This window comes from Nycticebus coucang, chromosome 14, assembly GCF_027406575.1.
Source record: "Nycticebus coucang isolate mNycCou1 chromosome 14, mNycCou1.pri, whole genome shotgun sequence".
NCBI classification, from domain to species: Eukaryota; Metazoa; Chordata; class Mammalia; order Primates; family Lorisidae; genus Nycticebus; species Nycticebus coucang.
In genome coordinates, this window is record NC_069793.1 from 30,193,131 (window position 1) to 30,264,847 (window position 71,717).

Sequence of the window (71,717 nt, forward strand, 5' to 3'; positions counted from 1 at the left end):
TTATTTAAGGAAATGAAAGCATGGATAACCTTTTGTTCTTTTGATAGTTTAGAAATGTTCTAAAACTGAAGGTGAATTACTTTTAAAGTAAGGCGGGGGCAGGGGGTTGTTTTTGAAGAGTTTCTTAGTCCTAGGAATGACAGGAGGGATTCTGTTTGGCTGTGAAGAAATATGGCCAGATGGGACAGTAGTTAGTTAGGTGATGTAAAATATTTAGTTTTGGAAGTTTGAGAGGAAAGTCTTCCATAACTGGGCCAATGTAGTCAGAGAGAGCTGAAGAAATGTGTACCCAGAGACAGAGGAAAGGATTGAGTGATCTTCGGGGGTCCTTTCTAAATAAGGCTAAATTTCTTCTTCCTGAAGAACTCCTTTTAGTATTTATTGTACCATCATCTCTGCTATAGGCATACTCTGCATAACCTTCTGTCACCAGCCACCTTCATAATTTCTTTTTTTTTTTTTTTTTGAGACAGAGCCTCAAGCTGTCACCCTGGGTAGAGTGCTGTGGCATCACAGCTCACAACAATCTCCAACTCCTGGGCTCAGGTGATTCTCCTGCCTCCCCCTCCCAAGTAGCTGGGACCACAGGCGCCCACCACAACGCCCGGCTATTTTTTAGTTGCAGCCGTCATTGTTGTTTGGCGGGCACGGGCTGGATTCGAACCTGCCAGCTCAGGTGTATGTGGCTGGTGCCTTAGCCGCTTGAGCCACAGGCGCTGAGCCCACCTTCACAATTTCATTAACTAGTTCTCTTCGTGTTGCAACCAAGAAAACCACAAACCATCCGAAATAAGAACTTATTGGCTCCTGCAAATAAAAAGTCTAGTATGAGGCAGTGTTTCGGGTCCAGACCCAACCCTGATGTTGTCAGGGAGCCAGCAGCCCTTCTCTAGAATTTGGTGCGTTCTGTCTGCCTCAGCATGCTGATCTTCCCCTCAGGCTAACTGCTCTCCTGAAACAGGAAGACAGCTGCAGTAGTTCTAGGAGTTCACATCACACCACCTTCAGGAAAAGATTCCATGTCCCAACATTCCCAGCACGAAGTCCTGAGGTCACACAGATAGCCCTCACCAAGGACACGGATTGCTGTGATGTGTTCCACATCTGTAGTTAAAAGAAGAGTGCGATTCCTCAGAACTACGTGGATCCCCACGGGAGACTGAAAACTACAAGGGAGAGTGGAGAGAATGGGTGCCCAGGAGGAACAAGCAGAAATCCATCGTCTTATAAAATCCAGCTAACCAAGGGGAAAATCAAAATGAAAAAGTCAAAAATGAATAACTAATGGAAAAGAATTGCGGAAATCATTAACACACTCAAACTTAGATCTAAGACTAAATATCTTTGCAATTTTGGCCTTGATTTTGTCAAAAAGAATAAAATTGTTTAAACTTCAGCAATGTAAAAATGGAAACATATTAATGCAAATCCGTAAGTTGGGGAAGGGAAATGGAAGGAACAACTTAAGAGTTAATTTTATTAATATCTTCACAGCAAGTAGTCATTCCAGCCTGTCTAAAACAGAAACATGTATTTTCAAAAAGCATAATTACTCCATTGCTAATATTTTCATAAATGTAAAGGTTTTTAAAAGATGAATAGGCTTTATATTTAAAAAATTATTTGAATTCAGTGATTTTTACCATTTCTTTTTCTTCAAGTTGAATTCAAGTCAAATTGCATGATTTTTTTTTTTTCTTTTTCCAAATCTGTCAACCCAGTGCCTGGGGCCTACACCCCAACCACTGAGCTCTGGGCACCCAGCTGATTTTTACTTTTTAAATAGTATAATAGCTCACATTTTTATAAAATTATTTTTGTTTGTACACATATTTATTCTTTCTTTATTGAATAATAAATCATCAGGGTTCTGATGTAAAGTGTTAAAGTCTTGATTCACCCATATCCTCCACTCTCCCCTTCCCAGCCCTCAAACCATCTGTGTTTTTATTATCATAGAATCCTAGATGGCATCCTTTGTCTTTTTCTATATTCCTTGATTTCCTTTCAAATAATGATCAGATGTCAGTTTTTAAAAGTTATAATATTAAAAATGAAAATAATTCCTTTGCTTCAATGGAAACTAAATTCCACAATTTTGGGAAAGCCTTTCCCAGCTGTCAGGACCAGAGCTCACCTTTCCCTTCTCTGCCAGCTTGTCCCTTGCTCTGCATCACCCACTTGTCACACACGCACTCTGAGACCAGCACCATCTGTGAACGCGTAACGTATTCCTGCCGTAGGAGCTGTCTGGGAGTCCAACTGGTTGTTCCATCATTAGCATCGCTGGGACCAAACAGACTCAGAAAAAAAAGCCAAGAGTTTTGAATTTCAAATTACACTTGATGCCCCCGAGACTTGTTTATTTTTGTGTTTTTGGCAAAACTCTACTTCCTGTTTCTAAGAAAGTGGACTCAAAGAAAGAAGGGATTTTGTTTGGCTGTTCAAACCTCAAGTGGTGCTTCCTTTACAGCTTAGGAGAGAAGTGTCATTGCTTGGGAGCTGGATTCAAATCCTGATTCTGCCACCTGGGAAAGCTATATCATGATTCTGAACATCAGTATGTAATAATAGTACCAAACTCACAACCATGCAGGTAAAGTGCATATCTCATACAGAGTAAACACTAAATAAATATCAGCCATTATTGTGACCTGTCACTCATTGGCCCCAGGGAGCTGCCTTACCCAATTGAGGTGTAACTATTAGATCCAGAAAGGACAGCCTTCCCTGCAACTGGCTAAGCGTGTGCAGGGATCCAGACTCTGTGGCTTTCATCTCCATTCCCCTCCCTCCTCTACAATATCCACCTGAGAGGACTCCATGTTCTCCTGAGCTTCCCAAGCCATCCCCCAGGAGGACTAGGGCAGCCATTTCTAAATAGTTTCCTTAGATTATAAATATTTTAATGAATTCTGGAATAGATTCAAACTTATTTTCATAAATTCCTGGAACTTTCTATTTAGAACAACCTCAGAGATGAGCTAATCCAACCTGTCCATTTACAAGTTAAGAAACTAAGGCAAAAGAGTTTTAAAATTTTGCTACGGACCCATGGCTACTTACTGGCAGAGAAATGACTGGAACCCAGGTGTCCTGTTTCCCTGAAGTCCCCTGATATTGATCACACCACAATGTAATATGCTGGTTATTTGGCTGTTTCCCCCCATAAAGTATGAGCTCCAATTTAGAACCCCTGTTTGTTCATAAGGAAGCTGAAGCTTACAGAAGTTAAGTCACTTGCCCAAGGCCACCCAGATCATAAATGAAGGCGTAGGAATTAGAATTGGGGTTGTTTAGCCTGTTGGGCAGTACAAGAGATTTGAAGATGCTGCCTTCCTAAAGAACAAATGGGCAGCAATGGAGATAGAATGGTAGAGCAGAACTGCAAGTTCGGTGAACTCTCACTCTGACCCACTATGTGAACTTGGATCAGTCTCTTGAACTTGTCTTCAGTCTGTCTGTTGCAAAATGGCATCTTGATCACCACCAGTACGTAGTTGAAAGTTGCTGAATAAGTAAAGTCCTTTCTTCTTGCACCATGAAGCCTCATCCTTCACTTTCTTGTTTTCCCTCTCATAGGAAGTCTTGGTAGAGAGTCCAAAATGGGGCCAGAATCCTGTGTATCCTCATTCAGGTGAGACGTGTCCTCGGGTCAAACTTAAGAGATGACCTCTGTTTTCACAGCTTCAGCAGGGATCACCGACTCTATCTAGTGTGAATACACTGTTTGTTTTACTTCTTCTTCTTGTGTTTGCCATTGGAAAAGTCCATTAGTGCTGAATGACATGACTAAACAGTAAAGGAGAGAACAGTTGATGTGTTAGTAACTCTTAGGTAAATACCATTTGTTATTGTCACTGCTGAAGCTTTCAGAGAGGTGGCACCATTCCTGATCCTGGACTGTCTTCTCACTGGCTCTGTCTTTCAGCAACCTGGAAAGACAGGTTTGGAGAGGGAAGGAGCTGAAAGGGATTGGTGAGCGAGAGGAAGGAAGGGTATGAGAAAGGAACGGGGACTCTGAAAGAGACACAGAGAGCAAGAGAGAGAAGGGCGGGCAGGCACCTACATGTGCACGCACACATGCATAGCACACCTACACACGAGGGAGCACAGGAAAGAAGACAAAGAGCCAATGATTAATGGGATCCGAGGAACACTCTCCGTGTGCCTTCCTCAGAAGTGCTGGGACTTTGGCATCCATGATTTCTTAGCAGCTCTGACAGGGTCCTTCTGATTCCACATCTGCTCTCCCGCCAGCATCTAGGATGTGAACGTTTTCCTCCCTGACTTGGCTGTAACTGGGAGGGGAAATGATGCTGGCTGGATTTGAAGAATAAGCACAAGAAGATTACGTGACATTGCCATGGAGAGCAGGAGGAAGGAGGAGCTTCCCTGAAGCTGTCTCTGTGTTGGAGGAGAAGAATTCGGCACTTATGGGAGGTCCATGGCTTAGAAGGTTTTCAAATGAGAAGGCTGAAAAATTGTCTTCCCCTTCTAGCTAAGAGCCTGGGTGACCATGGGTCTGTGCATTAAGCTCTTGTGACAAGATTTTGTACCAAATGATGTCCCAGCTCTAAGCATCTCTGGTACTATGACTTTAAGGCAGAACAGACACCAGATCCTATCTAAATCTTAGAATCAAGCTAAGGGTGGTCAGGTATCATGCTAATGTAGGGTAAAATGATTTGAAGACACCGTGTTAACTAGTTATCACCACATTCCCATGCTAGACACTCTGAATACCTCTCCTGAGGTCCTCATGAATTCAAAAACAAACTCTTTTCTTTATTTAATGCTTAATTCTTTTCATAATGCTTTCAAAGAGCGACAACAGAGCATTGTGATTAAGAACGGCACTCTGGATTCAGCCAAGCAGAAGTTCAAATCTCAGCTCCGCCACATACTAGCAGAGTGAGCTCAGTTAAGATTCCTTGCCTGAGCCTCAGTTTCTTCGTCTGCAAAATAAAAATGACAGTAGACCCTGCCTTTGGAGATTAGAGTGAGGATTAACAAAAACAAAACCACAAAAAACCCAAAGTGCTAAGCACAAGATCTACATGTATAAACCTTCCATAAATTCTAGAATGATCAGGTGCTTGAATCTGTTTGCTTGATTCCCATAGCACCACTAGGAAGGAGGGATGTGTCTCCATGTGGCCACGTATAGAAACATACACTAAGGGGTGAAGTTAAGTGACATGTTCATGGTCCTCAACCAGTTAGAGCTGAGGTCAGGACCAGAAAGAAAACCGTCATTACCACTCTGAAGTCTCTTAAAGCTGAGATGTTTGAGAGCCTGAACTCTGAGGGAGGGAATGGGAAGAGAAAAGAGAAGACGGCCGGGGATTTGATCTTGGGTAACACATGCAGTGAGAGGGATGGGAGGAGTAAAGACTGAAGGATGAGTACTCAGGGAGGCAGAAGAGCAAGAACACAAGGGAAAAGATAAAAAAGCACACGGGGTAGAGGGGTCACCAGTGTCAAAAAGCCTGACTTCAAAAGAAAGGCCTAAAACGTTGAAACTAAGAAGGGCTTTCATTTGTTAACTCAACAAATATTAATGGAGCTGGGCTCATGTGTTAGCCTCATCCCAGCTCAGGGAACACTTGGTGACCATGGAAGGCCAGGCTCTTGCTCTCCTACAGCTTATATTCTAGCAGGGAGAATGAATGCTATACAATTAAACAAGTGAATTAAAAATATAGTTTCAGATCCCTTAAGTTCTGAGAAGATAAAATGTAGGTGGTATAATAGGAAGTGACCAAGGGTAGGTGGGCAGCTGAAATGAGTGTGATTAGGAAAGGTGACTTTTTGAAGTGAGACCCAAGTGACTTGGAAAGATCCAGCCGCATGAAGGTGAAAAGAAGACACGTTGTAGATTAGGTGGAGAGAACAGCTGCAGCAAATTCTCTGAGGCAGGAATGACCTTGACTATGACCTTCAAGAGGCCATTGTTTAGGGACCTGATAGGATCAGGGGCGAGATTAGGATGGAGGAGAATTAACTTACAAGGAAAGAGAGAACCTAAGGGTGGAAACCTTATGCAAGAAGTTGCTCTTGAAAAGAAGGAGGAAAATGGTATTACTGCTATTTTATAGCAGAAGTGGGCAGTAGCAGCTGTTCTTACTGGGGATCTTTCACGTCCCTTCCCCTTTTGATGCTCTCCTTTCAATGCCAATACTCTCAACCAGAAAGCCATATCCTTGGACCATTCACATTAATGACTGTATGGTATTTGTGGGGTTTAGAGATAAGAACAATCAGATCCTCCCACTCCAAGTCTCTACCGACAGCATCAAACTTGTTCGTACTTGTGGACACTGTCATCATTCCAGCAAACACAGAGATATTTGCTTTGGATCTATATTTTTTGCTATTGTTGTTCTCTACAATTCAGGGTCATCTTTGGCCTGTCAGGCTCCTTGGATCTTATTTCACTGTTGGTGAGTTTTTCTCACTATCCTCTCCACCCCTACCCCACCCTCCTAGACCAGATTTTAAAGCAGCGTTATGCAGTAGAATTTTCTCTGATGATGCGAATGTTCTATATCTGCACTGTCCAATAGAGTAACCATGAGCTATTCAGCACCTGAAAAATGGATAGTGTGATTAAGAAACTGAAATGTTAATTTATATTAATTGTAACTAATTTTAATTTAAATAGTCGCATGGCACTAATGCCTATAGTTTTGGATAGATAGTTCCAGTAAGTTAAAACTCAGAAGGGTTCATAGTTCCCAAAGAATCACTTTGCAACTCTTTTGTAATTACTGAAAAATGCATCAATGCAAATAAAAAATGCCTGGGTCAGTAAGTGAAGGAATTTCTTCTTAAAGAGAAAAGAAAAAGAAATATATTCAACTAAGTTTGATGGGCAGAAATATTATCATCACAGATATGATGGCCCATGAAAATACTGCCCAAACATAAAAATACTGCCTATTCTAAGTCTTAGAAGTCATCTCTAAATACTGTTATCTCTAAGAGTATTCTAAAAGGTGCTAGTCTCATGAGATCTTCTTTGATATAAAAAGTCCATTGCCAAGAAGGCTTGGGAAATTGGGAACACTTTCCCCCTACCTTGTGGATTCACGATGCAAATCCTCACATAGACTCTGAGAAGTCCTATAAAACATTGTTCAACTTAGTATAATATTTGTCCAGCATACTCAACCCTAGAAATGTGTGTGTTAACATTAGCATTTTGAAGAACTAGAGAAATATTGGGATTAAAACAAAAGGGACCTGGGTAAAGAATATCAGATCTATCACTTATTACTAGCTATATGACCTTGAGAAAGGCATTTAACCTTTTTAACCTTGATTTGCATCATACAAAAATTGGGTTTCATGTCTATATGTCACAGGCTTGCATGAAGATTAAGTATAATAATGTATCTGAAGAACATATCACAGTTTCTGGGACTAAATGAATCTTTCCCAAATAGCTGTTACTATTTTCATCATTCTTTATGAAATTATCTGACCGACAGGGACTTTCTGGGCCCAGGGAGAAATGTATTATGAAATAGCAGAGGCCCCTTACCACCTGGAGACATTTTGAAGTATTGTATTGAAAACCTGGATGTGAGAGTCATCTTCTCAACCTCTGTTTGCTCATCTGTACCTAGGAATGTGTCCCTAGACTTGAATGCCTTCCTACAATCTGTTCTCAACACCATATCCAGAAGACTCCTTTTAAACTAGAAGTGAGAGCATGTCACTCCTCTGTGGCTCCCAATATCATGCAAAGCAAAAACAAGGGCCTTCATAATGGTCTCTCTGCTAAGCCCAGCTTTGCTTGGCATCTTAAAGAATAAAACATAGATTTCCAGGCTGGTGTCTATCCACAGTTTTTATTAGTGTTTTCTGGGACCCATCAAACAAAACCCCCATATTTTGAAAAATATAATTCTTTCATAAAACAGAAATACTCAGTTGAATTTATGACAGCTTAAAGAGAAAGGTTTCTGATTTTTGTTTTTTAAAAAGTAGTGGTTGTAGAATTGTTTCCCACAAATTTTCAATCCAGAAGCCGGATGGGAAGAAAATCAGTAATTACACAGATAGCTACAGAAAGATGAATTCCAATTTAGTTCAACTTGTAAAGGTCTGTACATTTCAGAAGTTTATAAGACACAGTCTCAATACAATCGTTTTAAATGCTCTCTTATTCCAGAAATTGAATCCTGAGAAGCAGCACTGAGAATAACTTGGCTCTGATACTGTGATTGCTGTAAAGGTCTTTCATTCAAACCGTAGGTATCCACCCAGTAAGTCTCTATCAAGATCTAGTATCTCCTACATAATTAGGTAAGCTCCTTGGATAGGTGGCTCTATGCTGTGCACAGAGTAGGCACTCCACAAATGCTTCTTTTAACTATGGAATGATAATTGACTTCCCCCTTACGGTTTTACCTTTTTCTATGCTTTATACATTTGAAAAACAATGCACTTGCAAAACTAAAATCTAACATGTGTTACCCTATCAAAAGTTCCTGCAGTATTTTTCAAAAAGAAAAAAATAATAATAAAAACCAATCCCCAAATACTTAGAACTTAGAACTGCTTTACACTTAAATAGCAATTTACATCATATAAACACATTCATAATCTTCATGGGTTAAAACAGCTCAGAGGTTCATTACTGGCTTCTTGTACCAGATAAGTCTCACAGTCTGTTTTGGTTTTATTTCAGCACAGGTAGGAAAGCAAAACCAAGAGTCTCACAGTAAAATGCTCATAGTAGATACTATGTCCTTGAAGTTTGGGCCATTGTACGCTCCTTCCGATGAAGAAATGATCCGTGTCCCAGCTATAGGTGCAGCCTCCCAATCAGCAGGGTTTTCCAGAAGATATTCATTCATTCATTCAACACATATTTATTGTTCGCCCATCTCATGATAGGTAATGAAGATACAATAGTGACAGGGCTTACAGTCTAGCAAGGCTAGACTTTGAGGAATGACCAGTGTATTCAAAAGGAAACTCACAGCTTAGGTCTGCCCTACCCAGATGGCACATTAGGAAACTGTAGGCTATGTCTCTGGAAGCCAGGGGCCTTTACTCAAGTTTTATCAAGTCGACTATCTGTCTGGAAGTCCTAACAATATCTTCCCTGCCTCAGGTTCCCATGAAAACCTGCTAATGAGAGTGAGCCCGAGCGTTAAGCTCAAACCTCAGAGAGGTTCAGGGAGACCATGTTTAGTGACCATGTGCACATCCAGGACAAGCGAGCTTCCTAAGTGAAAAGCTGGGTGCCCTCAAAAGAAAGGAGGGAGGCTTATCTGTAGGACTTTGCTCTCCCTTTCAACACAGGTGGGAAGAACTCGGTTCACACCCAAAGTTGGCACAGCTCGATTACCTTGAGTTCTCCAAGTCACGAATAGCACATAGAAAATGCATCAAACTCAAGCCAAGACAATAGAGAGATATGCTGAGAACTTAATACTCCAGCCTTTTTAAATAGCCACCCGATGCCAAGAAACCGTCACTTTCAGCAAACAACACAATCCGCTAATTATCTGCAGAGCTGCTCTACTTGGGACTCCCAGATTCACTGACTTCTGAGCAAGGACTGCTCTTCACCAGAAAGGGTGCAGAAAGAGCCAAAGCCAAGCTAGGGGAATGTGAGAAGCGTACAGGTTTGAGAAAGGATGTGCTCAGAGAAGGATCCAGCCATCTTAGACGACGAACAGGAAACATCAGGCATGGAACAGCAGAGAGAACTGGCAGATGCCCCTGATGTCACACGATTCAGACACACCCAGACACACTGATACTCACATGTGACACCAATTCAAATATCTGGATGTTTAATTCATGACGTGTGCTGAACAGTCATATGCTGGAAGGCCCCATAGTTCTTCGGCCTTGCTTGGAAGGTAATGTGTGTCTTTGCTACAGAAACGTCTGAGTTGCATAGTCAGCCTCTTTGCTGTTCTTTGTTATTTTTATCAGTGCCCTCAGTGACTGTGACTTGACAATGCCAAGGAAAGCCTTTGTGGAGACAAGTAAGCCAAGGGGAAATAAAAATGGACCTGGTTGTACCTTCCCAAGGTCATTCATAGTGCTCCAAGGTCACTACCCAGAATGGATCTCAGTATAATCATCACATATTCTTAACTTCTTATTTCCAGCCTTCTACATACATTACAGATGCTTTGCAACCTTTAAATATGAGTTGCTCACCTCTGCTGGGTAGACAGTAGGGGAGGGTGCTCTATTAGCTCGTGAAGAGAACTCCCTCCTATTATTACATGTTTTTATCCACATATTGTTGTGTGAGAAACCGAGGCAGGTTGAGGGAGGAAGGAAGGACATGAGAAAGCCAAAAAGAAAAGCTGCAAAAGGGATCTATATGTCAAACCCGTCTTCAAAGTGTCTGCAGGCTCACGCTCCTCCCAGATTACAGGGCCCAGTGGGAAGTCTCCAGGTACCCCAGAACAATCCATTAATGGAAAAACCTTCCATTAGCGCCTTGGTGACAACAGTTCCTGAGTAGGGTTTGTGGTCTTTTTTTCTTTTCTCTTTCTTTGTTTTTTAACATTCCTCTGAATGCAAATCTAGGCAATAAACCATTCACTTGGGATGAGTTCACATGGGACAGGTAAAAGATGATTCAAAAGAGAAAACATTATAAGGGTCAACATCTGCAAAGGGTGTTTTTTTCCTGGATATCTCTCTCTCTGTCTCTGTCTCTCTCTTTGTCTCCTCTCTCTCTCTCTCTCACTCACACACACATTCCTATTTCAGCATTTCCCTGTGCGATATAATTTTAACTCTGCCTGTAATTCCAGAGAAAATGTCTTCTATTATATTAATAATTCTTGCCACTTTATTATGTTTTATTGATCTGACTTTGGCTCTCATCTGGGGTTTTCAAAAGAGGTTCCTCCACAGATTTCAACCCACTGTCCCTGACTCTTCAAAAAATAAGAATAGGTTGCCTTTGACATCTTGCTTTTGCTTGTTTGCTAAAAAGACCTTATGTTTCTTTTGTTGTTGTTCTGAGAATAAAGCATCATCTTCCTCTTGAATGGTTAACTTGATTGTTCTCCATAAAGGGCAATTTTCCCCCCCAGGGGACACTTGGTGATGTCTGGGGACATTTTTGGTTGCCACAGCTGGGGAGTGCTTCTGGTATCTCGCGGGTAGAGGATACTGCTAAACATCTCACCATACACAAGATGCCCCTCACCACAAAGAAGGATCCTGCCAAAAATGTCACCTGTGCTGACTGAGAAACCCTGGACTGTAGAGATACAAGAGCAAATAATCATCAGTCGTGTTCATACCACCACCTCCTTTTCCCCACTTATTTATAAGCAGTTGGAATAAAAATGATCAAGCCTGGGCCCTCCCTCAGATAACTACAAGTGAGCAGACATGGCAACTGAAGTTTTTCCACCAACCATCCGCTGCAGAGGGAGGAGACAATTATCCCTGAATGAGTGTGAAGGCCCCCCCACAATTCATTCTTCTTGTTGATTTACACGTTCCGATTATGCAGTGATTACAGCCCACCCTGGATTTTGAAATTCCCCATCCTCTGTTCACTGGATCCTAAAGGTCAGGTTAAAATTCCCAACCTCCTTCCAGTTTATTCCATCAATCTCAAATCCTGGAGTTCAACCTGGCAACTGTGTCCACCTCTCTTAACAAGGCCGTGTGGAGGCTTCTGTGAGGAGGACACGTCACCTATTTCCTAAATCATTTTGCATACAAAAACCTTTAATGCCCTCTGCTTTTTTTTTTTTCTTTTTCCTTTTCTCTTAGCAAGAAGTACAAGACTCCAAACCCTGTTAATCTTGCAGTGGAAAAGAACTTCACAATAGAGGAGAAAACAAATCACAACCACATACAGTGTCGTAATTCACAGAAAACTGTGTACGTTTGTTCCCCATACAGAACATACTTCAAAGTAACAAAATAATTTTTTAGCAACTGTAGTGTTCTTCTTCCCATTAGAAGTAGTTTCTCTTTCCCCCTCATGGTACAAAATATCAGAGAAAAGTAGTCTTCGAAATATTTACGTCCAGGAGTTCTCTGTTATTTGGTGTGGGTTTGGTTTGTGTTCAAAGGCTTGGCAGCTTCAGTTTTCATTTTCCCTCCATCCTCGAGCGTTCTTCCCAAATTTATATACCAGTCTTCGTCCATCCACACGTTCCAGAATTTCTCTTTTGTAGTAATATCTGTAACATAAGGACACTGCATAAGGTGGCCAGTCAGACCAAGACTTTGGGGTAAATAGCTGGTCTTGCGGACTTAGCATTTTCAAAGATGGGAAACTCCTCACCTCATTGCTCGGCTGAGTTTTTCATAGGTCATGCTGCTGTTGTTTTTCTTCTTTCCCCATAACTGAGCCACAGCCTCTGATTTCAAGAATCTGAAGATACCCTCAGATCGGTCTTCCCACTTTATTAACCCCGGGTTCTTGTCTGGATTCAAGAGGATGTCTCGGATGAATTCCCATAGGTGAGTTCCTCTCGGATCTGACAAACAGCAGAAAAGGGGGCTTAGTAAGGGCCCAAGTCACAGCAAAGAAAGGGCAGTGGGAACGTTGAGCTGCTTCATCTTCCTTCAAGCAGGAGCTGCTCAACTCAAGGGAAGACAGATCTCAGGATCACCAAACTTTGGACAGATAAAAGGCATTTGAGAATGAACTAATACCAGTTTTGAATTGTACATCTCGGGAAACAGGTGCAGAGATTTTAAGTGACTTGACCAGCATCGTACTGCTAATTAGAGGCAAAACCAAAACTAAGGAATACATCTTAGATTTTCTAAGCCAGGTGGAATTTATTCTAATTTCTATTCACAAATTGCTTGGAATTCATTTCAACTTGTTACTTTTCCCGGAGAACAAGTTTCAGTGACTCTTTTCTAGTACCTGAACTAAGTAAACTGCCTCAACCCAGCAAGTGTGTTTCAGCCAAATGCAAATTAATAAGGCTCTAGAATATTAACTATAAGAACATATGGGGCTTATGAAGGGGGTGGTCACACAGGGATTGGGGAGCTCTATTTGAAAGTGAAGTATAATGAGATGAGCACCCAAATTCAGTTTTACTCCCACTGGATTTCTGTTGTTTCCTGCCTTACCCCCAGCATTCAAGGGGTGGCATTGATTCCATTTTGTGGGCAGAACTGGAATAGCAGGTGGTGAAGACATTCCACGTCCCTAACATTTCTAGATGGCACCATCTTGACTTCTTCCTATGCTCTTCCCCAGTTCCATGTCTCTGATATTTTGTGTATATTCATGAGAGTTTATTACTGGGGGATCCAACTCCCAAAGAGCAGTGTTGAATCTTATAGAATCGTGAGACTCAACAGCCATTCCTTGGAACAATAACACCACAAAGGTAGATAGAATGACAGATGTCAGCTGTTTCTTCCTGCTTCACTCAGCTTCCTACTTCCTACTTCCCACCCCCACCCCCCACCCCTGGGATAGAGAGAAATTGCTAACTCCATGCCTGCAAGGAAGTTTTTATTCACTGGGTGTCTCCGTTCTAGAATAAATTTGACAGAATGAGGAGGGAATTCCAAGTGAGGCTGGCTGTGCCTTCAGAAATAGCTGCAGAGGGCAGCTGGCGAGGGACAGCCCTGTTTTCTCACTCTACCCAGTCCAAGGTGTAGAAATGCAGGCAGCAGGCAGAGACAAGATTTGCCTAAAATCCAGTGGCCTCCAGTTATGCCCAATAGAACCAAGAGGGCCCAGAGCCAACTTACTGTGCTTTTTGATGTGGCACTTTGCAGGGTGGTCTTGCTCCTTTTTCATATCGGGCGACTCTGCTAAGGAGAAAAATGAGACCCATTTATAATTTACCGATTTCCCACTTGCTTTCATACATCCACTCATTTAACCAATATGAGCACCTACTGTATGCCTGGCACTGTTTGAGTATGTGGTAGTGAACGAAGCAAAACAGAGCAGATAAATGTCATGGTGGACAGAGTATGGAGGTGGGAATAATTCACAATTTAATACAAGGTAGTCACAGAAGATCTCTGATAAAGCAGCCTGAAAGATGTGAGGGAGACAGCCTTGCAGACAGCTTGTGTAACAGCCTTCTATGCATGGGGATAGTCAATGCAACGTCCCTGAGTTTGATATGTGTGTTTGATATCTGTGTGATTATGAGCAAGAAGGGCTGAGGTTCTGATCATTTATCCCTTGGGGACTTTTTAAGGACTTCACTCCAAGAGAGTTGGGAAAAAGAGATGGGAAGCCATTAAAAACCTTATATCATTGGAAGGGTTTCTTTTGTTTTCTTTCATAATATAAAAATGCAAACATTTATAACAAAGAAAGGTAGCTTTTAAGCCAGAGGACTTCCCTTTTTGGCATGCAAAATTATATTTTGATCAGCCTGACAAAGGGACCATTGAGTGGTCTGAGCTCAGCACAGAAGGCCACAGTTATATGGACTATGGAAACACAGATTAGTTTAACAAATGACTCATTATGGTAACCCTTGCAACTATCACCAAAGAGGAGATGACGGAGGCAAATCTGTAAAATACAAATTCCTCTTTAAAAGAAAACTAAATGACTTAGTAGTGTGTGTGTACGTCTCAGAGGGCATTTTGGGTGTTGGGAGCACCAAGGCAGATCTTATCCACAAAATCCTACAACTAAATCCAATCAATTTTAATACAAAGTAGTCCCTAAACCCAGGCCAGTCCTTTTAAGAAAGTAAAACAGGTCTCTTGGCGTGCATTCCTCAGGGCTCTTAACCCAGGGTTCACTGACCCATGTGTGGCCTTCAAGGTTATTCTGAAGTGACTGACACTGTACGCAGAGGAAGAAAGTCCACAGTATTCCTCTGATTGTTACCAGTGATCTATTATCCAAAAGGTTTATGAACCACTGGCCTTCATCTTCTAATTAAACTGGTTAAGAGGAATAGCTACTCTACTGAGTGCTTACTATGGAGGATTTGGGAGACAGAAAGGTCAAAAGGCTTGTCTACAGTCACACACACACACACAGAGCCTGAAATCAGAGCTAGGATATGAACACAGTCTAAAGCAACAAGCTTTACCTATAACCACAATCACGTTTCCAAAGATAGTGGTCTGCACGCAGCCTCCATTGGCACATAACAGATTTCACTCAAATCTGTCCTGCCAAGAGTCAGGTTCACTTCTACTGTATACTGCTTTTGTTAGGGGGAAAAAAAATAATAATCATATCCCGATGATTCTGTGTTTCCCACTGGGCATGCACCCATTCACTTATCTGATCATCCAGTTAGCCAGGACTCAATGCTCCCAGCAATTTCTCCAAAACCCAAGACAGGTTGGAAGCCTGGGGTTTAACAGGATCTTAGTAGAAGAGAAACCTCATTCTGGTGAAGAATTTCACTCTTGGCACTGTCACCAGGAGGGCCTGCACCTGACTTGGGTTTCCCTGAAATCAGGAAGGACACATACACAGAAAGAGCCAGAAGACTTCACTCTCCCTCCCTAGAGGTGGCAGGGCCAGGTTGCAACATCCCATCAGGATGTGACAATATTGCGACAGCTCTGGCACCCACCCAGGTTTCCAAGTGATACATCACTCTGACAGGGCCACGTTGTTCTACAGACAAAGAGTGGCATTTACCCAGCAGGCCACAAGCAAAGCTCACTTTCAAATGGCATTCAAGAGGGGACGCAGAGCCATTATTTCAGAGCCAAGGCTAAGTTCAGAAAAACCCAAGTGTCTCTTGGTATACTGTCCTGGATCATTATTTGTGGGTCCCACAGCAATCTAGAATTAATTTCTTTGGAGTTTAGACACCTTTGCAAATAAGATGAAAACCTTGGACTCCCCCCTTGGAAAAAATGCACATATATGCACGCTCATGAAATTTTTTCAACAATTTCAGGAGTCTGTAGCCCACTTGGGATTCCATAGAGTCTATGTTAAAATCCCCCAGACTAGATAAACCATGAGGAAATTTTTCTCTTGGAAATGTCAGCCATTTACCAAGCTAGACCTCCATCCAGCTTAGGAAAGATTTTTTTTTTTAAAGTTCCCAAATAAATATCTTTCCATCATTATATGTAAAAATCAGCAGCCAAAGCCAAAAGAAAAGTCTAATTTCTTCTGGCCCCCTCTGCCTGTTGCAGTGTGCATGAGGCAAGCTGTGGAATGGCTGACCTGCCTTAGTGCTAAAATCTTTTGATCTATAGCCTCACTTTAATAGATGGCCTTCCCTTCCCTTCCTCCCCCAGCCCCAGAATAAAAGTTAGGACCTTTGAAGTTAGCCATGTGGTTAAGTGATTCATTCTTAGAAAATAATGGCTTGCTCTGGGGAAGCTGTCCGGCTGGGCTTTCTCTTGCTCCACTCCCAGGCACTCCAGGCCAAGGCCTGTCCGGTCCAGACAAGAGGCAGCAACAAGCCACAAGTTTATGATGCAAGTGCAAGAGCATGATTTCAGCTAAGCTGCTTCGCAAGAAGCAAAGATTTGAATCATTTGCATATGATTCAGCCGTGAGCCATTTCTTTACGGGATATCCAAATTTCAGTGTTCTAATAGACCGTGCCACCCTAGCTTTAGGCTCAACAAGTCAGTGGATAAACACATCAAGCCCAAGCTGGCACATCAGGCCGGAGGACTGTCAAGCAAAACAGGACACTGGCAGTGGCCATTTTATGAAATGGGCAGATGGCAGAGAAACCCCAACAAATCCTGCTTCCCCACCTGCCTTTATCACAGAGGGCATCAGTTTACGCTGAGCCTCGCCTTAGCCCGGCTTGTCACTTGTATTAAAATAGAAAGATATTTCACTGCCCTCAATTTTATGGGAGCTTGAAATATAAAGACTCAGGCAAACGCCAGGGGTATTTGGGGGAGGTGAGTGGGTCCAATCCCATCTGGTAGGGACTATAAACGATTCTGAAAGGAACTAACCCATTCAAGTTTGTAATGAACTACACTACTGGAGGGTTATTACTCCCAAAGAACTCACCACCCCTTAATGCTGAATTGATTCTGTTAGATAATAATTCTGACAGAGAGCCTGGGCTGTTTATCTCATTTGCCAGTCCAGGTTTCAGTCACAAGACAGGAACGAGCAGCTGGAGGGAATAGGATCCAGGAGGCTAAAAGAGAGCAGATTCCTGAGCCCATCTTAGGAAGGACTGTGCAGAAACACAACAGGTGGTCTCAGGGGAGAGTAAGTTCCCTGCTACTGCAAATGTGAACGTAGAAATGAGCCCCTAAAAGTCTCTATTGATTCTGAAATTCTAGAAGGTGTAAGATACAGAAAAGAAAAGGATGCCTAGCTGTCGGGGAAGTAGAGTAGTGATGATGACTTTTAGATTTCCCAGGTGCCTAGAAGACCTCACGACCCCTGAGGCTCAGGAAGTGGCTGGTGCAGCTTTATTCTTAACTGGAGTCTCTTGCCATAAGTCCAAGACCCAACCAAAAGAACACAGGAGGCGACACCTTTAAGAAGTCTGAGATGACATTTGAGGGAGACTCAGGTGGTTTCCTCAGCCCTGAAACCCTAGGTCTTTACTAGGCGACATCAGTAGCCATGGAAATCTCACCCTGATCAGTTCAGTTCCCCCCAGAGTGGCAAATACACTGCAGAGCTTTTCCAGTGTTTGGTCTATTTCCTAATTTCAACAAATACTTCGAGTGACACATATGCTAAGAGCTATTGCAAGATTTGGGAGCCGAGAGCTGAGTTGGCCTCCGTTCTTAACCTCAATTCCAGAAGCATTTACACTGGCTCCCAGCCATCTTATTCAAGGGGCTTGACCCAAACACAACCTCAAACCCAATGTTTTCATTATCTCAGTTCTCAAAAATACACACTCAACCAAAGCCAAAAAAAAAAAAAAGTTGGACTCTTTCTTTCAAAAAGATTGGATTAAATGTCCGAGTTCTGAAGTTGCCCCCAAATTCAATTCCTCTCTAGGCTCCATTGCACAGACCCTGAAGAGAGAGATCCTGAAGTTTGCACCTGAGTCAAGACAAAACACAAAACCATCTCTTCAACTACAGAAATTTCCTCACTGTACCTATCTGGGAGGGGAGTGGTAATCTAGAAGCTGCCTCCCAGGTTCCCAACACAGCAACCCTCTCACTCAGGGTAACCTTGATTAACAGTCACAGAGGGCCCCCAGCTGCCTCCAGTCCTAACCAGATGAAACTGATGTTAATGTAATTCATAAAGTACAGATACTCTGACTGATTAGAGAGCACTGATGAGGCATGTCAGTTAGACCTAAAACCTGACAAAACAGTGTGATTTCAAGGCTTCCAGAAAGTTTCAAAGACTGCCCCCTCCAACCCAGAAACCATCACCACAGGTTCACAGACCCTCTGGATTTCTCCGTTAGACAATCTTCTCTAAAGCCAAATGTAGTTTGTTGAATATGGCCTTCTCCCTCATAAGCATACCAAAGTAGGAATAATTTTATTAGATACATCCCAAAGCAAGTTTGTGTCAAAAGCAAGGACAGCCTAAACAACTTTGGTTGAGTGACTGTTTTCACGAGAGACAAACCCTTTGGCCAGAGAAATCCTTACTGGTCATCTTTGATGTATAAATATTGGCTCAAAAGCAGACTCCATTATGGTAACACTACCCTGTTCTCAGCCTTTAAATGAGAAAGACTCCAGCAAAGCATAAGCGTTAGACATTAGTAAAGCTCATCAGTTCTCTGGAAGCACCTGTATTAGGCACACCCAGCCTCAGATGTCAGGACAACTTACCCACAGAAAGGTGACTGGTGGTTGTCATGGAGATCTGGGCCCTGCAGAAAGTTTTGCTGTCCAACAAATCTGCAACAATGGAAAGATAAAGGGTATTTAGAGCCCCTTCCCTTACATTATAACACTGGGGCTGTTGGATAACAGAATAAGAATGTAAAAGGGCCGTAAGAGGTGGGGAGTTAGTTACCTACTGTGCTACCATAGTTGGTGTCATATAAATAGTTCTCATCTTTCCAGGTGTTCATGATGGAAGGGTCTACAAAAAATAAAAAATGGTTACTGGTCAGCAGTTATTTTCTCCAGACGGAAGAGTCCGCCATGTCAAACTCACTGCTCATCAAAGAAGTGTGGGGGATGAGAAGTGGTCCCCAGAGAGAAGGGGTATGATTCTGCCTTAGCCGCATTGCTTCATAATGTTTTTCTAAATCTTTGAAAATGTTTTAATTATTTGTTAACTAAAACATAACCAACATACTGCACAAATGGTGGTCATTTTATATATTTGGTTTAGTTAAAAAGTAAATGTGCAAACACAGACAAATTTTGAAATACACAATCAGACTTCATAATAATATTACCCCATTTTTCTTCCAGTGTCCTGGTGTAAGTGGACTTTGTCATGGTCCAATCTATATGTTCCACATCTGCTGTATTTTTAGGGAAGCAAGAGAAATTGCCACAGTGGGATCCACCAATGCTTTGTTTTTGGGAAATTTTCCCAGTCTTGCTTGGATTTGTTTTACATTCTACTACATGCTCACCAGAATATGTTTACCCTGGAGTGGGAGAGGGGAAACCTTATAAGGGATAAGTTTATTGAAATTCATAACAAATAATAAATCCACATCTTTTCCTATTAATATCTTCCTGAGAGAATTAAAGATGTTTCTCTCAGAAAAGATCTAGTCGCCTTATCACAGTTTCTTTCTTGCTGAAATCCAGAGTCTCCCCTTCAAGTTGGGGGGCAGCTCTCTTCCTCCTGGGTTTTTCCAATTTGCTTAAGGGGTGGCATAAACTTCTCAAAATAAAACCAAGGAGAAAGGGAGAAAAGCACAACCGAATCAAACGAACAATGTTGCCTCGTGGTGGAAAGAGCTCAGTCTGAATGCTGGGTAAGCATATCTCACTTCCACTGACTCTTCAGATTTCAGATTCAAAGGAAATTCCCCTCCACCTCCCCAAATGAAGCTCACCTCCTACACAACCCCCAGATCTGGGCTGGCCTCCAACAAAAACATTTTTTTTTTCTCAGCTAGCCAAGAGCTCCACTAAGATGTCTCACCTTGTCCCCACCAGAAACTTCCTGCTTTCTCCTTGCCACAGACCTAGGCTACCCTCAGTTCCCCTCCTGCCCAGATTATGAATTTCAGGGCCGGGTGGTAAGCCACTGGCCGAGTTTCATTTTGTTTTTATAGCATAAATGGTATAAAGCCTGACTCACTGGCTAAGTCCTCCTGTTTACGACATAGGGATTTAGCTGGTATTTTAACTAATAGCTACGTGTTTGGACACCCCAAGCCCAATCTCTTGGAGTTACACCCTCGCTCCTTGTTGGGTCACCTTGTACACCTGTTGTTGTCTCTGAAAACAAACTCAACCAAAGAGGTTTGGGGGTGTTGGCCCCTCTAGAGCCTCTTCTCTCCTCCTCCCAGGGTGGACCTTCTTCTCCACCCTTCAGCTCAACTTTTCTGAACTGGCAACACAAGAATGTCTGGATGGTCAAGGAGGAATTATCAAGTTGTTTGGGACCTCTCCAATGTCACCCTCACTCCTCCGGTGGGGCTATCTCTCAGGTCAAGCAAGGGAGGAGAGCCATCCTCTTGGCCAAGTCCTGGATCTGTCTCTGGGGCAAGGGCAGGCCTGTAAAGCACAGAGCATCCGGGTGGCCCATCCCCTGGTCTCTGAAGAGAAGGGCAGGGCTAGGACAGCCTAATTAACATCTTTAGCAGCTATTGCTTTTTTCTTTAATAATGGTGGACCAGCCCCCCTATAAAAGAGTAAATAACTGCATGGGCCAGTCTTGGCCCCCACGTGACTCACAAATCACCCCCAGGTCAAGCTCTGTCCTTGGTGACTGGCACACATCCTCAGGGAGGCCTGCGGCACACAGTCTGCCTAGTGTGGACATAGGGAGTGACCCAAGAACAGAGGCTGCTACATGGTTTTATGACAGTCTGTGGACTTTGGGGGACAATTTTCAGGAGAGAGATTTGGCACAGAGGAGGGGGAACAAAGATGAACGTAGATACGACGGGAATGTAGACTCTGTCCAGAGCCCAGGATAGTATCTTTATACAAAAACATAGTCAAGGAAGGGGTTGGGTTCCGCAGCTGCCTTTGGACATCTCTACAGAAGCCCCTAAAACTGCATTAACTACAGTACCAAGTCAGCACTCTCCTCCCACCGGTGAAACACACTCCCATCAAGAGAGGGGGGAAGAGGGCGGCGCCTGTGGCTCAGTGAGCAGGGCGCCGGCCCCATATACCGAGGGTGGCGGGTTCAAACCCAGCCCCGGCCAAACTGCAACCAAAAAATAGCCGGGCGTTGTGGCGGGCGCCTGTAGTCCCAGCTACTCGGGAGGCTGAGGCAGGAGAATCGCCTAAGCCCAGGAGTTGGAGGTTGCTGTGAGCTGTGTGAGGCCACGGCACTCTACCGAGGGCCATAAAGTGAGACCCTGTCTCTACAAAAAAAAAAAAAAAAGAGAGGGGGGAAGAACAGACATTGAATCTTCCTCTTCTTTTGCATTTCCAAACTTGGCCAAGTCCAGCCTCCTGACTCTTTGTGGTAAGGAGTCCCACCTTAGGTCCCACACTTTCCTATCAACTGGTCTGGAGTCTCAATGATGCCCTGGCAGTGGCAGAAAGAAGAAAAGTATGGGCACAAGGGAGGCTCGCCATCAGTCTAAAACTCAGGAACAGTTGGCAGGCACTGATCCCAAGGGCAAGACATGTGGCTCATGGTAGGTGGCCCATTGGAGACAGCCAGGGAAGAGGCCTCCTTGGGCTTCCTGACAAAACCTGCTCCCACGTTCTCTCTCACCCTCTCTCCCAATTGTTCTCCCCAGTGCTGGGCTAGCCAAGTTGGCTCCCTTCGTGCACTACTGCTCACCGGTTTGTTCGGTCTTGACAATGACATTGTGTGTGGACTGGAACAGGTCACTGCTGCACTGGCCTGTGAAGGACAGAGTGTGAAGGTCAGAGAGGGCCCTGATGGAGCCAGAACTTGCTTCTTCAGTAAGGACAGAGCTTGCTTCCCTGAAGAATTTCTGCCCACTGCCCACCTATGTTCACTCATGGGAGGGGGCTCCCTCTCAGCTTCTACAAACTCAAGCCTGCAGTCCCTGGCCCCAGATAATCAGCAGTCGAGGGCACCAACTTCAGTGCAATTATTTGGCATTGTCTAGGAAGGCATCCAGTATGGTGCAAACACAACTTCAGAAGTCAGAACTTTTAGAAGGCCAGCTTTTCAACTCCTAGCTGTGAAGCACTTCACCTTTCTGGACCTCAGTTTTCTCATCTGTAAATTTCGGGATTAAACTAGATGTAGTCACTAGACTATGGTGCTTCCCCCTACTGAGATATGATCTGAAACGAAAATGAAAATATAGGGAAAACCATTTTAACTAGCTCATTTTTTTCTTTTCGCTTAAATTTTATCAAATCCCTCTTGATCAGATCTGATCTATGCGATACGTCTGGCTAAAATGTGGTGATTCTTTCCTTATGTATGCCTTCGCACACATATGAGCAGTGCAGACCACATACTCTTGTGTTTGCTTTTTGACTCCTCTTGAATTGTATCCCCTACAAAGTACATGCTGTCTGGGAAGTATCCAGCCATTGTTAATACTATTTTTCAGTGTGTGGCTGGATACTTTCCAGACAGCCCTCATATATACATACAAATGAATGTTTTTCCTGCCCAGGCAGATAATGAGTATCTTCAGGAACATAGATCATGCCTCTAACCTCTCTGACTTTTGATCTTTCCATCTGTAAAATGGGTACAATATTTACCATAAGGGCATTAAGTGAATCAATTTGCTTCCAGTGCCTAGTATAAGTAAATACACAATAAGTATAAGTGATAAAATGTCTACAGAAGGGCAAACAACTAACCACAGGTGAGAAACCTGGCTGGCCATGAGGCCCTCAGAGGCAACAGCAGCACAGGGTGAGATCAAACGAGTCAGTCATGGAAGGTCCAAAGATGGACAGTCAAAGACGGCCACAGCACCTGCCAGGCCTCCCACTTCAGGCTTCCATCAGGGCAAAGCTTTAAAGGAGTGGATTTAATTGGAGGTAGGGAGGTGAATGTTTTTAATTCTTCAAGTGTAAGTGTGCTCTTTCTGAAGAATCCTGGGAGTTATTTATAGAGCCTTGTTTGGTTCGGTTCTAGTAAAAGAAAAATGAGCCACCACTGCTCTGGGGTGGGTGGGAAGAGGGAGTGCCAGAGAGCTGATGAGGTCATCCCAGTGGCTGCTGCAGCCACCGGCTCTACAGCCCCAGTCAGGATCTTCTTCAGGGTTGATGGAAACTGCCAGAATCCGACTCTGGTTCACAGGCCTGGAGATTGTGCTTCCCAAACCCCAGTTAACTGCCCAAAGACAGGCTCTATTTACTCTTTCCAATGAGGACGGGACAGCTCACCATTTTGGGGGGCACCATATTGTCACTTTCCAAAATGCCCACAGTTCTCAGAGACATAAATTTTTTATAGCCACAGTCAGGGGAACCTTACACCAGTGTCAAAGATATTCTGTAGGCTGTCTGCCCTACAGGGTCTTCCAAGTCAGTATGGAATGTGTGCGTGTGTGAATAACCCATCACCCACGGGCAGCATCTGGAATGGTGGTCTTTTGGAAGGCTGGGGAGAGACTTCTGGGGAGTTAGGGAAGCAGCAATTCCAGAAATCATTGCAGAAACTTCCCACAGCACACATGTCCAAACCATTTGTTCTCTTTTTTTGAGTCTGCTGTAATATTATGAGCCTTCTCCGCTCCCAAAACACAGAAATAAACCCAATTTCATTTATCTTCTCACCACTCTTGGGCCCGCATTTAAGAACCTAGGTCTACCAGGGTTTCCTTTCTTTTTTTCTTTTAAGTAGCCATGATGATCTTTAATAAGCAAGTGACTGAGAATTAAACTACTGAACCCTTGTCTGCAAAGGAAGGAAGACAGAAGATTTTCTAAGATTAGGTAAATATTCTGTGAATACCCAGCCAGTTCTTGTCTTCTTGAAGATTAATATCGCCATAAAGAGAGAATTAAATTACATCAGCATTTATAAGGGATTAGACACACCTTGTATGCTAGACTTCCATCCTGTCCTCTCATCTCCCTTGTACTTCCCTGTCTTGGGACATGGTAATTTAGAGGGGAGACCCCCCACACACCCTTTTGTCATCCCTGCCAAGGAATCCTGCCGGTTGCAGAGTCCCGGCTCCTCCTGCTGGCTTCCAGCAGGAGGAGAGAGAGATAGTCACCGTTCCACTTGAGATGCTGCAAGTTACTGTAGAGGAGCTGGCCTGCCGTGCCCGCAGCCCGGGTGAACTCCTGCAGACTCATGCTACACAGGTGCTCGCCGTTGATGTCGAACTCCTGGAAGGGGATGCAGCTGGCGTCCAGCTGGTTGGTGTCCAGGAGGTGCTGGAGCCACTCCCACACCTGGTACTTGGTCCAGTACTGAGGGTGGATTTCATGCCACTGGCCTCCAAAAAACCCACTGGAAACTGCAAAACAGGAGGTGGTCCCATGAGTGACCCCTGATTGTTCCTGGGTATTGTATCAGACATGGGGGCACACTGCAGGCTGCAGGGTGTTCTCGTGGACAAAGTGTAGGCATCCATGTGGGGGCTGGAGTGGAAATGTGGTTCTTTCCCCAACCGTGGCAGAAGGACCAATAATTTAGCCTGTGTGCATCTTCAGGCCCTTCATAGGCACGAGATTTCCTCCCAGGCATTGGAAGGGGACAAGAGCTCTGAAGTGCTCGGAGCTCATTCCCTACCTCCCCCGAGAGGTACCATGGAAACGAAAGCATTGCCATAATTGTAGCAACTAACTTGTGGTGCCCCCCCAAAATGCAGGGCTTCCCTCTCTTCCTCTTCTCTCTCTCTGCCACCACCCCCCATTTTATCTCTTACAAGCACACATACACACCCAAATTCAGACCGTTTTCACCCAAAATTAAGGCCTGAAATTAAGATTCCTTTCTTTATGATGCCCTTGCTCCTCCCCAAAGGGGTCCAGATTATTCATCTAACAGACATTCCCCTGCCCCGGCCTGGTTATTTAGCTACTACAATGTCACCTCCCCACTCGGTGACCTTCAGTAGCTCCCTATTTTCCACTGAAATTAGGCATAAAACTTCCAAGCCGGGGATAGAGGCTCTTCACTATTCTTCAAGTGACCCATGACTTTTGTCTTTTTTTCTAGGCTGTCCTTTCAGCTCGGCTCATATTCTGCCCCTCACTCTTCCTGAATTCCAGCCTCTCTCTCCAACTCTGATGACCCTGTAAAGCCGTCACTCATTCCCCCAACTGACTGTGGGGCTCCCTGTCCCCTGTATCTCTGGGAGACATTCCTGGAGATGTTCTGCTTCTGTTTACAGGTCTCTCAGCCCCGCCTTACTCTCCTTTGTAAATTGTATGCTCAAAGTCCCTGGCTCTGTCTCACCCATTGTTGTATCCCCTATAAAAACCCCCTCAGAGATCTCACCACTTTGTAATGCGATTTGTAGCTGCTGAAGAAGAAATAACATAGGAATCTGGAGGAGATGTATGGTGGGGAAGTAATGTTCATTCAAGTCAATAAATATCAGCGAGACCATTATGTGCTACCCCTCTGTGTAAGTGACTAGGACTCTCTTAAAAGAACATTCTGTAGTCCTGGGGGGATAGAGAGGAATGAATGTGACAGGGCTCATAGATCTTACAGTTCCCTTGAAAACAGAGGTCAAGTGTAGGGGCTTTCTTCCAGGAAAGGTGGAGACGAGGGGCAGATGCTGCTGCCTCCCAGCAAGCTGGAGCGGGGAAATCCTACTGCGTGTGACACACAGGTGTTCCCACACACTCCGGGAAGGGCCAGGAGAGGAAAAGGTAGTGTAAGGAAACTATTCCTAACTTTTTCTTCAAGGTCATACTAGATCAGTACTTCTCAAACTTTAATGTGATAGTGAACCACCAGGGACGACTGTTCAAGTGCAGATTCTGACTCAGGAGGTTCGTGGAGAGGCCTGAGTTTCTCCATTCCTAGCAGGCATCTGCACACCGCTGCCGCTGATCTGTTGAGTGACAAGGCATTATAGGGCCCAGAAAGCTTTGATTCCGGCAAATGTGGGGGCCTGGCCTTCAACACCCTGGAGGAGAGGCTGGAAGGGCAATGTTTCCAGCTCAGTCCCACTGTTTCTCACCTGTTTAGAATATAGCCACTGCCTCCAGACCTCAGAAGTGCTAAGACCAAGAAGTCAAGTTCATTTGGGGCAGAAAGGTGATCACCATTGGTTATACCTGCCAATGAGGTAGGAGGGTAAGGTTCACCCCCACCCATGAGGTGTACCTCACTCCCCATACCTCATGAGCAAACAAAAGCAGCCCTCAACCCTCACTTGGGCCCTAAAGAGGAATCCTTGGGGTTGGGTGGGGGGGGAAGGATTGGAAAAAATCTAGTCCAAAAGCTGAATTATATAGAAACACAAATACACAAACACACAGAGCTTGGACCAGATGCTGCCATTTCTCCCAAGTCTTTGGTGTCTCACTAATACAGCTGTTTAGGATGGAACATATTTTTGTGGTCCCCCCAAATGTTGGATCTCTTGTCTTGTCTTTTCCCAAGACAATTGCGTTGCCGTGACAGTACAGCTCTGAGTTTGGTTACAAGTGGCAACAACTTTCAATAACTCAACAATAGGTCTCAAATAATCTCTTCTGCAAACTTAATATGATGTGTGACAGTTCCTGATATTACATCCTGTTCACACTTGGGAGAATTTGAGACTTTTGCCTAAAGTTGATCGAGGAGACTCTTAGCAAGCAGAAAACCCACCAGCTTCCTCAAGTCTTAGGGGAAACACTGAAAATCCTGAGTTCACATTTTCTGTCATTTAACCGACTCCTTTTCTCCTTCAATCTTGTTCAACAGCTGGGCCTTCTTCGGGGCCTCTGGAACTTAGTGAATAAAAGCAGCACCTAAATTCTACTCCCTGCTAGGCACATTCTCCCAGGTTTTTCTGAAACAAACAGGAGGAATGCTGCCTTCATCAAGGGTCCAGGGGCCCGGGGATGCCTCAGACTTCTTCCTCTGTTTGGAATCCTCCTTCTGAGTCCCTATAGGGGGTCTGAGGCACACAGCAGGAAAGGCAACTGCCCCAAAATGGGAGCATTGTGGGGGGACAAGAGATGGAATAAGGGAAGGTCACCTGTCCCACTTCCAAACACGTTTGACTGGGATTCCAAAATAAAAGAGGTGGAACTGTGCGTGGATCAGTGCTTCCTGGAGAGTATAATCCTCCCGTGACCCTCCCACTGCTGCTTCTCAGACTCTGATCACCATCAGGCATTTCCACGTTGCAAGGCAAGCAAGAGCAGCAGCGTCTCTGGCAGGAAGACTGGCAGGAAGCGTGGAGTGGGATAAGGCCCAGAGCTCCTGAAACCCACCCGCTGCCTTTGGATGCATGGCGGTCTACCTGCACTGGACGTCTTCACAAGGGGGTGTGAGGCCCCTGATTCACCAGCAACTTAATTCAGTTCAGCTTTAAAGTAAGTCATAGGCTTGATCACCAGACCCTGCATAAGCCCAGCTGTCAGATCCCTCCTCTTCTAATACCCTGTTTCCCCGAAAATAAGACATCCTCTGAAAATAAGACCTACTTACAGGAAAGATAAGACGTCCCCTGAATATAAGACCTAGTGCATCTTTGGGAGCACACCTTAAAATAAGAAACAGGGTAGCAAGTGGGAGATTAAAGCCCTACAGGAAAACACCTCTTCTCTCAACAAATATCTTCTCCCTTGCAAAGGGAGGCCACTGGAAGATGACATAGAAAAGTTAGGACTCTATATCCACCTCCTCCCTAACCTCCATGCACACACACAGTCCTCTCTCTCCTATCCCAGAAAAACATTGTTGAAAGCTTCAACAAAGGCTGGTTGTGGTGAATGCCTATAATCCTAGCATTCTGGGAGGCCAAGGCAGGAGGCTCCTCTACTCAAAATAGAAAAATTAGCTGGGCACTTGTGCCTGTAGTCCCAGCAGCTAGGGACATTAAGGCAGGAGGATTGCTTGAACCCAGGAGTTTGAGGTTGCTGTGAGCTAGGCTGAGGCCATGGCACCCTTCCTAGAGCAATGGAGTGAGACTGTGTCAAAAACAAAAAGCTTTAACAGGCAACCTTCCTTATGGGCCTCTCTACTACCCCTCTCCCCCAACCAACACACCACCAGGCTTCAACCTGGAACTTTGAATTTGGGGAGGAGATGATAAAATATTTCAAATGGATTTTTGTCTGGAGCCCTGGGGACCGTAGGGAACTCCAGCATTAAGAGTTTTCTCCATTCCCCTGGTCCCAGGTCATCTGCTGAATCAAACCTGTATTTTTCAAATGTTCAGTCAGGAGAGAAATTAAAGCAAAGAAAGAGTCCCCCACAGCAGGGCAGTGACGCCCACACGCACTTGGCTCCTTACCATTGCACGTGGAGTAGCCGTCGGTCCAGGTTGGCTGCTGGTGAAGGAGGTTGTTGCTGGGGTTGATATTCATTACACCACTTCCTTCCAGAATCATGATCTGTAAGGGAATCATGCAGCCCATTTAGTCAGTGCCTCTTGGACAGACACCATTAGAGAGTGCAGATTACAGAGTTAGATTTAAGAAGAAAAAAAAATTAAAAGAATGTGTCCTTCTACTCATTGCCTGCCATCCATTGCCACAGCCTTTTCAGTAAAAGCAAAACTCAACAGCAATTAAAAATTTCCAGGTCCAATTTTCATTTGTATGAGGCAAGTTTTTACAGCCACCCATTCATAAATGAATAATCTCTGATCAGGAATGAAGCAGGAAGAAAATGCAATACCTGCTCCCAGGGCAAGTCTGGACAGCATCCAAGTTGCTTTTTTTTTTTTTACAAAAGTGAAAATGCCAAAGAGATTTTGTTTAGAGTGCAATTTCAATCAATGAAACTCTGAGCTGGTAGTGGCACAGACCCAGCCCCTGCACACAACTCTGATTGAAATCGCACCTGGGCACCCAGTAACAAGTTCCTTCAGTTTGGGTATCTGCCCTAGGATGGGCTGATCATCAGAGCACCTCCATCCTATTTCAGTAGAGCTCCCCAAGTATTTAGCTTAGTGATAACATCAGGAATCAATTGGTTTCTTTGACAGACACTGCCCCTTTCTGAAGTGTAATGAAATTTTTCCACTCTGACTAGCTATGACTAGGTTTTCTTCTATTAGTGACCTGGAGAATTCAAAGACTTGGAAGCTGACCTGAAAGTGGCTTCCTCAGAGGACAGGATCATTTTCTTAAGAGTCCAAGGGAATAGCTTTCTCCCCTGAGCCTATTTGGATTTTTTTTACAACAATGTAAACATTTTACCTTTAGAAATATTCCTTTCAATAGTTCAGCCTTTGTCACGTCCCTGCCCCCAAGCTGGGCACCCTCCACATTTCTGACCAGAACCCTAGCGGTGTGTTCAATCATTCAAAGGAAGAACAGTCTGTTTCTAGAAGGCTATTGGGCAGTGCCCAGAGGCTGTAAAAGTAACTTGCTCTTTATAAAATGCTGGGGTGGGGAAAGGAATTTAGCTTGATAAGAGAAAGTCATGGAAAATTTTCTGCCTGTTGTGTGGAAATCGTGCATTCTCAAGTGTCACCAACGTCCCCAGGTTTGAAATTGGCCACCCAGAGTAGTTCAAGGCCTTGACACTCCTTCCTCAAATTTAGCTGCCACTCTTCCGGGTCTGTGCACAGCCTGAGGAGGGGACACGGGGGTCTGAGAAAGGAATAAAAATGTATTCATATATTTATTTATTCAACAAATATTTATCAGCCCAATAATGGGGCTGGGTGCTATTCTAGGTCCCTGGACAGAGTCATGATTAAGGGTTGAAGTAAGCCAGATAAAAACATATGCGACAATTGCCATCATCACCATCGCTGTTGCTTTGTAAATAACTAGATCTGAATCTAGCTTAAGCAGAAGGTGGAGAGGGAAGGACAGGGTAGGAATGATGGCTGTTCTAATAATGAAGGGATCATGGCGGGGAAGATAGCAAAGTTGGACTCATATCCAGAGGAGCTCTGAAGCCAGAAGAGCTGGGGTCATTTCCATACTCTCCCACTTACTAACTCAGACAAGTTACATAACCTCTCTGAACCCCAATTTCCTGATATGTAAAATGCAGCTAAACACACACAGCCCGTACATTGGTTGGTGATCAAATGAGTTTCTCTACCTAGAACACCAGGCATGGGTTAGGCACAGCTGCGTGTCAGCTGTTAATGACAAGGAAACTCACTGCCTCCCGTGATCGGGTTCAGGGCCCCAGTCTCCCCATTCAAAAATTTAAAGTAGATGATTATGCCAATTCCTAAGTTCCTTTCCAGAAACTTCTTTGATTCTCACCCTGAGAGAAGGAAAACCAACTTGAGTCAAACCTTTTCTTTCTTTTTCACTGTAACTGGGCATTTTCCTATCCAGCTTTGTAGAGCAATTGCCCTAAAGCTAAGAAATCAGACTGGGGACTTCAAGGCAAAAGAAAACCTCTGAGTACCCAGAGCGGGTGGCTGGGGAAGGGAGGGGGGTGAGGGCCCAGTCTCTTGTTTGCTCAAGGCTGGGCTTGTTCCTTGCCAGCATTTGCTCAACCACAAGCATGGAAAGGTTACTGTTTAACCCTGAGAGGGCTGAAGCTCAGAGCCCCAGTGGATGTGCATGGAGTTGGCCCTCCAGGCTAGGGGAGGATAGGCAAGAAAAAGCTCCCCTAAAATTCCTTCACAAGGACTTGCCTGGGGACTATTTCAAAGTGGTCATTTCGGTAGGTGAGTCTGGCTTCGGCCAACTCTAACCTACTCCCTCAGCTGTGGGTTTTTGTTCACAGCTTCTCAATAAACAGAAAAGCCGGGTGGCATGGGGCTGAGCCCCAGGCTTTGGAGCAGAGGAGAGACGGGATCAGGTCCCAGTTCCCCTGCTTCACTGTGGAAGATCCCGAGCAAACTCCTGGTCTGTTCACCAGAAGCTTTCTGACCTTCACTTTCTTTCTTTTTTTTTTTTTTTTTGATTTGCATCTAGGTAAATATTTATTGCAGATAACTTTTTTCTTTTCGTCTTATTTTTTATTCATTTATTTATTTATTTTTTATTGTTGGGGATTCATTGAGGGTACAATAAGCCAGGTTACACTGATTGCATTTGGTAGGTAAACACTTTCTGCACCTGACAAATGGGCACAACCTCCAACTCAATTGTGAGAATCAAATGAGGTCGTGTACATTGAGAATTTAGCAGGTAGTAAAAAAAGAATTCAGTGAATGTCCTAGAACCACAGTGGGCCAGTTCCCCACAGGTACTGAGGGCCCACAAGCCTTTATCCTTGGAGCAGACGTCTTTCTCACCATGACCTTCTGCAGGCATCCAGAACTACTCCCACCCCACCCCACCCCCAAGACCTTTAGGACTCCAGAGTCACAGCTGCCTGTCACCTCCACCCCTTTCCCAGAGCTGGCCTGTGTGTGCACGGCTCTGCTGTCTGCTGGTGCCCCCCTTTCCAGGGAAGGCAGCCAGATGCTGGGGTGCCCTTTTTTACAGGGCACATTAAATGGTTATCACTCATAAAAGAGCTTGTGTGGCTTATTTGTGAGTCAGAGTTCACTACAGCTCACCTGGGCTGTGAGCAAAGGTGTCCAACTCCGCAGGGAGCTGCGGAGAGGGCTGGCCCCACCATGGTCACCAAGGCCCTGGGCTAGTTTAGCTGAAAAGCCTCTGGCCAAGTCTTACACCCCTCTGAGGCCCAGTTTTTCAGGTGTCAAATGAAGGCATTTATTTGCCCCCAACAACTTCACAGGACTATTGAGTGCTGAGACAGAATTAGATAAAGGATAATAAATGTGCTTTGAGAACTGTAAAAAAAAAAAAGTCTTATTATAAACTCACCCACAAGCCCATATATGAATATAGACTGTCTATGACTTATAGTGATTGCTTTCTGGGGTATAAAAATTGTTTCTTTTATTTAAGAAGTAATGAATATGTTCAATGAATGTTCTTTCAGCTCTTACTTTACCTTCGATATAGCCTTCGTTATTTCCTTTAAAAAAAGGATCAAATAGATGAAGCAATAGAGACTTGGGAATCTGATAGGCCTGGGTTAGAATCCAAGCCCCATTTTTCAGCTGGGTGACCTTGAGTAGGTTAACCATTCCGAGCCTCAATTTCTTCACTGGCTTAAAAATGGGAGGGTCAGGGAGGGTGGAGGGGGCAATAATGATTTCCTCTAAGCCTAAAGGCTGTTATAAAGGATAAATAATGGGTTGAAAGGTGTCTTGTCCAGCACCTAGATGCTTGGCTTCAGTAAAAATCAGCTTCCTTTCCTTTCTTTAAACATTAGTTCTCAAGGTGTTCCTATAACACATTTTACTTCTTCCAGGACTGGGTCCTCAATTCAGAGCCTAAGTGAGAATGATTCCACCCAGCGAGTCAGAAGGAAGCTGAAAAAGGACTTACCTCTCCCCTTCTTTAGCTTCAGGGGGAAATCTGGCCAGGGAGGTGGGAGTGGGGGTGCAAGACAGGCAAGGTGACCCTCAGCCAGCCTGGGTGACGGTTAAAAGCAGAGTTTCTCAGCGTCCCCACAACTGAAATCTGGACAATTCTTTGTGCTGTGGGGGCTGTCCTGAGCATAGGAGGCCCACATCCCTGGCCTCCAGATACCAGTAGCACATCCCCCCTCCCCCATGCCTACTAGGACAAAATCACCCCTGTGTTTCAACCAGGGATTAAAAGCAAAGCTTGTAGAGGGACACAACTTGATCTTTGCTTTTACTGGGATGGCAAGCGTAGGCTGTCCTTTAGCCTTTCTGAGATGCCATTTCCTCTCCTGGGAAACAGGCATACAACCCAGGGGATCGATGGAGAATTAAACAGGGTAGGGACCTCAGAGCCAGCAGCACAGTGCCTGGTACATACGGAGTAACTGCCCAATCAGCGGAGGTCACCCTTGTTTCTTCCCAGATGGTGTGTATTCTGGGAAGATAGTATAAATTATTACTTGGGCTGTTAAAAACTGCACATATGCAAGACCAGGCATTGTAGCTCATGCCTACACTTTGGGAGGCTGAAGCAGGAGGATTGCTTGAGTCTAGAAGTCCAAGCCTAAGCAACATAGTGAGACGCCATCTCCACAAAGAATTTAAAAAAGTAACCAAGCATGGTGGTAAATGCCTGTGGTCCCAGCTACTTGGGAGGCTGAAACAGGAGGATCATTTGAGCCCAGAAGTTTGAGGTTACAGGGAGCTATGATCCTGTCACTGCACTCTACCCTGGGCACGATAGTGAGACCTTTTCTCTCTCAAAACAAAGAAAAAGAAAACCCTGCTCATATACAAAGGAAAACTGTAAATTTTATTTCAAACCATAAGAGTGAAATGAAATGTAGATTACCCAGAGGTTTTTTTTTTTTTTGGTATATATTCTCTTATCCTCTTCATGGGTAGGAACAACTGGAGAAAACTATATTTGATTCACTGATTGCCCAGACTTTCTCGTTAACCCCAAATTTACCCCTATGTGCAGAATTTTATAAGACTAATGTTTGGGGATGGAAGTTTTATCTATATTAGAAGCTGGGAAACCTGACATGCTACCCAGCAGACTGAAGCACAAACACACAAAGCCAGGCTTCTTGCCAGGACCTCTTAGCCTTAGGTGGTGACTCCCCTACAAATGATGTTCCACTAGTTCCCCTAAAAATCATGGGCTAATAGGGTTTGACCAATATGAAACTCAGTTTAGCAGCAAGAAACCACCGTTCTGTGCCAAATTAGCCACAGTCTGAGTCCTGGCAAGACAAATAGGCTGCCCTCTGCTTCTCAGTTTTTAAATGGGTGGTTTCAGGTAAACACAAACTCACACTGACCTCTGAGTCGCTGAGAAATGAGACCACTTGTGTGCCAGCCACACACAGAGACAGCCCACCCGCCCCCTGGACCTCCCTCTCCAGGACTTCATCACAGCCTTGCTTCCCTCCCAGAGCAGTGCCACCCTGACCACCACGCACAGGAGGGACCAAGGAGGAGACTGGGAAGAGGAGGCACAGACCACTTGACTTGACCCTGAAGTTTAAAAGACTCTCCTATTTCAGCTGCTAGTCAGGGGCACATTTGTGCATAGAAGATGAGGCCTGGCCAAAGTGACTGAATCCCACTAAAATCTGAGTTGAAAGGACACCTTGAAAGTTATGAGGACCTTCAACGTCAGCCAAGGAAAGAAGGAAGGAAGGAAGGAAGAAGGGAGGGAAGGAGAGAGGGAAGGAAGGAAGGAAGGGACTAAGGGCTCCTGACCCAAATGGCAAGGGTTAAAATTCTGGTGCCACCCTTTGGCTGGCTGTGATGACCTGGGGGAATTTCTATTTTTCTTTTTTTTTTTTTTTTAGAGACAGAGTCTTATTTTATCACCCTCGGTAGAGTGCCGTGGCATCACAACTCCGGGCTTAGGCGATTCTCTTGCCTCAGCCTCCCCAGTAGCTGGGACCACAGGTGCCCACCATAATGCCAGGCTATTTTTTTGTTGCAGTTTGGCCAGGGCCAGGTTCAAACCCACTACCCTCCATATATGGGGCCAGAGTCCTACTGACTGAGCCGCAGGCGCCACCTGACCTGGGGGAATTTCTATCCTCTCTACAGTAACATATAACAAAAAGTGTAAAAACACAGGTTTGTTTACATCAGGAAAAGCTGATGTCAGGTTCATGAGAACGTTTGCAAAGTCCTCATCATATTTTCTCCTGTGTGGCAAGTGCCTCATCAATATCGGCTCTTATTGTAGCGTGTCTTTACGCTGTGCTGCTTGGCTTTGAGACATTCTTGGGGTACGCACAGACCCCCTCAGAGGCTGGATAGTGTAGTGTGTGGGAGCTTCAGGCTCTGGAGTCAGATGGCCATAGTTCAAATCCTGGCTTTCCCAATTTATGAACAGGGCAAGCTTGGGCAAGTTATTTAACATTTCTAGACCTCGGTTTCTTCATCTGTAAAATGAGGGGGACATGAAAAATGTTGAAAGACAAAACGAAGTGACACCTGTAAAAAGCTTAGAAAAGCATGACACACTGTAAGTACTTGATAAATGTCAGCTGGCTTTCATAATAATAATAGTTGTTGTTATTATTTTATGGAAACTCCAAGGAGGAAATTAAGGACCAAGTTCATTTTAGGTGAAGCCTCAAACCTCTCTCATCTACACAATCTTCTCTAATTCCAGCTGGGTGGCATGGGATGTCCTGCTTCCCTGCTCCCCGTTTCGGGTGACACTGCGTGGATGCATCGTTACAGCTGAGCTATGAACAGCGGGCCTTGCTGTGCCCCTCTGGCACAGTTTTTGCCCAGAGGTCAGAAAGCTAGCCTTCCTGCTCCCCTTCCTCTCACCAGATGCACTGCCGCAGGCTGTCAAGAGCAGTCATAGGACATACGCCCTGAGCTCTGGGTTCCCCCAGGGTTTTCATGCCCACACACCATGGCTAGTTGGCAGGGGTGAAGGAAAGAGGCAGGTCTAACATGCGAGCTCCTGGCAGAGCATGGCCAGAGGGTTTGTCTATCCTGAAAGTCCTTTCGCACAGGGAATGCTCAATTACTGCACAGAACAGGAGCTGGGATTGGAGCAAATACAGATGAAAAAGCAAGGGGAAGAAGAACCCCCGGGACTCTGGCAGGGAGCTGGAGCTACCAATCCCCAAACCCAGGAAGCTGTGCTGGGCCTCAGGACTCCTAAGCAGGCCAAAGACAGCTCCACGGGCCTCCCTTCTTAAAGGTAAAGACACAACCTCCTGGGAGAGACCAAGACAGCCAGTCTCAGGCCAGCTCAATTAGAAGGAAGTCTTTCTTTGGCTCAGTTGCAGAACTATTGAGACTCAGAATTAAGTGCTCTAAAAACAATAATAATAACTTTACTATAGTAACTAGGGCTTATTGAACACTTAGAACGTGCCAGCTCTGAGCTGCTATTACCATTATAAGCACATTATCTCAGTCAATGCTCTCAACATCCCTAAAAAGGCATTATGTCATTTAACAGATAGCTAATCTGGGCTCAGAGGAGTTAGACAACTTATTCAAGGTCACACAGCTTAGCAAGAATTAGAGGAAAAAGAGAATTTAAACTCAGGCCGTGTTACAGTAAACACTAGGAAATTAGACACTGTCTGCTGAGAAGGGGATGTTTTGCCAGAGAAGAAAGCATCTCTCAACTCATCCTAATGCAACTCCCATTCCACACGTGGTTACAACATTTTCTCTGTGCCTTCTGCTGCCTCACACCTTTATCAGGCTTATGGACAAATATATGCACGTACATGCGAACGTGTATGTAAATATTCCAGATCTGTGCATATACACATACATACGTATATAATGTAAATACCACCCCATGACTCATTACAGTTATTTTATTTATATTCAGGAAATAGACTGGTCCATAATTATTTATGCTTTACCTGAATTAGACACAGGCCAAAAAGCATAATTTGCTCCTACTGCGAGGGTGAAGGTACGTTGAGAGTACCATGGTCACAGAGCAGATCTGCGCAGGGAATGTATCTACATTCTCTGTCCCCGGCTCCAGGGAATTGAAATTCAAGGCCATGGTCTACCTTCTCAGCACCCTTATTCATTCAAGCACATCATCCCCAAAGCACCACAGAACTAGCTGCCATGTGGGCATTTCTACTCCTCAAGCAATTAGGCCTTTTAATTACTTTTGCGATGACAGTGATATCCAGACCATTCTCAGTCCATAATCAAAGTTACCAGCAGGTGAATTCACAGCATTTGCCCTAAGGATGTCGCAACAGCTTTCTGACTTCCTGTTTCTATATGAGTGTTTTTCAAAGGACTACTCCCAAGTAGGGGAAAGAAAATTCTTGCACATGTGAAATGCAACTGAATATAATACAGGCAATAAGTTGTGTGTGTGTGTGAGTGGGTTTTTTTTTAACAAAGGAATCAAAATGTGAATCAAGCTTGGGGAATGTATTTGATTGGCTTGGGATTACATCACAGGTAATTTCACAATTTTCCTAATGTGTTTTGAAACAGACCTTTTTTATATTCCCAGAGGCAACATCTGAAGTATTATTCCTGGAGTTTCAAGCTTTTTTATGACCAATAATTTAGTATTGGAAGGCCGAGTCTGGACCCATTACAGGCACACCTTATTGACTGGGAGCCATTTGGAAATCTACATATTATGCTGATCCTGGTGGGTCTTGGTGCCAGACCCAGACATGACGGCACAGACTGACAGTGGCAGGCACCAAAGTTGATCAAAAGACAAGATTGCCTTAGAAACCCCTAAGCCTTTATCAATCCAATTCAGATACACAAAGTAAGAATAGGGCAAGCTTTGAGCCTGTGGCTCAGTGAGAAGGGCGCCGACCCCATATACCGAGGGTGGCGGGTTCAAACCCAGCCCCGGCTGAACTGCAACCAAAAATAGCCGGGCGTTGTGGCGGGTGGCTGAGGCAGGAGAATAGCGGAAGCCCAAGAGCTGGAGGTTGCTGTGAGTCCTGTGACGTCATGGCACTCTACAGAGGGCGGTAAAGTGAGACTCTGTCTCTACAAAAAAAAAAAAAAAAAACAGCACGGAGCCCTTTGAGACCTCAGTTGAAGCTGTGGCTCCCACCTCACCTTCTTCTGGGAGTGCACATCCTCTGTGGGCCTCTGGGGGGAACCTATGACTATATTATTTGCCAACCTGAAATCAAGTTAAGTCCTAATGCTCAGTACTGCCAAATTTTTTAATTCAATGATGTTTGGCTACTGAAAACCCAGACTGCTGAATCTGAATCTGCCTTTCTAGGAAGATTCAAATGCTGTTGTACCCAGCTGGACTCTGAATAAAGATCCCACTTCCAAAATAACAGTAGCTCCTTGCAAAATCATCCACGCTCATTCCCCACCTCCTGCTGGGAATGGGCTAGAATGAGAGCAGAGAGACCCTCCCAACCCACTCCGGCATCTGGGAATAAAAAAATCTTGAAAAGAATTTCAAGTAGACTTAAAAGCAGCACTGATCCTCTTCTCTCCAGCAACCCTATGCCCTTGCCTTCCCTGAAAACTCTCACTAAGACACAGAGTTGGCAGACAGGAAAACGCTCCTGAGTTTCACAAAACGGCCTCAGCCAAAACTAACCTCCACTCTGGGCAGGATAAAGCGGTTGGATGTCTGGATGGCTGAACATCTCTCCCCCAGACAATGGCGTGTTTATGTGTGGAGGGTTAGAAGCAGGTTGTTAACATAAAACCCACCTTAAACAGAGCTGTTAATTCAGTTGCTGGCAGGGGCTTCTGTTATCTTCTGAATACCTCCCAGAGGGTGTAAGCCCTACCTTTTCATTTGAGTTGGCAGCAGAGTTATTTTTTTGCACCTGTTGCTCTGCTCCGATAACAACACAGTTAAGCATTGATTTGTTGGAAAATAAACAGAAAAAAGCAAAGAAAGGCATCTGCCCAAACAGCCTGAGCTGGTTTGACTGAGCCTTCATGCCAATTTATTTTTCCTATAAAACCCAAAGAAAACCCTGCGCTTTCAGTTTGGATGCTACCCTTGCCCCCCTCAAAATAAAAGGAGGTATCAGATAGCCAGTGGGGAGCCGACGGGGCCAAAACGCCAGAAGACATTGTACTTTTCCATTGGTTGATTCTGCGAGGGCACTGAGGGGTGTCCAAGGTCTTCAAAGTGACATGGCCAGACTCCAGCCAGCCCGGGCTCAGATCATGAATCAGATTAACAAGGGCAGAGAAAGGGCTGCTGGGATATGATCGAAACCCAACCCGCACTCTCTTCCAAATGGTTGACTTCCGAAAGTCAATATGCTTTAGGGAATAGGTGTGGCCTGCAGGTTGCCTCCCAAAGTGGAGGCTTAGCACACCCGAATTTCAGTCCAGGCTCTCCTGCAGATATCCTGTGTGCAGCCCGACGCAGAGAGCATAATTTGAAACCCCCCCAGTCCCTAGATCATAGTTGTCCCATCACAGAAATGAGGCCAAACCTACCTCAAAGGCCAGCTGTATAGACTGTCTTATGTCCTACCAAAGGATTTGAGGTTCCAGGTCCCAAGTGGAAAGGGTGTGAGATATTTAAGGTGTGATTTCTGCCTTAATCCAAGCATTGTCACCCTCTTATTTCTCATTAGTTTGTCAATGTCATATGATGAGTTAAGGCCAACAGGGGCCACAAAGAGCTAAACAAATCATTCACCTGAAGGTCATGAACAACACTCATTAAGCAATGGCATCATTGTCCAGCCTTCAATATGCATAGTTATAGGAAGCTCTTAATATATCTTTTCAACCTTTGGAGAAGAAAGCGCAGTCCTGGGCAACACATAATGCTTCCTAGGATAACCACCTTTCCCAGCTCTCTCTGGGCCATGGGCCTTCATCACCACCAGATTAGCAGCCTAATGGGGGCCAAGGAGTCATGGCAGCGGGAAAGACCTCAGAAACTTTATTGTTTCTCAAGAAGCACTAAGAACAGGGTATTCCAACAGAGCAGGGATATGGCTGGCTGAGCACTCCCAAGCATTCCTATCATAAGCGGGGCAGGGAGCAGAGTGCCTCAGAACAAAATTGGGCTGCAGAAAAATAAAAGATTTAACAACACCCTTCGTTGACTGAAAAATAAGTAAGACCAACTGGGCAGGAATGTGGCAAGGGTGGAGGGAGACAAGAGGTGGGGAGTGGAGCCAGGGTGGGGTCGAGATGGCCTAAGACAATGGATTTGACCATTTGAAGATCAAATTTCCTCACAGGAAAAGACCAGGAGGTTCAAGCCAAGGAAAGATCAACAACCTCCAATTCAGAATCTCACAGCCTGTATAATTACAAAACAACAACAAAAACTATGACAGTGATGATAATTCCTACTTCCTGAGGGTTTACAATGTGCTGGGCTTCACATGAATTATTCATTTAATCCTCGTAATAGCCCCAAACATCAGCACTAATGTTATCCCCAATTCACAGATGAGAAGGCCCAGGGAAATTGAGTAACTTACCCGAACAAACAGAGCTAGTAAGTGTACTGGCCATATTATAATAAATGTATTAGGGGAGGGGTGGGAAAAACAACACACGTCTTTGTAGCTTTGAAAATGGATCCTTGTATTTCTAAAGAGGAGGAGGAGAAGGATGTCTCTTAAGACATCTACTTTTAATTTGGAAGTGGAGGTTCTTTAAGTATAGTTCTCATAACTTTTTCCCCAAAACGGTAATTGGAGACATATTGATGATCCCTGTGCCCCCATGTTGCATAAAAAAGTTCTCATTGAGTACGCACCAGTTCAGAGGCTACAGAAATACCAGTTCACAGCCGCTCAAATCTGTCTGTCAAAACTTCAGTCTGACCTCCTGCTGAAAACCCCAGATTGACTTGGGGGTTGAGACTGGCAGCCTGAAGCCACCTGATACTTATTAGCCAGATAAAAGAGCAGCAATAACAAAAAAAAAAATTAAAAAACTGTTCGAAAATGAAGGGGGAATTATGGCTCCTGTGGAAGAGCACCAGACCTCTGAGCCATCAGAGATTGGTCCTGAGGACGGCCTGCTTGCAATGTGGACATCACATTGGATGAGAGAGATACCACAGGTGTGTCACTGGGGGACCCTGGATTGCATCACTCAGACAGAGGTCTGGCAAGATTCTTCCTTTCTTCCAACATCATGTCCACACCCTGTTTCATACATTGGAACGTTCTTTTAAAACTTAGCCCTAAAATACAGACAAATCCTCATTAGACTTAGTTCACTATTGTCTTTGCACCTTAGGAAGCAAATGGCATCTGAATTTTCTCACAAATTAGAGGACCTCTTCTTTAGAAGAAGCAGAGTTTTCTTTTTGTACAGATGATAATTAAGTGACAATAGGCCAAAAAAGCCAAGTTCCCTTTCCGTGCCTTTCTACAAGAATACTAACCTCTCAGCACAAATCTAATTTTCCCTTCAAGAACAGACTTTATTCTGTTTCTTCTAGCTCGCTGGTCTACACAGCAAGCCCTCTGAAAAATAGAAAATGAAAACCCCATCCGTAAGAAAAGCAACTCTCTGCCAGAAAGGTTTCTCAAGGAATCAAATCCCTTCCAGCAGATCAGCAGATTACTCAACCAGTCTTCTAGTTGTTTGAAGGAGACCTTTGGAGATCAACCAAAGCTATAAAACTCACCAGTTCAAACAATGACATCTTCATCTCCCGACCACCACAGGCCTCATCTTCCTAGCAGAGGTGGCTTAGATGACCACTCAAGAAATGAACAAGGGGCTCTCTGCAGCAGCATCCCACATTCAAACTACTTGACTACATCCAGAGGAGGGACTGGGCTATGTAATTTGCAAGACTCAGGAATTTTATAATTTGCAAAAGGAAGATGCAGAGCCCCCTGTTCAAAACTTAGGAAGAATTTCAAGATGGCAGCAGCATGGCATTAAATCAAGCATGGAGCCTTTCTACACATGGGTCCCGGTGTAACTACACAAGCTGCACATCCACAATACCAGTCCTCTCCTTGGGGTCCAGTCCCAACCTTGGCCTTCACCTGTTCCAAAGCTCTGTCACCAGTGGCACGGGGGGGGAGTGAGCTTTGCTGTCTGTTCTCCATGAACTACCTCCTGAGTTAGTTGGGAAGATTCAACTAAACATGACATTGAATATGTCTTCACCCACCCATCTAAGCCACCTTGGCTTACAAGAAGGCACTCAACAAATTTAGCTATTATTACCATGATAGTTATTATTATTATCATTGTCACTATGCCAAAGTCCCTGCACAACCCCAAGGCTACCCATAGGTAGGAAGAGGAGGTGGGAAGAACACTGTTTTGGCAGACACTGCTTATCTACTGATGACGCTCCAAAGTCATTTCATTAGCCCTGCACAAAAGAATGCTGTAGATCAGGTGTTCTTAACCTTTTATTTGTACCATGGACCCATTTTGCAGTCCAGCAAGGCCTATGGGTCACTTCTGAAAATAATGGTTTTAAATGACAAAGTAAAATATACAAGATTAGAAAGGAAATTTATATTGAAACATAATTATCAAAATGCTTTTTAAAATAAATGTGTGATACCATAATAATACCCGTGCTTCTTTGTTAACACAGCAAATAAAAATATCTGGTGCAGGGCTGATTAGATGTCAAATATTGATATTTTGACACATCTGTAACAAATGTAACATGATGTGAAAATGTTTGTGATTTTTCTTGGTGAAGAAAATCAACCTAATATTACTATGAAGTTTTGCCTGTATTCACGTTGAAAGAAAATGTTCAATTTTAGTTATTGAAAATAGAAGTAATCTTTTTTCACATCCAAGTGTACAGATGCCCTGAATTCTCTCCATGGACACCAAGAGACCTTTGGACTCCAGGTTAGAAACACTTGCTGTTTTACTAACAACAAGAACTACTTGTTCAACTCAAATAGCCTCTAGAAACCACTTCTCCCTGGCCAGAAACCTCATTTGGACAATTGACCAAGAGAAAGACCCTTAGTGTCTAAACAAAATAAGCTAGTAGAATTTTATTTTTTCCCGTAGCCTCTACAACGCCCAAGGTTAATGTCTCAGCAGCAGTGGTCAGTCAACATCTGGAGACATCGTCAAGAATTTTAGGAGTAGACAATGGCCCACCCACCCCTGAAAGCCAGTCATGTGGCCTGGAGGAGAATCAGTTTCCTCTGGAGGCCCAACATCAAGACACAGGGAAGGAGCATGCCATGCCTACCCCAGGTCTCCCCCAGGACTTTCAAGTGTTGTGATTTGCAGTGGGCCCAAACAAGCCTCCATTCTGAGGTCCCTCTTTATATGGTTTATTCTTCTGCCTGCTGTCAATTTTCTCCAGTAAAAACCCTATTGCATTTCTTCCCCTACGTCACAGTGAAGAACCAACATTGATCATTTCCAGAAAGAAAAAAGAAAAACTTGAAATTTAATCCCTATCAGAGTCTCGCTAAAAACATTCAAATTGAAGATTTACCCTCGACTTCCATTCTACAATTACTAATTATTTACTCACTTTTGTCCAGGTGCTGTCCTATTCTTTGCCTAATTTAATCTTCATGACAGCCCTGTGCAGTAGATGTTGTTAACCCCATTTTCCAAATGAGAACACTTAGATGCTAGAACTTATATAACCCACTCAAAGTCACTCAGCCACCCCGTGGGAAAGTCAAATTTGAACCCAGGTATTTGAACACTTAAGTCCAGTACTCTTTGTACTACCTCCCAATGGCTTTCAGGCCACAAAAAAGAAAAAAATTATAGCCTCCTGGCCCTAGTGAGAACGAACCCTTCATCAGCATTCCTTATCCCACGGCCCTCTAGCCACAGAAGTTAAAAGATGGCTGAAAGGAGAGATAGGTGCATCCTGATTTTCTAAGCAGACATAGTTGAGGCAGAAGCTGAATTTAGAGTTCAATCTAAAGCCCACTGCAAAGATAAAACAAGTCTTGTCAGTAGTCACCATGAAAACAGGGCTGAATGACACCATTGAACTCTAGCCTGGGCTACAGAGTGAAACCCTATTCAAAAAAAAAAAACCACCAAAGGGAGGGAAGGAGGGATAGAGGGAGGGGGGATAGAGGGAGGGAGGGAGGGAAGGAAGGAAGGAAGGAAGGAAGGAAGGAAGGAAGGAAGGAAGGAAGGAAGGAAGGAAGGAAGGAAGGAAGGAAGGAAGGAAGGAAGGAAGGAAGGAAGGAAGGAGAGAGAAAGAAAGAAAGAAGGGAGGGAGGGAGGAGAGAGAGAAAGAAAGAAAAAAAGGAAGAAAGAAAAAAGAAATAGAACTGAATATTGCTCTTATCTTTAGACCTCGCTCACCTGATCCTCCAGAATATATCATCAGCCCTACTAAGGGAATTTTTTGAAAGATTTCTAAGAGAAAGCCTGGAATGATCTCCACGAGATGGCCATATTCTTCAAAGTCTGTTGTTATATACAAAAAATAGAAGCCCCTCTTCCTATTTCAAGAAAGGCTTAATAGAGTTTTGGGGGAAGTTTGCATCAGGCTGAGAAAAAGAGTTGGCAGGAAGACTAAAATTTCTCAAAGCCACACTGGGGCCAATAAAGGGCCCAGCCTCCAAGGTTGTTTATCGTGTGTCTATAGTAGCAGGTGACAGGGAAGGCGCAGCTCTGACATTTTAAGTTCACCGTAATTATAATGACATCAAAGAAAGAGCTCCTGGAGAAAAGGTCATAAAAAAGTAAAATTATGTTGTTATGTTAAAAGACTAGGGTTAATGTGGTAGACTTTTAGACTGAAAAATCAAACTATTATACTAGGTATTCTGGCTCCTTTTTAGTTTTGGCTTTGATTTTTATCAGAAAGCATGTTTTGAATGCACCTCTGCTGGTCCTATTTTAAACAAATAGGCAGTCACCCTTCATAACGATTAAGATGCTTCTGAGCAAAGGAGTGATGGAGGCTCTGAGGGCCAGGGTGTGGGGTAAGATCAGAGGAGGAGAGATAATGTGAATCCTGTGAACCAGAACAAGGGGCCCAGCCCCATAAAATAAACCGAAGACAGAATGTGGTTACGTGCTAGTGAAATCAGTTTTCATGGGAGTATTTTACAGGGTGTCTCTTTTAAACCGAGGTCAATTAAAACCCTGGGCACCTCTTTAAATGGGCCACCCTCCTTGACCCTCTTGCAAGCTCTGCCTGCTCCAGACACACAGCTAAAGTGCTCTGGGAACACCAGGGACCCTCAGCTGGGCTGCCCAGGAGCCATACTCCCTTGTGATTACCCAGAGGGTCTTCCTACAGGAGAAGTGGAGCCACAACCATCCAATCTGCCCAGTAAGCAATGGGCAGGCAGTCAAGCTCAGCAGACACTATGGGTGCTGGAATGTTCACTTTCCAGAAGGCTGCTTTGGTGTTTTATGGAAGGTGCCGTTAAAGCACCTACTCGTGTATATAAACTATTCCCTGTGGACACGAAACTGTCTTCTTCACCCACTTCTACACTTCCCCCAGTTTGGGCCACAGGAGACAAATTGGTGAGATGGGGATGCTGTCATGGGCGTAGACTCTCTAATGAAGGCTCCGGGTGTTGGGTCTTAGGGTCTCCACTAGGTATCTTTCAGGCACAATTCTGAAGATCCTAAGAAACCATTGGAGGGCTTCTTTCCTGCCTTGTCCTTAGAGAGTGTCTCCCACTCCATTCTCAGCTGGCTAATCCTGCTGACGTCCAGTGCCCATCCCCTCACCCACTCTAACCCAGGCCCCATGGCCATAGAATGTGAAGGTCAAAATGGATCCCAAAGATGATTGGGTTCAAACCCTTTTGTCTACATGAGAAAACTAAAGCTCAGAGAAGTGGAGCACATTGCTCTTTGGAGGCTAGAAAACCAGGTCCCCTAACTGTCACTGCAAGCACTGTCCCATATATTACCTTCTCCACACTGTGCCCCAATCATCCAAACGCTGGAGTCTAAAATTCTTCAGGAGAGATTCTTAAAGAAATATTCTTTCACCCCCACTCTGAAGTCCAATGAAGTTTTTGTCAAATAACTCTGAGGGATCCATAGAAATTTCTCCTCCAGCACATCCTAGCTTCCTAACATCAGTGCCACTTGTCTAGAAAATATGTCCCATCCTAAGATTAGCTGCTATAAGGGGACTATCCTTCCCACTGTGCTATTTATTTCTGACACAGCTTAAGGGCCTGGCCCTATAAAACCCTGTCCAATTTATATAAATGTAACAATAGTCACATATTTCTAGTAAGAGTATAATAGCCCATACCTTTTTCAAGAACCTGTGTGTCGCGACCCACAGGAACTGTATTAAAGGGCTGTGGCACTAGGAAGGTTGAGAACCACTGCCTTAGGACACATTGTATTAATGTAAATCATATAAGTAAAAATGAGATATGAAAATGGCAAATAAAATTAATTATCTACTCCCTCCTTTCAGTTATTCGGCAACAGATCTAAGAAAATCTGCACCTGGTACGGCTATCCTCCTGTGTCTGTCCTCACATGGGTCTGATCCCCACCGCAGGTTCAGCTTACCAGGGCTGAAAGCCACCGTGCTGCGTTCGGTTACCCAGTAACGAAGGCAGGGTGAGAATGCGTGGTCTCTCCACACCAAGCCTGCCGTGCAGCCAACGCCTCCCCACCGGGGCCCCACCCACAACAGAAATGATTGACACTTCCATTCTACCAGAGAGGGATCTTAACAAGAGAAATGGACTGAAACAGCAGCAAAATGATGTCAAGGACAACCACGTTCAAGTTCTGTGTTTGGTCCCTCAAAACCATGTCCCTGCTTCTCAAGTGTGTTAGCAGATTCTACCGTGACATTCTTGCTATCTCACCCCATCCCATCTCCCCAGGATTCCTGTGGGGTCTTTGAAAAGCACATCTGTTTGGAAGGACATGGAGATGACTCCATCTGGAGGAAGCAAGGACTGAATGACCTCCACCCCTCCCCATGTCTGTGTTTGATGCCGCGAGGTGAAATGGGAATCTTGTACTGAGCTTTCAGAAAAGCAACATGGGGTGGTGCCTGTGGCTCAAAGGAGTAGGGCGCCAGCCCCATATACCAGAGGTGGTGGGTTCAAACCCAACTCTGGCCAAAAACTCAAACAGAAAAGCAACATGATCTAATGATCACAAGCCAGTGCTCAAATCCCCAAATTTGGGAGCTTGAGTAGGGTAGAGGTCGGAGGAGATATGGCAGAAAGAAAACATGGCAAGATTTCAGAAAGCTAAATTCTGCTTCCTTAGAAGTGAACTTTGTCCAAATGCGCTCACATTCTCACCTGAAATATGATATAAGTTCCTTCTAGTTTCTAATTAGCTAATTGAATGCCATTCAGTAAACTTTTTAACCTCTCAGTTTCCATTTTGTGTCAGACCCTGGAAAAGTCAGAAAAATATTGAAAGAGGATCAGAGTAAAGTTGGTCAATTCATGGGGGCGTTTTAGGGCACTCACAGGTCCAGAAAGGCCATAGGCACTTCCGTTGGGAGATCATAATGTATTAGAATATTTTTAAAAATAAAAAAAAAATCCAAATGGGTTGAGTTTGACAAATAGTCACTTTTAATAGACACAAAAAAGAGATGTAATTGAATAGAAGACCTTTGGCGCAAAAGAAGCCTGGATGGAATACACCGCCCTAGCCACACCACCTTTCAAAGGTCCTGAGGAAGGCCGCCATCTCTGATGGTCGGGTAAGAGAACTCCCAACAAAGCTGTGTCCACAAAGTGACTTCCTTTTATAATGCCTCCATAAAATATTTTGGAAACATGCAGCAGGAGTATCTCATTGTATTTATTATTTGTTTCAGTGTGATTATGGACTTCCAAACGACTCTCATTTCATGTTCTATCATGATTTTTAAACACCATCAACCACTGTTGTTGAAATGACTTAGTCCTACGTGAGTCCATATTATAAGAAGAGGGAATTGATGAGTTATTTCGTAGTCCCAGAATTTTAAGTCACAAAAAAGAAAACAAGTGGAGTCTCGTGTAAACTCCTCGTATAGCTATTAAAGTCCTTCTAAAAAGCTCATAGTAGCCCTTTCTGACAGCATCTCTGAACCATAAAGTTCTTCCCAATAATATGCCTTCATCTTTCCTGCTGGAAATTGATTCTTCCCTGGACCTCGGTGGAATTTGCACACAGCCATTTGGGATCTTCATTGCCTTTCTACACTTTGAAAGACTATTTGAGCACATCCTCACACCCACGTGAACCAAATCCTGAATTAGACATTTCCATCAGGAAGTTTTCAGAATCCAAACACTGGCTCACTTTCTCCCAGTTACATGAACTAAGGTCAGTGCAAATAACGAGCAGAGACACCTGTGAACTTGGACTCCGAATCTGATACTTCATCCCAACAGCACACATTCGCACAATGCTGGGAGCGTGCTAAATCAGCAAAGACAGATGGAAAAAAATGTCACTTTCTCTCCTCAATGCTGTCGTTTACTAACCAGATTCATTCCCCACTGTTCCAACACTTCTCCATGGTGTCCAAACAAAATCAAAAGAGTCCCTGGCCTAGAAGGTGTGTGTTGCTGCTGAGTCACACCTGCCTATCTGGCCATAGTATCCCAAAATGGAAAAAAAGGTCAGTTTGTCCTCTTGAGACATCATGAATTCTTTTGCCAAAATGGATCTTATTTTCCTGGAGAACTCATTTTTAGGGTTCAGATTTCCCCAATACTCCTGTCTGCCTTGCCTCCCTGGTCACTTTTTCAGTGTAGAAGAATCTGTCCTTGCCTATTTCCAGCCCTTTTCCATCACTGGATCATACTGGAAATGAGCTGGCTTTTCTCTATAGCTCATGAGTCAGAAAAACTATCAGCGGAACACATCTCTAGAAAGCGAGGCTGCGTACTCTGAGCCCCAGAAGATATTTAGCCAACCAGTTCTTTGCTGAGCTATAGCAGTCACCTATTTCTAGCTACCTATTTGTTTCAGAAGAATTCAATCCAGGGAACTTATTTTGGCATAAAGATAGAAGAAAACCAGGGAGCTTTTAAATTCCTAGTGACAGGAAGTCCAAACAATGCAGGGAGTTAACAGGTAGTCTTCAGAGTAGCCCCGCTGCCCTCCAAAATAAAATTCTACTGAGACCCAGCGAGGTAAGCCCAGGCACAGCAAGCTTTACTTCCTGCCAGCCGCCTCCAGGACTCTGCTTTATTTTCCTCCCTCTGATTTAAGGTAGGCGTCTCTTTCCACTCAGGTGTTTGAATTCCAGATTCAAAAGAAGGTTTTAAGAACTTACCTCATTTACCTAAAGATTCTGGGTGGGAAATCCAATAGCTGTGGCTAATGGAGAGAAGGCGGCAGACAGCAACCACACCGGCTCCTCCAGGGATGGGGAGCCTCAGGTGTTATCACGTCTGAGCCCTCATTGGAGTGGAGACAAATGCATATGACAATAATTTTTAATCATTCTTGTAGGATGTTAAGCAATAAGCCACCAACCGGGAATTCCCTAAGTCACTTCCCCCTCTTCTGATTGGCTGCCTGGCCATTTAATAAAATAAAGGATTACAAACATTGGCTCATTTGCATTTGGCCAGCTCACACGTTAGTGTTCAAACAAAACAGGTCTAACCAGGTTGTGCCTGTGTCTCTAGAACAGAGAGACAATCAGTTAATGGATGAGGAATTGATTGGTGGTGACTGTTCTTTTCAGCTCAGAGGCTGTTTCAGGTGAAAAGCACAGTGCTCCCCAAAGACACCATTGGGAAGGGAAGATGCAAAAGCAAAGTTTAAGGCTGGAAGAGACGATGTGTAGGGGAGTGCGAGACCTTGTGAGCACCTGTTCATTCACTAGTCTGTATTTAGTCCACTTTGCCCTGGCTGTGCAGGGGGCAGGTTCTGCAGAGGCTCCCAGCCCTCTTCCTCCAGGCACCGGACTACCTCTCCTGACAGAAACCCTTGGCAGTTGCAGTGAACTTTGAAAGCCTGCCTCTCCAGCCCCAGCTAATAGCCTTGGTAGAAGGTTTGAAAGGGAGGGTCCTAACAGGTTGGGTTCCTTGTGAGACGTTCAGGTCAAGCAGTCAACTCTCAACAATGCAAAGGCTGATTATCCAGTTGGTGGATTATCTAGGTCCTTCACTTCCTCTTCTCACTTACAGGGTCTTTTTTTTTTTTTTTTTTTGCTGTTTTTTGACACTCCCTAAAGAAAGCAGAGAAACAAAGACCAAGAGGCTGAACCGAAAGAAAGTGGAATGTTGGGGAGGATGTACGAATTTTAAATTCCTACACAACCCCCATCTCCCTGGAACAACAGGCAAGTTGGGAGTTACCTGTACCTGCTTTACTGAGACACAAATGTACCTGCCCCCCATACAGGTAAGTGGCTTCTCCTGGCAAGCAAAAATACCATCCTTTAACTATTAACTATCTCTCAGATCTTCCTGGACACCATCCTGACACAAGTGAAGGGTCCAACCAGATTTCTTTCTTTTTTTCTTTTTTCCTTTCTTTCTTTCCTTTTGTTTTTTTTTTAAAGACAGAGTCTCACTCTATTTGCCCTGGGTAGAAGGCCGTGACGTCAGCCTAGCCCACTGCAAAAGCAAACTCTTGGGTTCAAGCAATCCTCCTGCCTCAGCCTCCTGAGTAGCTAGGACTACAGGCACCTACCACAACACTTAGCTAATTTTTCTATTTTTAGTGAAGATAGGGTCTTGCTTTTGCTCAGGCTGGTCTTGAATTCCTGAGCTCAAGCGCTAATCTTGGCTTAGTCTCCTGAGTCGTTGGGACTGCAAGGTGCCCGCCACAATGCCCAGCTATTTTTAGAGATGGGGGTTTCACTTTGCTCAGGCTGATCTCAAACTCCTGAGCTGAAGCGATCATCCTGCCTTAGCCTCCCAGAGTCCTAGTATTACCCGTGTGGGGCACTGTGCCTGGCCACCAAGCACGCCTTTAACTTAACAGGCCTCCCCTTTGGGGAAGAGGATGGAGAAATTGAATTTTGGCAAGAGATTTTGAAATCAAAACCAAGAAGTTCTTTGTGCAAAAAAGAAAAAGTCTGCATATGGGCAAAGGCTGACTAGGAGTAGAACAAAAAATAAAATGTAGTTATTGTATAAAGGCAGTAGCCGAGCAATGGTGTGAGTCTTTTCTTGGTTGTTTTCTTAGTTTACTCAAGATGCATGCAGAAGTTTCTGCAAGTGTGAAAGGCTTGGTTGAAGGTCAGGGGTGGACCAGGAAGGTCTCCTTGTCTCTAAGTCTTGAAGGTTTGGGCAGTGCAGTATAGGGAATCTCTGACAAGCCCCTCTGCCTCCCTCACCAGCACTAAATATTCCCACCCTTCCCTACAGTTCCACTTTGTGATCTTGCCAAGGGCCCTTTTAAAATGCAAATGTATGCCCTAGGACTGATAAAAACAGTAAATGTCATTATTCCCATTATCACATTAGCCCCAATTAGTTTATCAGCTCCAGATCTGAGAGCAGGGCCCTGAGGGAAGGCCTGCTGGAGTTCTGCTGGAGAGATGAATCAGGAGCAGCCACAGTAGCTGCACTCCACCCACTGCAGGGTATTTGCCTATTGGGGCCTGTAATCCCTGCCACTGGGATACCAGGCAAGCAAACTTGGCCTTTTTTACACACTTTTGCCTGAGAAGCTCTGAGACAGCAGGGTGAGAAGTAGGGGGTAGAGTTGTGTGGTCAAGAGGCCGTAAACTTGAAAAGCAACTGCAAAGTGATTCTCAGCTCTCCTGCCCAGTCCCAACTGCCTTAATCATAGGCACTTAAATTTCTAGCTGAAGAGTTCTGGTTATATCTCCATTCCTTTGTCTGCACTGATTCTGTCCATTTTAGATTGGAAGACTGCTACATTAAGGCTCTCCCAAGAAGAGTCATGGTGGGGTGTGGGTGGGGGAATGGACAATGTCACCTCATTCTCACAAGCCACTTTAATTATGGAGTTTTTGTGTATGTAAAGTAATGATATGTCTGGTACTTAGTGGATAATTGTTAGGTATAGATTTTTTTTCTTTATTTGGGACTTAGCCGATCCTCTCAGGAGGAAAACAAAAGCAATACCCCTCTCCCTCACATAAAAACTACATTGGTAGGTATATTGCACGTAGAAATTTTTTTGGAGTATGCCAAATTTAACAATCTGTCAGATTGATAGATAGATGATGGGAAGAAAAAAGAAAGATGAAAGGAAGAAGGGAAGGAAGGAAGGGAAGGAAGGGAAGTAGAGAGACAGAGGGAGGGAAGGGAAGGAGAGAGGAAGAAAGGAAAGAGAGACACAGGATGAGAAAGAAAGGAAAAAAGAAGGAAGGGAAGATGGTCCTGAGGCCTTCTACTACAGGCCTCAAATATATCAAGTTTGCCCCTCATGTATAAGAAGTTAAAAAGTATGACCACAGAAAACAGCTCACCTTTTACATGACCACAGAAACACAGCTCACTGTTAAGTTCTCAAGGAGGAATCAAGCTCCTGTCTAATTGACATCTCAGACCTCCCTCTCTCGCTCTGTGCTCCCAGGATTCTCTGGGAGACCCATAAAGATAGGGAGAGTGATGATACAAAGTGAATTGCCTTCACTGTGTGGCTGGGAAGACTTAGAGAGGCAAAGCAACTTGTCCTCAAGTCAAGAACTGAAATCCGTTCCAGAAACCCAATTACTCTGCCTAGAAATCCACCTGATCGTCCATACAGATCAAGGCCCTCAGACTTGTACAGTGACATGAAGCCTCTGTGTCAAGCGCTGGTACTGGTCTTCACAAAGGAAAAGAAAGACAGAACAAACAGGACCAGGCTGTTTGGGTGGCCTGGAGACCCAGAGTTCAATTGGCTTGTCCACCAGAAGACCTACATCCTAAAACCAAAGAACCCCAGGGAGTCATTTCCAAATCAAGGCTAGGACAAAGAATCTCTCTAAACCAGTCTCAAGCTCTGAGAAGTCTGAGTTTTAACAACAACTCAGGCTGTGGTTACAAGGTTAATGGGAGTTATGTGCTGGCTTTGCAAGAAAGAGGATGCTCTCTTACTTTACATAGTAAAGGCTTTGTATTTATTTTTGAAAGCAAGTTTATATATGTTTCTGTCTATCATCTCTCCTAATGACATGGCAGAACAGGACAACTATTTAGTAAGAGCCACACAAGAATATGAATGTAGGACTCGCTGCAACAAGAAATTCCCTCTGATCCTGTAAGCTATGGAGGAGGAAGATTTAACAGAACAGAATATTATCGCTTATTACACTGGCTCCAGTCAAATAAGGAACTGGGGTTAGTAAGTGTTATCTTGCCTGTTACCCTACTCCCCTCTAAAGGCTTCATGGCCACAATCTTTCTCTTTTTGGATCACATTAGATTCTTGAGCATCTTCATTCTTCTCTGTGGAGAAGCCTCATAGTCTCTGAAGGTGGCACCTGAGTTCTGCGTGAGAGGTCTCACGTGGACAGCTATTCCAGCAGATTTCTGGGGGGCACTCTGATCATGCCTCTAGCCATCACATCTGGGTATCTCCCTACAGAGCAAACCCTGGGCCAATGACAGGTACTGCTGAACTGCTAAGGTGGGGAAGGGTGGAAGAGTGAGCTAGCGCATACACGCACACACAGCCAGGCATCTGAAGATGTCGCCAACCTCACCTAAGTACCCGAGATGAATTTTCAAAACCTCCCCCTTCATATTTTCATTATCCTCAAGATAACTCCATTCTTTCCTAACGTAACTTGCCCCTACCCTGTGCCTTCTGCCTCATCTATATCTTATTATCCTTTTCCTGGCCTTCTCTTTCCTCATAAATAGCTTTACATGTACCCTGACCTCCTGTCCACTTCATTGCTTCCATAAGCATTTTGGTTCTTAAACCAAACAGTTTTCAGCTTCTCAAAATTATTTCTACCTTGGTCTTCAGGAAGGCCCATTTTTCTGACTCAGAGAGGGAGAGAGGACCACAAAAAACTTGGCCACTTCCAGGCAACCTCCTCGGGGCCAGAATTTTCTTCTTTTTTTTGAGTGGGGAAGAGTTTCCTTACAATTACAGTAACTCAGTAACTGGGGTTTTTTTTTCCAGGCATTACTCTTTTCTGACAGACAAATGAAATTGTATATATATATATATATATATATATATTTTATGGTGTAAAACATAATGTTTTGATATCTGCATACATGTAATATATGTGTACATTGCAGAATGGCTAAATCGAGCCTCACAATGGCCCTATAATTAAGATATGAATTTTCTCACATGCTTACCAGTTTTTAACGTGGTAAGAACACTTCCAATCTACTCCTAGCAATTTTCAAGTGTACAACACATTGTTATTAACTGGAGTCACCATGCTGTGCAAATATTTTATAACAGATGTTTTTATATGTTATTTTAGTATAAGAACTTTTCCACAACCATGGAAGAGCAAAAATATTATATAAACATATTTTTTCAATTCTGCATTCGGAAAGGAGGTAGGGCAGCTACGGCCTTACCTCCTTGGTCCCCCTCTCCAGACTCATGGGCATCCAGCTGTCTCTGCTAAATCGTTCTCCCTGCTCTGCCTACTTTCTGAGTGAATGGAGCATCAGAACCACCTTCACAAATTCAGAATCCTGAGTTCCTCCTCAGTCTACCACATCAGCACATCAGAACCTCCAAGGGTGGGACGAAAGCTGAGAAAATCTTTGGTTTTGCATCCATCACCATCCATTTGTGTTTTGTGGGTGCCCACACCATTCCGCGGAGGATAAACCAGAAGATTCTGCTCCTGCCATCCAAACGGACATTTTAGGGGAGCTAACCTTGACTGAAGGTCTCAGTTCCTGGGCCCTTTCACCCAGGGGCCAGGAGTGACAGCAAACTCTCAGACTCAAGTGAAAAATGTACAAAATCTCCATCCCTACACCTAATCACTGGGGATAACCTGTGGTGTCGGAAGACCAGGAGCTCTCAGAACTTGTTCCACCAGGCTTAAAGATGCAAGGTGGCTCAGCTTTCTCAGGAGCAGGCTGGCACAGTGGAGAGGACGTAGTTCTCGGAGCCAGATGGACTAAGACAACTTTGCCATATGTACTTAAGCTTTAGGCCTTAGTTTCCCCATCTGTTTATTGGGGATGTTAACATTCTCAGTAAACTGTTTAGGGAGTTAAATGAGAAACCGTATAAAGCAGGGGTCCTCAAACTGCAGCCCGCAGGCCACATGAGGCGGTGTGATTGTATTTGTTCCCATTTTGTTTTTTTACTTCAAAATAAGATATGTGCAGTGTGCATAGGAATTTGTTCATAGTTTTTTTTGTTTTTTTTTTTTAACTATACTCCAGCCCTCCAGTGGTCTGAGGGACAGTGAATTGGCCCCCTGTTTAAAAACTTTGAGGACCCCTGGTATAAAGCCTCAGGAGAGTGCCTGGCACTTGTTGGGCTCTCAGCAAATGCTTACTTCCTCCCTCCACCAAGTGTGGGGCTTGAGCCCAGAGCTCCCCTTAGCAAGCTGTGAAGCATGTGGCCACAAAACTAATCCTCCATGCTTCTAAAGAAAAGGGGTAAAGCTTGGAAAGGCACAGAAAAAAGGAAGAGAATAATGACTATTCCATGTATTAAGTTTTAATCTTGTCCCAGTCACCAGACTAAGAATTTAATTCATATTACTTCATTTAAGCTTCACAAAACTCCACCAGAAAAGCACTATTCACATCTTCACTTTACAGATGAGAAAACTGAGCCTCCTACTGAGCCCAGTAAGGTAACTTGGTCAAAGCTGCACAGCAAAGCAAGTAGCTGGAGCTCAGAACTGTCAGTGTCAACCCAAAACAAGATCTCCTAACCACGCCCCCTCTTTCACCAGGTGTGGAAGAGAAGCTTCACAACTGGTTGAAATTTAGATTATAAGATCTGATGCTGACACGGAAAGTCAACCTCAGTTCTGGAAGGCAGTTGGCAATGTGAATATTTCTCAGAAGAGTGAGATTGGAAAGTTGAAGGAAGAGAAGTATAACATATGCAAATAGGTCTGGATCTCACAGGACGAAACTTCAGTTCCTGCCCTCCAGTACTAAATATTTGAAAAGCTAAATGTTCAAAATAAGAATTGAGGGTGAAACCCACTGGAAAAGTTGTGACTTGATCTTTCCTGGAAAGTCACAGGGCTCTTTTGATAGATCCCTCTGCCACCCACCAGGCTTCACTAAAGCAGGCTAAATCCCATGAGGAGAAGAGCTTAGGCCTCGGGATCCAGAAATAGCAGAGAGGAAAAGAGTGAAGAGATTCAGTGAGGATGAAGGCATTAAATATGGAGGTTCAGGGCAGTTATGGAACCTATTAATAATTCAGGGTGAAAGTCACCATCAGTTTCTTCATCCCCACTCTTCATAAGCCATTGACAGTGTCTCAAAGTAGTGTAAAATCAACCAGATTGATACCCCTACGTGCCTTCCAGATAGAAATTAGAAATGCTGGACCTGCTCATGCCCCCTAGAAAGAATGCATCTAAAACCTCCTGGCAATGATATCAGAGAGGGGATGGCACAGCTAGTGAAACTATGCAAATAAGTATCATTTGCATAAATAAATCATCTATTCAGTCCATTCAAAACATATGCACCTGCACATTGATGGAATGTCAAGAAAGAAGCCCTTGGAATTATTTCTGAATAATTTCATAGTTGGGGGAAATCCAGATGAAATCTCCCCACATGTCATGGCATCTCTCTGATTTTTGTCCCCTCTCACTCCCCTGTTTGTTCTGAGCAGTCACATGTGAGTTGAGGGTTTGGAATTAGTCAATCTGTCTTCCTGGTCAAGGACAGTAGGCCAAATAGTACTATTTTGAGACGCAGTTTCTTTTATAGCAATGCCTTAGGAAAGTTTTATGAGAATCTGATTTAAGGTTAAAGGTTAATAGCTCTGAAATTCTGAGAACCAAAAACTATTGTGTAGGTGGGTATACAGTAAAACTGAAATAAGGAAGTCTTCTGCAAAGTGAACCCAAAATCTGCATAGTCAGTACATCTGAAAACCTCTCGTGAGAGGGTAGCCCCACTGTGAAAGGGAGCAGCCACAGTCAGGTCACTTCCTCGCAGTGGAAAACATAGAGACCATTGAGCTGGGCTAAGCTGGAAAGAATGGGGCAAGGAGTACGGGGGGAGGGAGCCACCTCTGACAAGGAGAGTGTGACCCAAGGGCATGCCTAGTTTGCCATCTCCCCCAACACCAAAGTCCAATGTCAATGGATGTTTTCCATCAATGCCAAAAAAACTTCAAAGCCTGATGAAGGTTTATAGTCTTCACATTTATCAGTCTGTGCTTCTTCAAGAGCTGTCTAGAACCACCAGGGCAGAAAACCTCAGGGAGTCCAACCTTAGATCTCACAATTGTGTGCCATTGTGATGGGGGAAGGGTATCCTTGGCAAACATCTGATTTTTGCAAATCCATTTTCTTTCCAGCTTGGCAGGTCACCATAACTTGGAAACTGAATGCACAACTGGCAAAAATATGCTTGTTAGGGGATGGGCCAATGCCCTGTGAACTTGAGCCTTGCCTGGGGGTAACATTCTTTGAATGCTCAGGTAAGACAAGCCTGGAAAGACCAAGTACCAGGCCAGTGCAGACATCATTGCCAGGGACCCAGGCGCATTGTGGGTCACTGTGCGGTCCACAGCCTCATTCAGGGTTCACTCCTCCGTGAATGGGACACAGGTAGAGTTGCTGGCAGAAAGGGCAAAGCGAGACTGGGAAGGAAAGAGGCAGGAGGATACATTTCATGTTTCTTTCATATTTCATCCTGAAGACCACTGAGAGACTTTGAGATATCCCCTACCCCCAAATTCACCTCGGTAATATTTCTTACCATATTAGTCACAAGTGTGCCAGAATTTCATACACACACCATCCATTCTGTACTTCCTCCATGTGTGAAGGCTTCTCAAAAAGCAACTGGATCCTTCCCTAGTTCCCCATTCCTCGTAGGGAAGTGTACCTACCGCAGGTCATACCCAAGGTGATTCTGAATGCAAATAATTTTTATTTGAACACCTATGTGCTTTCTGGTATGAAAATAAAATTTACTCAAGTAAAAAAGTGAGTCAGCAAATTATTAATTAAATAAAATAGCTGGGTACATGGACCTGGTGAAAATGGTGACAACAAACAGAAGCAATTAGAATTGGAAGCAGAATGGCTGAAAGACAGGCCGCCCAAACTCCCCAAGAGCATGACATTTTCCATCAAAGTTTCCAGTCCTAAGTCCCTTGGCTTCCAGCTCTACCTCATGGGGACATCCCAGACACAGTGGACCCACGTCATTTCTACACTGTTTGTGCTTCTCTATTTCCTGCTATATCCTTCCCACATGGAATCTACTTCCAGCACCATTTCTCCATCCGGTGTTCCCCAATTTCTCTTATCAGAATTTAAATCTCCCAGGACTATTGGTTTACACTTAGAACCATGCAATAGTCAACACTTCACCAATTTCTCTTGAGCTTCTGCCCTGTGCAGGGCCACTGTGGTAGGCACTGGGGCTTAAGTCATTGGGACAAAAAAAGACAAGAATTGCTACCATCAAGGAACATGGATTCTAATGAAGCCAGATGACAGCATGTTTTTTACTCCGCCATGTGGGGTTGCTTTGGAGTACCACTTTTTCTTAGCCAGCCTGGCCAAGCTGAGGCAGACAGAGTCTTCCCAGAAAGGCTTGGCATGACGTGACTCCTCTCAAGTAGCAGAGCCTTCAAGCCTGCTGGTTGAATTAGACAAGCAGATTGAATAGAGCAAAAGTTTTTGCAGAATGAAAGAATGCAGAATTGCTCCTGGGTCTCTTTCTGTATCTCCCTCTTCTCTCTTTCACCCCCATCCCTGTTACAGAACCACTGCCAAGCCTCAGCAGGGAGGCTGCATGTAAAGTAACCAACTCCTCCTAGACTTGCCCCATTTTAGCACTGACTGCCTCACCTCCTGGGAAACCCCATGTTCCTCGGCAAAGCAGGAAGGTGGGCCAACCTAACTGCATGTCACATAGACCGTGCACCAATACTATCTTCTCTAACAGTTGTGTGTCCTTTGGCACTTACCTGCTGCCATCTCTGAGCCTTTATTTTCTCATCTGCAGATGGAGATAATACCACCCTTGGGAGTGCTGCAAGAATTAAAGGGATAAAGTAAGTTTAAGGAGACTATCCTGTGCCATGAATAGTAGCTGTGATTAATACTCTTGGAAGACGGACTGAAGCAGTGTAAAAACGGAGCACTGAGCAGAAGCACCTATGAGCTGGTTAATGTCTGCTGAGTGGCCATCTCCCTTTTAAAGGCTGATGTGCCTGGGATCATATGGCCACAGCAGGCATAGCTTCTCCGGTCTCTGAATGACAAAGTGCCATAAGCCAAACCCTCAGTCTACCCAGATCTGCCTTAATATTTTTACTAAGCAAATACTATGTACCAGATACTAAGCATTTTATTTACATCCAATTTCTCATTTAATTCACACAAAGTCCTCATAAAATAGCATCATAATCCCTTAAGCAACTTGCCCAAGGTCAAATTGCTGGGAAGGACAGATGGAAACCAGGTCTGCCTGACCTCAGAAGCTCAACTCCTAACCACCATCTAACTGTGCATAAGAAACACCCTCTCCTGGAGCCTCAGCTGGAGCTGACAGCTCTTCTCCCTTCCAAATTGAAGGAAATTGGGATTTTACTAAGTACTGGGCAATCTGATCAGTCTTAGAGCAAAATGGAATAGCAGGCAAGCTCTTACTTGCTGGGAGATGGCTTACCCTGAAAATCTGCTGATTCCCCCAGAACTCTGAGTAAATATCTATATAATCTCCTTGCATTTCTGTCTAGCTGAGGAGAGAACATTTCAGACTGAGGAGAAAACAAAGAACCAGTTTGGGCCAACGAACTAGCATAGTTTGAACAGCTTTCAACCCGCAACAGGCTAATACACAGACAAATTCCTGTAGACCTACCATTATGGGGAAAGGGTTCCTGACTTGGAAACATGCTGGTGTTTGCATCCCAGCCCTACCACTTACTAGCTATGCCACTTTGGGTAACTTGAGACTCTGTTCTCCAGTCTGTGAAATGGGTATAATTTTGCCCCAGCACCAGCAGTACTAGCATCACTGCCATGGGTGGAGTGCCTGCTTGCACCTTTGTATCAAATCCTCTCAAAAAGCACTTTGTCACAATTACTATTTTTATCCCTATTTTGTAGTTGAGGAAATCAAGGCACAGAGAAGTTGGGAAGTTGGGTGCTTCCAGCTAAGAGGCAGAGCCAGGTTTGAAACCCATCTGAAAACCTTGCTCTTGAACCCTGTGTACTAGTCTTGTAACCTGTACTGTAAACCTTTCAATGAGACGACAGGTATGAGTGTGCCCAGCTCATAGGATGCTATGATAAGCATCCTCAGTTCCACAGTTCTCAGCTCCTTACACATAATGCATGGAAAGAAGAGAGTGGGGCTCACCACAGGAGCACACTGTCCATGGGAGTACCTCCTCCTTCCAGAACCATGCTGCCCTCCAAGGTGACAGTGAGTGACTCACCAGTCCAGACAGGCGCATGGGAGTGAGCACAGAGGGACCAAGGAAAGACCATCTAATTGCAAAACAAAGCCAGCCAGTGAGAGTTACAGGCTGGGGTGGCAATGCAGGCTAAGGGCTGTGCTTATATACAACCTCAAAGACTCCCAGGAGGTCTGGAGGCCCCACTAGGGTACTTGGGACCCAATTGAGATTTTGAAAACAAAAATCAAAGACCCCCCGCCTCCCGCCCAGTCCCTAATACCACACTGGTTAATCTCCTTGCCTTTCCTTCCAGCGCTCCCAATTTCCCCAACATCAACCTCCTCTAGCCCAATATTCCCAAAAAGAATGGAACGAGGGTATAGGTTGGGAGTGTGATAGTGTTATCAGTTAGACACAAATCTACAACGTCTGTTAGACAACGGAAGTCATGGCCAGGCAAGAGGACTCACACCTGTAATCCTAGCACTTTAGGAGTCTGAGGCAGGAAGATCTCTTGAGCTCCGGAGTTCGAGATCCACCTGAGGAAGACTGAGACCCTGTATTTACTAAAAATAGAAAACTCAGCTGGGCGTTGTGGCAGTCGCCTGTAGTCCCAGCTACTCAGCAGGCTGCGGTAAGAGGATTGCTTAAACCCAGGGGTTTAAGATTGCTATGAGCTACGCTGATGCCACAGCACTGTAGCTTGGGCAACAAAAAAAAAAAAATTAAAGAAATGGAAGTTATGATTCCTTGTGTCTTCTTGCAAAAAGATAAAAATAGCTCATTTTTCATCAGGATAGAAAATGAAAACCTACCACTGTCATTTCTAGCAATCTATGACCACCCTCTACCTCCAAGTTGAACTCTGTTGGGCTAAAATCAAAGCTATATGTAACATTTTGGGTTAGAGTCAGATAGACTAAGTTTGTGTTCCAGATAAGTAACTTTACTTCTCTGAGCTCCTGCTTTCTCTTTTTAATATGAACTCTAACAGTACTCTTTAGGATTAAGAGGTTTAAATTAGATAACACAGGTTATCTTTTGTCAGTTATTTTATTATTCTTATAATTCTGAATTATTCTTCCCCAGCATTTAGCCATCTGTTCTACACAATTTCCATTGATCACCACATTCCCATAGTTCTCTGGGCTTGATCCCCTGTCCTTATTGTGAGAGTTTCAAAACAGGGCTAGTTCAACTGGGGACTACTCACCATCTTTTGGCTCTAATTCTTTGGTTATTCCAGACATGCCAGCAGTGGGGCCTGTGTTGTTAGTAATTGGGCCCCAGAACTTTCCAATGGCCCCTTGTTTTAGATTTCAGAGGCTCTGGCTCTCCCCTCCCCCCCACCTGTGCTCTGGCCATGCCCTTTTGTGGGTGCTTGCTCTCTCACCTGCATGCAGCTCCAGAGTTCAAGGGTGCTTTCTGTGGAAATGCTATTTGGTTACCTGGTGTTTTGCATTTTGTAACACCCAAGGCCCGGATGGGCCAGGACATGGGACCAGCCACAGTCTGACAACGACAAAGACACACTTTTTTAAATCAGTGTCTTAATTGCTTACACCTTCCTTCTCTCAGACTCCCATCCCTGCAAACAAAACAAAGATCTGTATGTCAGAACTTTCTATAATAATAAAAACAGTGGCAATGATAATTTCTTATGTCAGGCATAAGGCTATGTGCTTAAAGCACATTATTCCATTGCTGCAAGATTTTATGTTAGGGAATGTGGATACTCCACAAACCCCTCAAAGCCAGCTTCCCGAATTCCCTAGGACTGGTCCCTACCATTTCATCGGTAACCATGTCTCAGGTGGCCCTACCTGCTGGTGTCATACAGGACCAGTCTTGTGTGGCAGAGGAGCAATGGGCTGAAGAAGGTCAGTGGCCACAGGGGCGGTTGAGGGAGGAGGAGGTTCTCATGCTTTTAAATCCCCAATAGACTGGTAACACCCAAGGTTGGCACAGGTGGGAAAGGCAGGCACTCTGTTTGCGAAAGCATGTATTTGCACAGAGAGCAATTTAACAGCTATAAATATTTAAAACGCTCATGTCCTTTGACTCAGTAACTCTATTTCTAGGAATTTGTCCCATAAACATGTGTACAAAGGCCCACACAAAATGATGAGACATTGAAAGAACTTTAGTGTTCACCAACGGGAAAATGTGTAAATGAACTCTAGTCCCTCCATATTGTGAAGTAACATAAAGAAGACAGATCTGTGTGTCATGATGTTCGTGTAAGATGAAAAACAAGCTAAAAAACGAGGCTTATACTTCTTTGTTTGTTGGAATACACATGCCTGCTGCCTGTCTGAGAAGATATACAACGAACGATGGCTGCTACTAGGGGTAAAATTGGGGGAAAGTTTATAGTCTCTGTTTCATTTTGTGATAGATGTATATTTATGTTTCTATCTATTTTAAACATATAATATATACAGAGGGTGCCAAAAACGTATACACGCTTTAAGAAAGGAAAAAGAACTGTATTAAATTTGTAATACTCAAGTCAGATTTGACTTCTGCAATTACAGGAGGTGTTCGAGGTGACTTGTATTCATCTTTTGTTATGGGTATATACTGAGTATTACAATTGTAATACAGTTTTTTTTCCTTTCTCAAAATGTCCATACATTTTTTGGCACCTTCTGCATTTATGTCTGTATGTTCTAGAGATATAATAGATATTTATTTCTCATAGGATGATAATCTCCCAACACAACAGCTCTCTCAGTTCCTTTTCCCGTCATCCCTCAGGTAGAATCCTCCAGAAAAGCAGTGCATAATGACCACAAGTAAACATGTATTCAGAGGTTTGCAGTTTACAAAGCCACTTCATAAATAAAACTTTCTTTATATTTCCCACCTTCCCCATGAGATTATGCCCATTCTACGGATGAGGAAACAGAGGTTCAGAGAAGAAAGTGGTTCTGGCCCCGTATAAAATGCCTGGTGACAGTCATGGCTGGAAACCTGGGTCGTCCTCTTCCAACACCAGGCACCTTTCCTGGCCCTCTCCAGCTAAGGTCTGGGTTATCTCTGCCATAGCCACAATCAGGTCTCTGGCACAGGTGAAAACCAGAATACTGAGGGATGGAAGGAAGGTGAGGAGAGAAAGGAGCAGGACGGAGAGAAAAGGGGAGGGGAGAGGCTGGTGGAAGAAGGAGATTAAAAACAGTTTGAGAAGGCACAAGAGGCTTGGCATTCTGTTCCACCCCTCACCGTGTAGGCCATCAGCAAACCAGGTGAACAAGACCCTAAAAGGTGCCTCCTTCCCATGACTGCTCTGTTGTTTGGGAGTGAGTCATTTGTCACCATTGCTCTATGCTGTATGTGAGCTGGGCCTAAACCCCAGGGGTGGAGTGGGACCACTCCCATCCCAGGTATGTCACACGACCTTCTGCCCAAGAGGCACTTAGTGACGTGTGCCCTAAGCCACCAGTAGAAGAGGAGACCCCAGAGGCCTCTCTAGCCTTTCTGTAACATGCATCTGCTTATGGCTATAAAATGCACCTTCAATAGCTCCCATGCCCTTCGGAATAAAGTTCAGCCTCCATAACATAACTCACAGGCCCTTTGAGACCTGGTTCTGACCTGTCTCCAGCCTCACCTCCAGCTGTTTCTTACCTAGCTTTCTACATACTGTCTCCTCTAGTACCCCAAATAAGCAGGCCCTTCTATTCTCTCTCTCCGCCCCTCTTCCAATTACTGCAAGTGCTATACAGTGACTCTCCTTTCTTCCCTGGATAAAACTGCTCCCCCTGGGGATCCTGTCCTCGTGGGCCCACCCTGCTGCCACTGTCCAGGCCCCCTTTGAGTTGTGCCTCCCCTCTCCCCGCATCTTCCTCTCCTGCACACTTAGCACCCTGAGTTGTGATGCCAATTTACTTGCCTATCTCCCCACTGGCCTGGCACAGTGGCTGGGGCATTCTAGGAAGCCATAAATGTGTCTTTAATGAATGGGGAATGACATGGTATGAACATCACCACGCAGTAGACTGTAGGTATCACACTTCAGCGACAGAGTTTAGCCTCACCAGCCTGGTGGGCACCACTAAATCCCACTGCCCCATCCACACAGCCAGCTAGTTCCTCTCTGTCACTGCCTAGACAATCGTGAGCCTTAAATGAGCAGGTTATGAAGGACAGTGACTACTGCAGTTATGTTGTGAGAGATTTCTGGCAGGTTCTGACCACAATCACTTAGGGTAAAAACAGAACACCTTCAGGTTTATAAAGTGGTAAGAGAACCAAAGGGCTGAGACCAAACTCAGGAGGTCATTGAATCCATCCCCCTGACTCCAGGCAGGACTGGCTCAGTCACAGACAAGGGGGTGTATCTCCTTGTATTATTAGTAGAAGTATTATTAATATTAGTAGCAGTATGGCAAGGGTTGTACTAAAAATACACACTCACGGGGAAGATGGCGTCAGCATCTCTGGGTCACCTTTCCCAACACTTAATAGAGCACAGAATCTGTTCTCAGCAGCGTAAGATCTAACTACATCTCCCTCTTGTCAACACAATTGCTCAGTAAGAGAAGTGAAGCAAAAATAGGTTCCCTTTTAGTAGAGGGAGAGGAAAATATTCCAGAGTCAGGCTTTGGGCCGTCTCTGTCAGAGCAGCCTAAAGTATGTGCTAACGTATTGGCTTACAATGAGACCTCTCCTCTACTATTTACAGTCAACTTGACCCTTCCCCTCTGCAGAGGGCTTTACAGTTTACAAGGCACTTGCCCATCCCTGACCTCATTCAATCCTCACAGAACATGGTCACAAGTGTGTGCTCCCAAAATGGGAAGAAGCTATGGCTGGGACAGGCTATGGATTGGTTCCCTAGAGTTCTCAGACCTAAACTTGGATCAGAGAACTAAGATGTTGGATAGTCAGTGGGACCTTCCTCATGTTACCATGTTGGATAGTCAGGGGGACCTTCCTCATGTTACCATGTTGGATAGTAAGGGGGACCTTCCTCATGTTACCATGTTGGATAGTCAGGGGGACCTTCCTCATGTTACCTTCTGCTTCTCAGTCTGGAAAGAGATAAGGAACAGGATGACCAGGTCCATGTGCCCCACAGTCCACATGGTCAACAAACATGTGAGTACCTAGGCACTATCCAGAGTCTAGGAATACAGCAGGGAGCAGATTAAAAAAAAATAAAAACCCAAAACAAAACCCCTGCCCTCATGGAGTTTACATTCTGGTGCTGTGGTATTTATAAGTAGCTTGAAGTGACATGGCTTGAGATGTTGTTACATGGATCTAGAATTAAACAATATTAACCCAGCACTTTGGGAGGCTGAGGTAGAAGGATTGCTTAAGGCCAAGAGTTCAAGAGTAGCCTGGGAAACATGGGAAGACCCTCATCGCTACAAAATATATATATATATATATATATATATATATACTTTTAAAAGGCTAGATGTGGGTGGCACCTGTGGCTCAGTGAGTAAGGCACTGGCCCCATATGCCAAGGGTGGCGGGTTCAAACCCAGCCCTGGCCAAACTGCAACAAAAAAATAGCTGGGCGTTGTGGCGGGCGCCTGTAGTCCCAGCTGCTCGGGAGGCTGAGGCAAGAGAATCGCGTAAGCCCAGGAGTTAGAGGTTGCTGTGAGCCGCGTGACGCCACGGCACTCTACCAAGGGCGGTACAGTGAGAGTCTGTCTCTACAAAAAAAAAGGCTAGATGTGGTGGTTCATGCCTATAATCCCAGCTATTCTGGAGGCTGAGGCAAGAGGATGGCTTGAACCCAGAAGTTCCAGGCTGCAGTGAGCTATGATGACACCCTGCACTCCAGCCTGGGTGACAGAGTGAGACCCTTTCTCTAAGAAAATAATAATATGTACATAAACAATATTGAATTATATATTGAGAGATGTGCACTTCTTCAATTTCTTTCAACCTTTGCCACATTTCAAAGTTCTCAGTTTGCTGATCTCCCCTTCCAGCCCAAAAAGCACACACAGACTGCAAGATTCAGTAAGAAGTTATTTCCATCCTTGGGTTTCATCCTATTTATTAAGAACTAACTGCTAGGTGTAGCCTTTGATGCTAATTTCTCATTAAAGGTAGTGATATAGTTGCTTTGTAAATAAATGCAAATCCTTTAATAAGTGAGTCATTTTAAAGAAAGTCCTAAAAGAGGCTAATAGAACAATTGGCAAATGAATATAGCAAAACACTAGATGTTTGGGAGACGTGAACTAAGTAAGCATGGCCATCAGCCTAGGAGCACGTCTACATGTAAATACCAGGAAAGCTATGTTGCTTCTACCTTCAGGCCAGAATACCCCAAAGTTTCCCTGTTTAATGCTTTAATTAATCCCACACCTGTTACCTTCGCCCCTCCAGCCACCACTGGCTCAACCCACACTGTCTCCAGGACAGAAGCCACAGGAGCTCAAGCTGGAGCCCAAGAGCAAACACCCAGCCCTTCCTCCTGGCGGCCAAGGATTTATCTCCCTTATCTCAATCTCCACACTTTCACTGAGGGCAAAGGTCACTCCAAGAAGCTCCCTCAAAGTTAATTATCTTTTATTCTCAGAAGCCAACAGCCACCTACTCTAAATAAGGAAGAACCTCCCAGTCCCATTGAATCTCTCGAGGTCAATGGGTTCCTCGCAGGCTCAGTAGCTCAGAATCACCTGGGAGCTTTATCAAACCACAGGTGCCTCGCTGACTCCAGCACATTCTTCAAATCAGTCACATAAAGATGGGGCCTAGAAGGCTGCCTTCTGTGCTCCCCTGGAGAGGCAACATTCAGCCTGTTTGGAAGCTGATGTTCTTGGTTGAAAACACCTTCTCAGTAGACTTCCTACTTGGCCAAGTAACAACCTACTAATATCAAAGCAGTAAGCATAGTGGTTTAGTACCTGGGCTTTAGAGTTGAGCAAACCTGGATTGAAATCTTGGGTTCGCCACAAGGAAGTGACTGAGTGGCCACAAGGAGGCTGTTTAAACACTCCAAGCCTCTGTTGTTTCAGCTATAAAATAGGAATACCAATGGCAGGTTCGGCGGAAGGATTGGAAGGATTCGGTGATACTATATAATGTATGGAAAGTGTCCTAAGTGCTGCCTTGGTGTGAGAGCTAACGAGAATCTAGCCGTAATTAATGTGGAATTGGTTTTATCTTGGGAAATGAAAGGGGCTTAAAGTGGTTTTCAGGAAAGTCAAGAGGAGAAGAAGACAGAGATGAGTAGGAGGGGAGGCCAGACAAGGCCACCTTTGACATCCATATCTTACCCCTTTCCCTTTAACATGTGAGGCCCCTAAGACTAGAGGTCAGGATTCAAGGTCATTCCTCACCACTCTCCCCACCTTCTGCTCTCTACCCACACTGGACATGTGGCCAAACATGCTGAGTGACAAATGTGGGGCAGACATTCACCAAGAGAAATGACCTGAGCGAAGCATTGAGAGGGCAGGCTAGGACCCCCGTGTCACCACAAGGGGTCTTGGGAAGCCCCTACCCCTTCACTGACACAGAGAAGGCTCCCTCTCTCCCCTACACTAGCATATTTCCTTTCTTCATTTGGAGTCAGGGCTGTTGCCTTGTGGGGGATGACCAGTTCCCTCTTTCTGCTGAGCACCCCACCCTGTGCATGCACCGTATCCTGCTGGCCCAGGCATCTCCACATCTCCGGCCTTTATTTTACAGATGAGGAACCTACAATCCAGGGGGGTAAAATGACTCAAACACAGTCTCACCGCCTGCGAGTGGGGGTCCCAGAATTCAGAACCAAGTGTCCTGACTCACACCCTTTAGTCCCACATGGACGCTGCCCACATAAAGAATGTGGCCAAATTTCCACGAGGACATTGGTCTCTTTGCCTCAAGCAGTCGCCGGCCTAATGTCCGGAGCTCACTAACCACTGGCTGATTGAATGAATAGAGTCTGAAAACCAAATCAGCTATTGCAAGTAGAGCTGGATAATGCAATGAGGGTTTCTCAGATCGTAACGTGCACACACCAACCACCCAGGGATCTTGTTAAAATAATGATGCTGACTTGGGGTGCTTAGGGCAGTAGGCTGGGGAGCATGGGTGATGCTCACGTTGCTGGTACCAGACAAAACCTGGACAGCATAGAGCACATTTTGGAGCCAGAGTGTTTGAATTCAAAGTCCTTTTATGATCAGCCATGTATTCTAGAGCCAGCTACTTAAACTCGCTGCGTCTTCATTTTCCCACAGCGATAACAGAATACCTGATTTACAGGGTTTATAAGGGGTGGGCTTAAATGAAGTAACCTGTGTTACACACTCGGCCTAGCATCACTTGCACACACTAGGCTCTCAGAGGGCAGAAGGTTTAAGAGGAGGCTTCTTTATAGTTAGGCAGCCTTTCATTTTCCATCCTGGACCCCACTCCAGAAAAGGAAATATAAATTCCTATCCGGCATCAGCTAGTCTTGGTCCAAACCACCAAACTACCCTCAAACAACCCCTGAATGGAAAAGAAAGATGAGCCGACCCTAGCAGAGAAAAGGTCAGAGTAGCCCAGGGCGCCCCCCTGCGGCTGCCGCGCAGCTGTGTGAGCAGAGCCAGTGACAACATGCCACTGGAGGAGCTCAAGTTCCAGCTGGCAGCTCTTTGGATTCATTTGCCCTAAAAGCCTCTCAGAACTTTCAGGAGGCAGGTTTTATCTCTACAATCCTGAAGAGACAGGAGGTAATAAAGATGGATGAGGTAACTCTACTGAATCCAGCTAGATTATCAGAGAGAGGGTAGGCACGCTCACCTGGAGTTCTCAGAAGTCATAAATTAAAAGCTCCTTGGGGTTATCGGGTCAGTGCAGTCTTATGAAAAACTGGTAAAAGCTGGCAAGCAGGTGTTGGCTCCTTTTCCCTACTCTCAGCAACCCCCTAGGCTTCCTGCCCCCAGCAGCATCCTCTGGCGGCCATCATCCCCACGAGGCACGAATGGCTGGCAGCAGCTTGGATGAAAGTCTGGTGCTTTCGTTTTCCCCAGCATTCAAGTCCTTGGCTGGACAATACTGTAGTGAGAACGTTTTAGACGTCAGCCATGGGAAAGGAGCAGTTGGAAGGAAAGAGATCTGGTTTTAAGCTCAAGAAAGCCTGAGTGCAGGGGTGGCACCTGTGGCTCAAAGGAGTAGGGTGCCGGCCCCATATACTGGATGTGGTGGGTTCAAACCCTGCCCTGGCCAAAAACTGCAATTAAAAAAAAAAAAAAAAAACCTGAGTGTGAACCCCAGCTCTAGGATTTACCCTCTGTGTGTACTCAGGCAAGCCACCAAGTTCGTCTTTTATAAAGTGGGCTTGGTACCCCACATACAGGGTAGTCGTGTGATTGCAGAGAATGTATAGGAAGCGCCTTGGATAATGTCTGACCCCAGTGAATTGTTGTGACTGTGACCTCCCTGGGGAGGGCCGACCACCTTGCTCTTTGCTGCCAGCCTGTCTAGCTATGCCTCTGCCATGTTAACATGTAGACTGCCAGGAGGCACTCCAAGTATCTCTGTTTCTTTCCTCCATGAGCTCATTGAGGGCAAGGACCCTATCTGATTTATCTTGGATCTCTGCGCCCTGTACAGAGCTGGCACGATAAATAAATGGGCCAAGCTGAATTCCGGGCCCTGAGCTTAGAAGTAAGGGGAATCCTCCTGCACAAGCATCTGTCCTCAGGCTGCGGCGTGGCCGAAGGAAAAGGTCCTAGAGAAGGAAAGGGGCAGTGGCTGAGATCAGACCCTCAGCACCCAGACCCTGGCTTGCCAGTTCTCTCTGGTGAACAACCTCCGTTTGATCCCAGGCTGCTCTGGGCGGGCCAGGTCCCTGCGTGTGCAGGCAGGGAGGCACTAAGCTCTGGGTTGGGCATTTTCTCAATTGTTTCATTCTCTCTCTCTTATCGCCAGCTAGTTAGTGATTAACTGCTCTTTAAAAGTTTCCCAGCCTCCCCAAGCTCCCCAGGAGCACAGGTGGCCAGTGGGTTGGAGCAGGAGAACCTGACTCAGGGCCCAGATCTCTCTGCTGGACAGGGAGGACCCCAAGGCACAGCCCCTGGGTCACGAGCCCAGCAGGGTAAGACGGAGAGTCCAGAAGCAGTTAACCGGCTGTGGTTGCTGGGAAGGGCACCAGGGAGGCGTGTGTGCAGTTGCCGGTTCCTTGGAAGTGTGTGTGTGTATCTGTGTGTGTTGGGGGATGGGGTGACAACCAGGACCTGAGACAGAGAAGGGCTTGGCATTATGTCACCACCCCCACCCCCAGGAGCTTTCTATACAAACTCTGGAGCAGGGCAGCTTCCATGTGATAAGAGCTACATTTTCCCACAGCCCCTGCAGGTTGGAGTGACCCCTCTCCCACCCCAGCTGGGCAGCTGGTCAAAGAAGCACCATCCAGAACTTCCCAGGGGGATACAAAGGCCATTTCCTTTCAGAGTGTGGCCTTTCCTGCCGTCTTTCCCTTTCCTTAACTCTGAGATTTTTTATTTCAAGTTCTTGGACTTCCCCAGAGACACTCTCAGGCAGATATATGAACCTCTCAAAGCACCGTCAGGGACACATATCTAAGTGCAGTTTCCCAGGATGGGATCCTACATTCAGCCAAAGTGACAGAATCAGACCTTGTCACTTCTCCCCCCAAACCCTTTACTCACTTCCTGCTTATCCCACTGCTTTCAGGGAGTGGAGGCAAACCCTTCTAGTGACAGAGAAGGCTCCACCTGCCTGGAGCCCTGGCCTGGACTTTGCTTTTAGTTCCACTGATTGCCTTCTGAGAGGCCTACTCTGCCAGCCCACATCACCCCCGCCTGGCCCCAGTTATCCCCAACACCTCATTATGTTTCCAGAGCACCCACCTAGGTCTCCCTATGCCTGTTTATTCGGAGCTGAAACCCTCAGCTCTCTGAAGGCAGGACTCACTGTTGCTCACAGCTCTAGCTCCAGCAACTGCTGATGTCCCTGGAAAACAGGAGCCCTCAAAAACATTTGTAGGATGAATGAATGAATGTGAAGTTGTCAACCCCCAAGTTTAAAAATTATTACTCTAAATTAGGGATCAGCCAACTACAGCCCATGGGCCAAAATCCAGTCCACTGTCTGTTTTTATATAGCCAATGAGCTAAGGATGGTTTTTATATTTTTAAGTGGTTGGAAAAATATAAAAAAAAAAAAATACTAGTAACTTGAAAATTATATGCAATTAAGATGTCAGTGCCCATGAAAGAAGTCCAGTTGGAACAAAGACAGTGTCAGCCTGTGTGTGTTCTATGGCCACCTTTGCCGCACAATGGCAGGGTCCAGTCGTTCTGATAGTGACCACCTGGCCTGCAAAGCCTAAAATCTCTATCTCTATTATTTGGTCCATTATAGAAAAAAAAAAAAGATTTTCCAATCCCCTAACTAATGCTAAGAAAGGATGGAGAAAGAGAAAGAAAGGAAAAGTAAAAAGAAGGGGGAAAGGAAAAAAGAAACTAGAAAAAAAAAAAAAGAACATTCTATTGGATCCCTTCTATCTACCAAGTGCTGTGTTTGGGGCTTTGCCCATCTTGTTTCTCAGCATTGGATAGAACTTGCAGTAGAGGCACAACCTGCAGTCAGGAACTCTCCATCCAGTAACTCTCTTTTCCTCGGGGTACCTGCTGCCCACTGACTGCCCAGCTGCCTCTCCTGACATTTTCACAGCGTCCAGGCCTGATCCCTTCCACCACCACCCACCTCAAACAGCATTCCCTGTTCTAGAACTTTCTCTATGAAGGAATCAAAGTTTGCTTGTCCATCTCATTCCCTGCCCTCTGCTAAGTGGCAGTGGGAATGAAGACA

General features: G+C 44.7%; 1 protein-coding gene across 5 annotated transcripts; it reads right to left on the reverse strand.

The window, feature by feature from the left end:
• Nucleotides 1-7,843: 7,843 nt before the first annotated feature.
• On the reverse strand, nt 7,844-48,868 carry EHF (ETS homologous factor). 5 transcript variants are annotated; one of them, XM_053561658.1, is made up of 9 exons: nt 48,742-48,868; nt 28,416-28,515; nt 24,219-24,464; nt 21,839-21,901; nt 18,917-18,985; nt 18,730-18,798; nt 13,741-13,803; nt 12,302-12,497; nt 7,844-12,197 (listed from the first exon to the last, which is right to left on the reverse strand). In XM_053561658.1, exons 2-9 carry the CDS (start codon nt 28,510-28,512, stop codon nt 12,098-12,100), a joined length of 903 nt encoding a protein of 300 aa, XP_053417633.1. In that variant the 5' UTR covers nt 28,513-28,515; nt 48,742-48,868; the 3' UTR covers nt 7,844-12,097. The 5 variants fall into 5 exon arrangements, with proteins under 5 accessions (XP_053417633.1, XP_053417636.1, XP_053417632.1 ...); XM_053561661.1 differs by having other exon boundaries at nt 13,741-13,800; nt 48,733-48,868; XM_053561657.1 differs by having other exon boundaries at nt 48,733-48,868.
• Between the last annotated feature and the right edge of the window lie 22,849 nt (nt 48,869-71,717).

What these genes read in the sequence shown, in the direction of transcription:
- EHF (XM_053561658.1), bottom strand. Translation starts at nt 28,512, where the DNA reads ATGATTCTGGAAGGAAGTGGTGTAATGAATATCAACCCCAGCAACAAC. An exon ending in TGTCAAGACCGAACAAACCG is followed by an intron (nt 18,986 to 21,838) that starts GTGAGCAGTAGT and finishes TATTTTTTGTAG; the next exon opens with ACCCTTCCATCATGAACACC. An exon ending in GTGCCACATCAAAAAGCACA is followed by an intron (nt 12,498 to 13,740) that starts GTAAGTTGGCTC and finishes GCTGTTTGTCAG; the next exon opens with ATCCGAGAGGAACTCACCTA.